Source organism: Pseudocercospora fijiensis (genome assembly GCF_000340215.1).
Source record: "Pseudocercospora fijiensis CIRAD86 unplaced genomic scaffold MYCFIscaffold_9, whole genome shotgun sequence".
NCBI lineage: Eukaryota > Fungi > Ascomycota > Dothideomycetes > Mycosphaerellales > Mycosphaerellaceae > Pseudocercospora > Pseudocercospora fijiensis.
The window spans coordinates 683,467-750,041 of record NW_006921540.1 but is presented as its reverse complement, the minus strand read 5'-3'; the positions used below and the strand labels follow the sequence as shown (position 1 = coordinate 750,041).

The 66,575-nt window shown below is 45.6% G+C and overlaps 14 protein-coding genes across 14 annotated transcripts; 8 read left to right on the top strand and 6 right to left on the bottom strand.

The window, feature by feature from the left end:
- Positions 1-6,447: 6,447 nt before the first annotated feature.
- Positions 6,448-7,313, top strand: MYCFIDRAFT_64321 (uncharacterized protein; the record flags this gene model as incomplete). The annotated part of the gene is made up of 2 exons (XM_007932435.1): positions 6,448-7,227; positions 7,281-7,313. 2 exons carry the CDS (start codon positions 6,448-6,450, stop codon positions 7,311-7,313), a joined length of 813 nt encoding a protein of 270 aa, XP_007930626.1.
- Positions 7,314-7,942: 629 nt separating this feature from the next.
- Positions 7,943-8,995, top strand: MYCFIDRAFT_36787 (uncharacterized protein; the record flags this gene model as incomplete). The annotated part of the gene is made up of 2 exons (XM_007932307.1): positions 7,943-8,045; positions 8,100-8,995. The coding sequence occupies 2 exons, from the start codon at positions 7,943-7,945 to the stop codon at positions 8,993-8,995; spliced, it is 999 nt and encodes a 332-aa protein (XP_007930498.1).
- Positions 8,996-9,408: 413 nt separating this feature from the next.
- On the top strand, positions 9,409-11,436 carry MYCFIDRAFT_144312 (uncharacterized protein; the record flags this gene model as incomplete). Its single annotated transcript, XM_007932556.1, has 1 exon — positions 9,409-11,436. One exon carries the CDS (start codon positions 9,409-9,411, stop codon positions 11,434-11,436), a length of 2,028 nt encoding a protein of 675 aa, XP_007930747.1.
- Positions 11,437-12,524: 1,088 nt separating this feature from the next.
- Positions 12,525-14,264, top strand: MYCFIDRAFT_87785 (uncharacterized protein). The gene has a single exon (XM_007932555.1). It carries the CDS (start codon positions 12,581-12,583, stop codon positions 14,138-14,140), a length of 1,560 nt encoding a protein of 519 aa, XP_007930746.1. The 5' UTR covers positions 12,525-12,580; the 3' UTR covers positions 14,141-14,264.
- A 394-nt stretch (positions 14,265-14,658) lies between these two features.
- On the top strand, positions 14,659-16,634 carry MYCFIDRAFT_178500 (uncharacterized protein; the record flags this gene model as incomplete). Its single annotated transcript, XM_007932554.1, has 19 exons — positions 14,659-14,675; positions 14,732-14,779; positions 14,806-14,846; positions 14,894-14,946; positions 14,983-15,021; positions 15,043-15,110; positions 15,145-15,157; positions 15,186-15,292; positions 15,350-15,387; positions 15,425-15,436; positions 15,468-15,535; positions 15,571-15,591; positions 15,638-15,711; positions 15,736-15,796; positions 15,832-15,867; positions 15,910-15,997; positions 16,039-16,048; positions 16,321-16,380; positions 16,616-16,634. 19 exons carry the CDS (start codon positions 14,659-14,661, stop codon positions 16,632-16,634), a joined length of 873 nt encoding a protein of 290 aa, XP_007930745.1.
- Positions 16,635-19,870: 3,236 nt separating this feature from the next.
- On the bottom strand, positions 19,871-22,095 carry MYCFIDRAFT_199576 (uncharacterized protein; the record flags this gene model as incomplete). Its single annotated transcript, XM_007932553.1, has 9 exons — positions 19,871-20,093; positions 20,275-20,325; positions 20,777-20,802; positions 21,130-21,217; positions 21,432-21,478; positions 21,554-21,613; positions 21,775-21,793; positions 21,956-22,023; positions 22,093-22,095. 9 exons carry the CDS (start codon positions 22,093-22,095, stop codon positions 19,871-19,873), a joined length of 585 nt encoding a protein of 194 aa, XP_007930744.1.
- A 297-nt stretch (positions 22,096-22,392) lies between these two features.
- MYCFIDRAFT_178496 (uncharacterized protein) lies at positions 22,393-23,472 on the bottom strand (the record flags this gene model as incomplete). The annotated part of the gene is made up of 6 exons (XM_007932551.1): positions 22,393-22,403; positions 22,451-22,495; positions 22,637-22,744; positions 22,776-23,113; positions 23,167-23,442; positions 23,468-23,472. The coding sequence occupies 6 exons, from the start codon at positions 23,470-23,472 to the stop codon at positions 22,393-22,395; spliced, it is 783 nt and encodes a 260-aa protein (XP_007930742.1).
- Positions 23,473-23,532: 60 nt separating this feature from the next.
- On the bottom strand, positions 23,533-25,049 carry MYCFIDRAFT_178495 (uncharacterized protein; the record flags this gene model as incomplete). The annotated part of the gene is made up of 12 exons (XM_007932550.1): positions 23,533-23,714; positions 23,753-23,768; positions 23,795-23,808; positions 23,838-23,911; positions 23,941-24,004; positions 24,028-24,104; positions 24,136-24,204; positions 24,237-24,430; positions 24,477-24,548; positions 24,577-24,747; positions 24,776-24,821; positions 24,850-25,049. 12 exons carry the CDS (start codon positions 25,047-25,049, stop codon positions 23,533-23,535), a joined length of 1,179 nt encoding a protein of 392 aa, XP_007930741.1.
- A 59-nt stretch (positions 25,050-25,108) lies between these two features.
- MYCFIDRAFT_178494 (uncharacterized protein) lies at positions 25,109-26,808 on the top strand (the record flags this gene model as incomplete). Its single annotated transcript, XM_007932549.1, has 3 exons — positions 25,109-26,469; positions 26,504-26,682; positions 26,744-26,808. 3 exons carry the CDS (start codon positions 25,109-25,111, stop codon positions 26,806-26,808), a joined length of 1,605 nt encoding a protein of 534 aa, XP_007930740.1.
- Positions 26,809-26,903: 95 nt separating this feature from the next.
- Positions 26,904-35,061, bottom strand: MYCFIDRAFT_178493 (uncharacterized protein; the record flags this gene model as incomplete). Its single annotated transcript, XM_007932548.1, has 5 exons — positions 26,904-26,998; positions 27,038-27,069; positions 27,101-27,258; positions 27,311-27,384; positions 35,055-35,061. The coding sequence occupies 5 exons, from the start codon at positions 35,059-35,061 to the stop codon at positions 26,904-26,906; spliced, it is 366 nt and encodes a 121-aa protein (XP_007930739.1).
- A 9,568-nt stretch (positions 35,062-44,629) lies between these two features.
- On the top strand, positions 44,630-59,431 carry MYCFIDRAFT_208945 (uncharacterized protein; the record flags this gene model as incomplete). Its single annotated transcript, XM_007932547.1, has 4 exons — positions 44,630-44,640; positions 54,467-54,481; positions 54,514-58,100; positions 58,154-59,431. The coding sequence occupies 4 exons, from the start codon at positions 44,630-44,632 to the stop codon at positions 58,198-58,200; spliced, it is 3,660 nt and encodes a 1,219-aa protein (XP_007930738.1). The 3' UTR covers positions 58,201-59,431.
- MYCFIDRAFT_212364 (uncharacterized protein) lies at positions 58,097-59,432 on the bottom strand. The gene has a single exon (XM_007932546.1). It carries the CDS (start codon positions 59,340-59,342, stop codon positions 58,185-58,187), a length of 1,158 nt encoding a protein of 385 aa, XP_007930737.1. The 5' UTR covers positions 59,343-59,432; the 3' UTR covers positions 58,097-58,184.
- Positions 59,433-60,509: 1,077 nt separating this feature from the next.
- Positions 60,510-62,881, top strand: MYCFIDRAFT_58460 (uncharacterized protein). Its single transcript, XM_007932412.1, has 3 exons — positions 60,510-61,849; positions 61,895-62,448; positions 62,498-62,881. The coding sequence occupies exons 1-3, from the start codon at positions 60,598-60,600 to the stop codon at positions 62,771-62,773; spliced, it is 2,082 nt and encodes a 693-aa protein (XP_007930603.1). The 5' UTR covers positions 60,510-60,597; the 3' UTR covers positions 62,774-62,881.
- A 536-nt stretch (positions 62,882-63,417) lies between these two features.
- MYCFIDRAFT_64317 (uncharacterized protein) lies at positions 63,418-65,654 on the bottom strand (the record flags this gene model as incomplete). Its single annotated transcript, XM_007932434.1, has 4 exons — positions 63,418-63,868; positions 64,054-64,371; positions 64,424-65,322; positions 65,469-65,654. The coding sequence occupies 4 exons, from the start codon at positions 65,652-65,654 to the stop codon at positions 63,418-63,420; spliced, it is 1,854 nt and encodes a 617-aa protein (XP_007930625.1).
- Positions 65,655-66,575: the final 921 nt, after the last annotated feature.

Here is a 66,575-nt window from a genome sequence, read left to right as displayed (position 1 = left end):
TAAAATTACGCGCCTTACCCTCTAACCTTTTATATATTAACCGCTAGGCTAACTCGAAGCCGGCCGCCTACTCGATACTTACTATATCCCCGTCCGGGTATAGCGCAGCTACCTCCGTCGACGTAGGACGGTAGAACGCGCGCGTCTACGTTTTCCCGTTATATACGATATCTATCGTCGCTGCTCGAAATTTAACCTTGTACGCCTTATCGCTTTACTTAAAAAATTCGTATACCGACTTAAACTGCTAGTAGAACGCATTCTCTCTCCGAATTACCTAGATAAGTTTTCTAAGCGTATCTATCCGCAGCTTAGGGTACTACTTATAGCAAGTTTCTGCGGTATAATCTTAGTCGTAGAAGTATAGCTACGTATAGCGTAGAACGCCGTTTTTACTAAAAAAATTGCTACCTAAATAGTACGCTTCGCTATATACTATTACTAGCTAAACGCTAGAACCGACGTAGGAGCTAGTGTCTACTATAAACGACGTAAAAGCTATCGTACCGTTATATCTACGTATATTCTTCTAGAATTCGCGGGCGGCAACGTCTATCCCCGTTAGTAACTGCTCTATTTTATTAGAAGGGATCGGGCTATCGAAAGGCGTAATGCTACTATTCGAGTAGTACGAATTGAATTTCGGGGCTGCTTTACTGCTTAGGTATATACGCTTGTCGATAAAATAATTAGCGTTATACTTCGAATAAGTATAAATTATCTCTCTAATAGAATAGACTTTAAGTAACTTTAGCCGGTATACGTAGGCTTTAGGCAAGTTTCTCGTTAGCTCTAGCTATAGCCGCCTACCGACTACTCGCTTCCTAGCTCTCCTCTCCTCCTACGTATAGTTCGAGCCGTAGATATACCTAGCTAGCGTCGCGGTAGCTTCCTACGTAGCGTCTACTAGTTCCCTATACTTAGCTAGATTTTCTAGGGATAGAGAGACGGTAAACGCGAGACCTAGCCGCAACTAGTATATCCCGAAAGACTTACTAGGTACTCCTTCTCGCGCGGCGTCTATATCTCTCGCGGTATCCGCGTCTACGTACGTCTCTTAGCCGATAGGGACGCGGTTAATTTCGATAGTACCGCGTATCGACTCTACTAAAAAAGGAGAGAGATCGTCTACTAGATAGAATCCTAGTAAGTTATTAGGATCGAATATATCGAAATCTCCCTATTTTTCGTCTAATATATCGGCGTAAACCTTATTACTCCTGTCTAGCCGCGCCGCGATCTCGGCGGTTACGCTAGGTTCGTTATATATTAGAGTAGCGCCGAGGGTCGACGTCGAAAGAGTCGAGCTGTTATCGCCTATAGTATTATCTTTAGGAGGAGCGCTATCTACTACGGGCGACGCTAACGTATACGACGCAGTAGACGGCTATACGACCTAGACCGCCGCTATAGTAGATAGTATATTCTACTCCCGTAGCGCCTAATCGAGCGTAGGAGCCGTTTTAGGCGCGCAAGTACGGTAGAAAGGCGTCTAGTTATAGCTAACGGGACCGCTAAATGCTTTAACTTCCTACCTTTCGCTATACTATATATACGTAAGTAACGATAGAGAAGAGAAGGTAGAGGACCGCGTATTACGCTTCGAACGCTTACTCTACCTTACGACTATCGTCGGAGGCGTTAGTAAAGTACGCTTACGCGTAGGAGTTCGGAGTTTAGGTGCTATAATTAGATAGAAAGTAATCTAAGGGATGTTAGGATATTCGATATATACGACTATAGCAGCCGATATTAGGCTCTTTAATATAGCTCCTCTACGGCTTACGGAATTGTAGTAGCCGATATCGCCTAATATTTGTAACTCTGCAGTTACTAGACATTTCTACTATAGCTAATTAATATAGGTAAAGTTTCGCTAACCGACCCGATAGGCCTATTCGCAATCTGCATTTTGCGATATATTATAAAAAACACTATAACGCTATATATTTCACGTAGGGCACATCTATTTAATTACGATATATCTAGCTATAGTAAGACTAAGAGACAAGGTACAAATAGCTAAGGTAGGGAATATTAGAAAAAAGCAAACATACGAAAGTTAGCTTAGGGCGGCAATAAGAGACAAAGTACGCCCGCCTAGTTTTCTAAGTCTAAGTAATCCGCATCTCTTCTAGTTTTCTAAGTACCTCGACTACTTCTACGCTATATAAATAGAAACTATTTTTCCCTTACCGCCTTTAGCGTTATACCTAGACTCTACGGTCTACCGCGTCTTTGCTACCTATAAGCTCGTTGCCCTTATTCTATAGGAACTAGCCGTACTCTACTCTCCGACCGAAGTCGACGAATTTAAGTATATCGATCCTCGCGGTACGAAAGACTTGTTCCGTCGCCTCCCGACTAAACTAGTAGCTATTTAACGCGTCTATTACCTCTTCCGTATCGTCGTATAAGGCCGTATTAAAATCAATAACCTCCTCCTAGATCTAAAATAGTATACCCCGACGCGGTACGATACCTACTTCGCGCCGCTACTATAGTTCCTCTATTACGTCGGACTAAACCTAAAAGAACTAGCCTCCCTGCCTATAGAGAATCCTCGTCTGCAATTACGGATCCGATAGAACAACGTGCTCTCTTACGACGTTAAGTTCTATATATTAAACGTTATCTACGCTTAGGGAAGTAGCAACTACTTTCTATACCTCCCGAAATAGGTAAATAATACCGATAGCGTATAATCGTAGCGCCTATAGCCGGCGGCCGTCTCTAGTAGCACGCGTCGCATTATACTTAGCTTGCTATTCTACTAGTACTCCCCTTTCCTATACGAAGGCGAATTGTATCGCTATCGTAGTACGATCGGCCGAGATATCGATATCGACGTAGCGAACGCGCCGACGCTAGGAGACGTCTTTAACTAGATTACAGCCCTACTAAACTAGGTGCGACCTCCCTAGACGCGTAGCGCCTTCTATATAATAGTAGATCGGGCGTAGTTTAATAACTAATACCGTTAATACTTTAATTATAGGCGATACGGGCCGCTTAGAGTTTGCAACTATAGCTACTCCGGACGGCCTTAGTATCGCTATCGCCCCGATACCCTAGCTATAAGGGAACTGTTAGACGAGACGTAGGAGGAAATCCGCGGCTCGACTATATAGCCGTTCTCTAAGCAAGCCGTAATCGATATTATATATAATTACAATTTAGGCATCTATCGGGGTTTATAGTTTAACGGTTACGTAGACACAATATGCCTACCTAGGTTAGTATTGCGCGAGGTCTACCTAAACGGTATACCGAATAGTTAATCGGAGGTTAATAATACGTAGGCTATTTAGTAAATTGCGACATAGTAGGGAGGTAGTAGTGCAGATCTTAGCTTAGATATCGCTCGCTCCTTTGTAGTTTCTAACAACGTAGCTGCCTTTATGTCTACTATCTCTATCGCCCTTTTATATATCGTACCCGGCCCTTATATCTATCGGCTATGTCTTTTATATCGACTATGTAAACTGTTAAGCTCGAGGCTTTAGGCCGCGATAACGTAATCGCGTAACGCTCGGCTACTTCCGCGTAACTTAGATTTCGGCCGATATTAGTCGCTTTTTCTACCTACTCTAACCTACCTTACTTTAAACACCTTCCGTAGTATATAATACCTGTACCTTTATTTAGACTTAAGTACTACCTATTACCCGTATATCTACCCTTAACGCAACGTTAAGCACCTTCGAGGTATGTCTAGCGTATTAACTAGTACCGACATAGCTAATATAACCTAGATAGCGACCGCGGGCAACGCTTAGAACCTGCCTATTATCGATATAAACGCGCTTAAAACGCCGCGCGCTGCCGACCTAAGGCGCTAGCCGGTCTTCTCTAGAGTGCTAGATAGTATAGAGTTCCCTAATAGCGAGCCTATTAAGGCGGATAGCGGCCTTACTATGCGTAGTACCTACGCTTAGCTACTCGAGGCATACGACGAATATAGCGGCCGGATTATTAGCGAAGGAAACTCGGAGGAGATCGATTACTTATAAAAACACTAATCTACGTTTGCATTACCGACGTTAGCCGCTAACTGCCGCTAGTATATACGTCGGCTATATAAAGCCTCTACTAGGCGCTACGTATACCGTAGCGCGAGCTGTATTCGCCTACGAAATACGCGACCTTATCTAGGTTAGCGATACGGGTAGATACCTAAAGCTTAAGCTTATCGCCGTCTAGTACGACGGTAACGTCGGCCGTAAGACCCTCTATACTAAGCAAGATCTGCTCCTATATAGTGCGCTAACTCTACCGAACAATCCTAGTAAGCCCGCTTCCTATATACTCGTCGTAAACGACTAGAGCTAGGTAACCTTTACGTAGCACCTATACGACGTCTTACGTAAGAGAAACCTAAACGTTAATAACGCCTATAGTAACGACGATATTAAGCGCAATCCGGATAAGTACGTATAGTATATATAGTAGGCGATCTCGATACTAATATAGGAATTGTATAGAGATAGCGGACGGTATAACTCTAGCAACCTAGTATAGTCGTAGCTAAAGTAATCGATACTATCGCGTCGGAGGTACGCGTACGCGATATACTCTACACCTTCTCTATATCTACCTTTACCGTCGCTACTATACGACTACTATACCTTACGTAGCGGCTAGCTATACGTAGATAGTACTACTAGTAATCTTACGAAGCGCGATAGAATGCCGCGAATCCGGTAGTACCTAAATCGGTAGAAATGAAATAAAAATAGTCTTACCCTTACTATCGCCTATATTCTACTATATATTTCGCTCTCCTCTCCTACTTCTCCTATTTCCTCCCTACTACTATACTATCTTTCCTATAATAGACTAACCCTCTACTTACTACTATCGCGAAAATTGCGACGACCGCGTACGCTGTCTTCGCGATATACTAGTAAGACGTATCGATCTGCGCTATCCTAATAGCGAAAAGGGAGTCTCTCTTCTAAACCTTGCCCCTTCCTTTTCTCGTTTTCGCTAATCCTCTATTTACTCTCTACTCTCTCCCTATCGCGCGCCGACACTATACCTACTCCTCTAGTAAAGAAAGACGCGGTACGATAGAAGCGGCGTTCTAGTACGTAACCGGAGCTAAGCGAGCGGGGACGTTTATAGCTACTACGTAAATAGAGTCTCCTAGCTAATTAGGTAGTCCTAAAGGTTATACCCTCGCTAGTTATTAGTATTAGAAGCTAGCTCTAGTTAGCGAAATGCCGAACTATATACCGTACTATATAGGGTAAAGTTTAGTAGCCTACCTTACGTAATATTATAGATAGGGGGTTTAATTCCCTTATTAGCTACAACATTTTTTTTTTTTTAGATTTATATAATTATCTATGTTCTGCGACCCTCTAGCTAATTAGATCGGTTCTAGATACTAAGAGTTATTCGCTCGTAGTCCCTATAGAGATACGGGGTAGTAACTAGCGAGGGTATAATTTTTAGTATCGGAGGTTCGAATCCTCTATTAGCTATCCTTTTACGCTTACGTAAGGAAGACGATCTATACCTATTCGCGAGGCGGCCGCGAGGCCCGGGAGTAGCCGCGAATTTTAGGGTTCCTATGCGTAATTTCCCCGCGTTCTCCTTGTTCTCGTTTCGCCCGATTTAGTTAGTCCTAGTACTTGTTTTCGGGTTATTCTAACATTATATAGAAAATCTAAAGTAATAACCGCTACCTGCTTGTAAGTTAGAAGATATCCGACCTATATAAATAGCTTTATCTACTTATACTACGCAACCGAAACTATTAATAATTAGAAGAAGGTCGAGAAATCGTCCGTATCTATAGACAGCATTCTAGTAACGTAAACGATTGTCTTAGATGCCTCGGGCACTCTATAGAAATTGCTCTAAGCCCTTTAAGCATTAGTTAATTACAAGGCTATATTCGAGGAGTATTAGCGACTCTCGACCTGAAATAGTAAATCTCGCTAGGATCTTATAGAGTCCTCAAAGCACCTCTGTGTTCTTGCTGTCCGTCGATTACAATTGATTGTTCGGATCTAGTTATTCGAAGCCAGTCGGCAGGTCAAGACGACAGGTCAGGTGTCGGTCCCACGGTCGTCCATATTGGGAGAGATGGCTGTTATCCGCCCCTGCCAAGACCATCAGCGATGACCCGGACGCCCGAAGTTCGGCCTTGCAGCCTCCCCCACTTGCTGGCGAGCTCTGTCCCGCGCGACGGCCGGCAAGCATTACATTGTGTTGATGCCATTGCCCTGCAGGAATAATCATTCAGGATAAACGTATCAGCCCGCGGCCGTAGAAATTTCTGCTGCGCTCGCTATCCTTGTCTTTCGTGTGAGTCTTATCAGCTTGCTCTGTATGAGTTTCTTCAAGTCAAGACAGCTTCTCCATCCTCTGACCACGTTCGCCTTCGCCCATTCGAGAACCTCCCAGCTACCTTGGCCTCGCATCTTGAAACGGACAATGGCTACAGCAATGGGGAAGCGCCTGGAAGGCAAGACGATTATCATCACAGGAGCTTCGTCAGGAATTGGTGCAAGCACCGCAAAGGAATTCGCTGCAACATCACCGAAGAACCTCAGGCTCATCCTCGCCGCACGACGAATAGACACGGTCAAGCAACTGGCCGCCGAAATCAACAAAGAGCATGGCGATGGTGTCAAGATTCATCCAGTCCAGCTTGACGTCTCGAAAGCCGACCAAGTTCTCAACTTCATCCCGAACCTGCCAAAAGAGTTCCAAGATATCGACGTCCTGGTGAACAATGCAGGTCTGGTGAAGGGAATGGACAAGGCAGGAGATATCAAGCCTGAAGATATGAATGTTCAATTTGAGACGAATGTTACGGGTCTCATCAACATGACACAAGCTGTTCTCAAGGTCTTCAAGCAGAAGGGCGAGAGCGGGCAAGGAGATATCATCAACATTGGTTCCGTCGCAGGTCGTGAACCATACCCAGGCGGTTCCATCTACTGTGCCACAAAAGCTGCCGTGCGATCATTTACAGACGCCATGCGGAAAGAGTTGGTTGCGACGCGGATCAGGATTATTGAGATCGATCCTGGTCAGGTCGAGACGGAGTTCTCGGTGGTCAGATTCTACGGCGACAAGAGCAAGGCAGCCAAGGTGTATGAGGGATGTACGCCCTTGACCCCAGCCGACATTGCTGAGACGATCGTGTGGAGTGCTGGAAGGCCGGAGAACGTGGTGATTGCGGATATGTTGGTGTTTCCCAACCATCAGGTATGTACAGAGATGTTTCGGCCGCAATGTGACCATGCTGACTGTTGGCAAAGGCCGCAGCGACTGTCATGCACAGGAGATCGTAATTCCGGGTCTGACGAAGAGACAGGCCGGTACCAGTGCCATGTACAGGAAGCCCGTGCCGACCAATTCGAAGATGTAGCTGAGATAGACATTCCAAACGAAGGGTACTCTTCAGCAACTCAAAGAAGGAATTGGATCTCCGATTTACCGACTCAGCTCAAAGCCTCGTCCACGCCCTACGTTCTGTCGCTGGGTAGCACTTGCAATCTCTCGGCCGAGGACAGCTTAGCTCTGCGGAATGGCCTTAGCAAGTTTGTCAAATTATGACAAACCGACCTGACTGCGGACTTGGAACAGCATAGCATGTACGTTGTAGAGCTTGACAATGTGTGTATATCGAAATGGAACACTGCCTTGGCACATATCCGGGATCGGCAAAAGACCCCACCTCTCAGCTCTTTCGTCACCAGGAGCTCCCATGGCAGCTACAAGCAGCTTACCAATAAACATACTAGGGTCTCTCGTAGTTAGGAGTAACACTTCCGCATGATCCAACTTCTCTCTTTTCTTCAGACATCGCGTGAGCCAGAATCTTATGTCCTTTCGTAACGCAGCTAAGAGAGTCGTAACCTCGAATCCGTCGCAACGAGTCGCAGCTATCTCCTCACACCTTTCCAGACCAATTCGAACCATGGCTTCAGTCCCAAGCACCATGAAGGGTGTGATCATTGAGAAGACTGGAGGACCAGAAGTCCTCGAATACAAGACTGATCTACCCGTGCCTGAGCCGAAGGGTACTGTATCTTGAGCTCGTCGTATTCCTTCGAGGAAATGCTGACGATTGACAGAGGGCCAGATTCTCGTCAAAAACGACTTCATCGGCATAAATTTCATCGACACCTACTTTCGAACCGGCCTGTACCCGGCACCTTCCTTCCCATACGTTCTCGGTCGAGAAGCTGAAGGGACAGTCGTAAAAGTTGGTGGCGGGGACACTCACGGGCTCAAAGATGGCGATAAAGTCGTGTGGATGGCAGAAGGGGCATATGCAGAGTACACTGCGGCGCCTGCTGCAAAGGCTGTGAAAGTCCCTAGTGACATGGATCCAAAGATCGGGGCAGCTGCTTTGCTGCAAGGTCTGACAGCGTTGACGCTCGTAAGAGAAGCTCATCATGTCAATAAGGGCGACTGGGTCTTGGTGCATGCTGCAGCTGGTGGTACTGGACTTTGGCTGGTTCAACTACTCAAGGCAATTGGAGCAAACACCATCGGAACTGCCAGTACCGAGGAAAAGATCAATCTCGCGACGAAAGCTGGCGCGACACATATGATCAACTACTCGAAAGAGGATGTGAAGAAGAAGGTCGATGAGTTGACGGGAGGAAAAGGTGTTATCGCGGTCTTCGATGGCGTTGGCAAGGACACGTTTGATCTCTCGTTGGATTGCTTAGCAAGAAAGGGCTCTCTGATTTCCTTTGGCAATGCATCTGGCGCTGTGCCTCCAGTAACGATTGCTAGACTGTCGGCGAAGAACGCAAGGCTGATGAGACCCACTCTATTTGGATACCTCGTTACTAGGGAGGAGTTTGAGCACTACGTCAAAGAACTGTTCGACTTTGTGCTGAAGGACAAGCTAGACGTGAGGATTCATGAAGTGTATCCTCTCAGTGAGGTCGCAAGAGCACACCGGGATCTAGAGGGACGGAAGACGACCGGGAAGCTGTTGCTTGATCCATCAAAATAGATTGAATGTGAAAGCCAACGAAGAGCAGATGACGAAGCTGACTGAGCAACGCTCGGCTGCTCACATGCACCAACGTTGATAAGTGAGGAGGCTCGAAGCTTCTGACTTCATCGCATCACTTCTAGCTCTTGCCTGTATACAACAACAATCATTGACCGGACTTCGCTAGTGCCTTCTGATCAAGTCAACTACTTCTTGCCTGCTTCATGCCACTCTATCGCGCCTTCACCCGCGGAGGCTGCATCGGAACATACGCAAGCATGAGCGCTGCAGAGACCGAGAACTTGAGGCAGAACAAGGACGCCATCAAGGCCGACGACAACATGGTGGGTGGTCGCGAGCGACGCACCTCCGTAGATCCGGATACCGGCGAGGAATTTGAGGATCGCAGTCTCGCCACGATCGGCGCGCGGATGTACGAAGAGCTGATCGAGCGTCGAGAAAACGACTCACCATTGAATGCCACCTCCAGCGCACCATCAGTTGGCCATCCACCTACTAGCGCGGACGAGCATGCTGTAGCCGATGAGGGCTCGGACAACGCAGCACCAGAGCACAACACTCGCAACGACAGTACTGCTGCTGCTACTGCCACTGAGGCTCCTTCTCAGGCCACAGACCGGGTTCACAAGGAGAATGAGCCACCAAAGAAGTCGGACCCTGGCACAGAATTTGTCGATGCGCCCGCTGGTCATGAGTCCTCCAAGTCCACCAGCGAGAAGGAGAAGCCGCCAGCGGAAGGGGCTGCCGATGATGACCAGCCGTCACTGCTATCAACCCTGCCTAGTAGGCTCAATGCATCAGAACACAAGGATGATATTATCAAGCAAGTCGAGTTCTACTTGGGGGATGAAAACCTTCCTGGCGACGCTCATCTGCTTGCCCGCACAGGCCCAGCAGGTGATGGCTGGGTATCCCTCAACGAGATCCTTGGATTCCGGAAGATGCGTCCTTACAAGCCCAAGGCGGAAGTGAAGGAGATCTTGAAGTTAAGCAAGATGTTGGAGATCAACGACAAGAATAAATTCATTCGGCGTAAGTGGCCGTTGAAGAGAGCGCCGACTGTTACTCCCAAGCTCGACGAGTCTAAGGAACGCAATGCAAAGCTTGCCGAGCAGCCGTGGATGACCAAGGCAATGTTGAAGCCGACAGGTTTTGAGAGCAATGCTAATCAAGGTCCGCTTGCCCTCGGTGATTACCTGGAAGAACGTCCATTGTACGATGCTGAGGAGTCCTTTGTTGCTCGCATCGACCGGGCTGTGGCGGAATACCAGAATAGGCGCAAGTTTCACGAGATGACTGCTAAGGTGTTCGGGTCGTACCTCAAGTTTGGCGGCTTTGCTGGCGGACAGAACATGTTCGCTGGTCGTCTGAACGATAAGGAGCTGAAGGAAAACTACGACAAGCATGAAATTGCTATGATGAAAGCCAGATGGGGAGTCGCTGACAAAGTATCCGAGGGCGTTGACGAGGGCAAGCCTACCTGGGTTGTCGACTTCGAAGGCATGACCAAGGCATTCTTGTCCTCCGAATTTATGCAACATTTCGACTGGACTAACAGCAAAACCGTTCTCGAAACCACGAACATCTTGCGCAACTTCTTCAGCTACCTCAACATCCACGATGTGTGTCCAGAATACAAAAAGGACATCGACAAGGCAGTGGCTGCTACTCATCTCGCGGACAGCGAGTTCCCGAAGCTCGCAGCAGTTGACGCAGGTTTGCCTGGTGAATTCAATAAAGCCTGCTCATCGCTCTACGGCGGCTATTATGCTCAGTACAGTCCAACAGATGCCAACGCGGACTGGGTGACTAATGCCGATAAGAGCTTTGGAATGGCTAAGGACCTTGCCGACCAGGTATTCATCATTGGCACACATGCGTATTGTACCAGCGAACAGCTCGAATTCTTCGAGGCGGTGAAGGACGACAAGAAGCCAGCGGATACATGTATCGTGGAGGAGAGTATGGGTCTGGAGGTCACTGGCGTGGAGCTGGAGACCGAGCAGGGCAACAAATACTACGATGCGCCGCAATATAAGAACAGATTCAAGAAAGCCGGTTCGCTGCATTGCATTCGCTGGACTCTCCCTCAAGCTAGTCCGCGAGACCTTCCGAAGCACGTTCTAGAGGCCGAGAAAGCTAAGCAGGGCAAGAGTCTCAGCTTCATCGTAGATGAAGACTTGTTGAAGCATTTCGTCCCGGGCATGAAGCTCGATGCGATCATCAAGACTTTCGGCTGCGGCTTGTCCTGGATCGATGCGGTCGAGTGCGTCTATCCCTCATTCTTCACCTGGACTCTCAATGAGCGCGCTATGGACTGGAATGAGCCAGGTCCACCAACCGAGTGGATGTTGCGGCAGGAGGAGATGAAGAAGTCTGGCATGGGCGATGAGATCATTCGGCGTGAGGACGAGGACGAAGATGAGACTCTGGATTGAGCCGAAGAGCTTGGGCGGCGCCGATCGAATAGAACTACAGCATTAGCAATGCAGAGGTAGTGCTTGACACCGCGCTTTGCAGTGGCCTTACTGAAGCAGGATAGCCTAGGTAGAGAGTAAAAGGCATGGTACTGGTACAGAGTCTACAGACGCTATGGGATGAAGTTCCATAGGCCGGTACCTCTTGGCAAGTTGAGCCGAGCAATGGGGCGGATCGTCACCACTTGACATGCACCACTTTCGCGTCTCATCCCGCAGAAGACCCTCCATGGCTTGCTTACTTACCTGTAACTGAGCAGCTAAATCTGAAAAGGCGGCCACGTTCCAAAGCTTGATGCCTGTCAGGTCTAGAATACAGCTGGAAGGTTCCTATATGCAGGGGAGCATCCACGCTCCTTCAGGAAGCTTCAAATGGCATCCAATCGATCAGACCACCGATGTCGACAGCGATTTTCGATTTCGATTGAAGCTGGAAACGGCACTTTGATGATGGAAGTGATCAAAGTGAAATGGACACGTTGAGTGATATGGGGAAGAGGTGGGCGATAAACACATACAGTACCTGTCTCACCATCGCGCAGCTTGTGCTTGCCGAGCGTCTCTGGTTTGACTTCAGGGTAGCTCTTTGCACGGCTGCAGTAGTGGAGCTTGTCTAGACTGCATATTGTGGAAAGTCAGAAGGAACTTGCTGTCTATGGTACTCATCAGAATGTCTCCTGATCAGGCCCGAGCTGAGACCTTACCGCAAAGATTCCATGTGGGAAATGTCTGAACGCACGAGTTTCAGTGGTCATCAAAGTTCGTGATATCAGCTGAAGCCTGAAAGCTGAAAGCCACTATCCTGATATGAGCTGTGCAGCTCAGCCAGCCACCAAACAGCCGAATATGCATCTGTACCACGAATGAGAAGAGGATGGAAGCAATTCAGAAGTCGACAAGGTCTAGACTTCTCTGGATACAGAATGGATTGCAGTCGGCTGAAGCTGTGGCTTCCGCAAGCTCGGAAGTCGTGGCTCGTTGTGTGGAGTATAAGAGCAGAAATGTGTCCTCGAACTCTTACGGACTGATCTTTTCTCTAGTCCGGTCTCCTCTCGCAACATCTGACTAGTAGTTCTGTTCATTCCGCACGCTTAGGACCTCCATCATGGCGGCGACCCAGATCACGGATGATGGCAAAGTCATCGCACCATTCAACATCACAGCACCCGCTCCGGTCATTGAGCTCAATGGATTCCATTGGGGAACAGTCGACCACAAACTGGAAGGTCCTGAGTTTGTTGAGCAGCACACCGTGCAGCAACGTGTAGCAGAACCACCTGTCGCTCTTGCTGCCGCTGCTGCTGCCGCTGTCTCTCAACCAGCAGCACAACAATTGCCAGTGAGTGGAGCAAATCTTCCCGAGCAAGTGGAAGAGCAATTAGGCTTCAGGCCAAAGCCGAAGGAACTGCCCAAGCCAGCTCCTCCCTTCCCTTTGAAACAGATGCAGGGCGCGTTTGCTGGAAATGGATTCAACTCCATCTTCCGACCAAGGTCAAAAATGGACGGCGTGAAGGAGTCGAAAGATGACTTCACAGACCTGAAAGGCAAGGCAATCGGAGGCGCGCCAACAAGCCCGGGCGACAATATTCTTGAACTCAACCTGACCCTAGAGCAATGGAGCTTTGGTAAGACGATCGGTGACATTCCAAATCGTGGCTTCAATGGGAATAGCCAGCCGGATATCACGCTTCAAGGGTTTCCGTACATGCAAACAGTCCAGGATGCAACAGACCCAAAGACTGGAAGGTCGACCAACCCTGATACCACTGACATACATTTCGAGACCGGCATGTGGCTCTTCGTGGAGAAGTGCGACAAGAATCCGCAATGTGCAGAGACAGTCGTGCGAATGGCGTCCATCCCTCACGGCACGACGATTAATGCACAAGGCTTGGCCGGCAAGCAGCAAAAGATCACCACTACCACTCCTATCGGAGGCGTGGCTGGTCCCCCAAACTTCGACAAGGACAAACTCGATACTAGACCATTCTTCATCGGCGGCAGCCAAGTGCTCGGTGGCGACGGCAACAGTGTCTTCACAAACATGGATGCAACCAACAAGAACACCTTCAGGATACCACAAAATCTCGATCCATACATCAAAGCAGGCACGATCACCACGGAAGTCATCCAAAATCCAAATCTCTTCCTCGCAAAAGCTATCGAAAATCAAAAAATCCTCGACACCATCTCCTTCGAAGTCACAACCGGCACTCCCGACGACAAACTCAACGGCGGCGGCGTCACCAACATCGCCTTCCTCATGGGAACCCAAGGCCCGCGCCAAATCTCCAAAGACCCCGGTGGCTTCCTGGAACGCGAAATCTCCCAACCCAACGCCCACGTCCCCTTTGTGAAATCCAAATTCTGGATCGAAACGGTAGAATACGAAATCAACGTTCCACGCCTCACTTCCCCGAAACCTATTCTTTTGAGACCGAACATGCCGAAAGGGAAAGATGGGAAGGATTCTACTGCGCCCACGCCCGTGTTTTTGGTCACGCCGCCGGATCGGTTGCCGTGTGAGGAGAGGAAGATTTCCGTGCGAGGGATTCAGATTCAGTATAGTCAGATGGTGATTTTGAATTTTGTGGGCATTAGTTGGCCGCATGTTAGTTGTGCTACGTTGGTTCCTACTGAGGCGCAGGTTTTTAAGATGGTTTAGAATAGTCGTTGGGAGGAAAGCTAGGTAGGTAATCAGGGTTGGGTGGTTATAGAATGAGACGACGACGACAGAAGAAATTTTTTAGTGATAGCTTTGCGAGGAAGAAAAAAAAAAGAAGTCCGTCAAATGTTTTTTTTTCATTCCGATATCTGATAATTCATCATTTTTTATTCACAAATACAACAGCACAACACTCGGGGGTTTTCACAAGCAAAACCACACGTGCGACTTCATTTTATCACACCGCTCCGTTCCGCTCCAGACTCGATCAACGTGTTGAACGCACAAACTTCCAGTCCACTACATCCAGTCAGCATGGTAGAAATTTCCTCACGCCTCGATCCTACTACTTACTACACATCACATCATCATCCCAGCCCTTCTACATTCTCTCATTTCATTCAACAGCACGGACCGCCCTAATTTTTTTTTCTCCTTAGTTTCTTGACGTGTGATAGATGGGTTTATCGATATACTACTTACCACAGTCTCGCACTTTCCGTTATAGCAACCTGCCGATGGACAATAACATTTTGTGCCGTCGTCGGCTCTTATGCCGATTGGAATTGCGGCATTGGCGACTGCGACTAGGGTTGCGATGAGGGTGAGGAGTTGCATTTTGGGTGGAGTCTTTTGTTTGTGGTGGTGAAGTTCGTTTGTGTGAGTGAGGGTTGGGTAGAATATAACGGTTGGAGGTGGATTTGGGGTTGATATTTATGCTTCCCTCTGTCTTACCCCCTCATGTTGGTGTAGACGTTGTAGAGTTTTGTGATGCTGGTGGTTCCGGATGCCGCCCGCTTCCCTGCGTGATAATGCGGAGAAAGGTTCAGGTTTATTGTTAGGTACTGAGGACAATATACATATTTCTTGCTGATCGCCCTGTCTTTTGATCAAATGCCGAGTGGCTCGATGCAGTGCTCGATGCAGTATCAATAAGAGCACCCTTCAGTCGTGGTCAGACTTCACACTCGTGTGGACTCCTGCCGCTAGCTGCATCTCTACAGTAGTACCATTAAAGTGGCACTATTGCAAGGAAAAATACCAGGATTTTTTTCTAAAGCTACCTTGTAGTCTTGTAGATGCAGCCAGTCTCAACTGTATCGAGACCACGGTCTACAATCCGTATATCGTGCCGAAAAGAGACAAAGCCTGGTAGACGACACTTGCTAGGTAGATTTGTATCTAGTCTCTCCAACACGAATGTTACAGTCCCAGACCGGGCTATTTCGCCGAGGAGACTCCAGGATGTTTTTATATAGAGCCAGTGCAACCCGGGTTATTGAGTCCGGCGAGAGTGTGAGATGTCCGGCTGTGAAGCAACATTCAGTCGTCGTCATCGCAGACAAGGCTGTGCTGAAAACCCCGCAGAGCGACCCTGAAGCAAGTAACTATGTTGTACATATACTATAGGTGAAGGCCATAGGGATTAGAAACCTACCTTAGCGGGGTATGTGCTCACTCTATACCGTAGGATTGTAGTAGATTTGCAGTACGAAGATATCAACTGCAGGTCATAATAACAGCATTTCTGCAGATATCCAAAGCGGTGCTGTTTACAGTGAGATGCCATTGTGGCCTCGGTGCTGTTTGCTAAGGCTGCTGATAATTGGCCTCTGCAGCAGAAGTGGGTCTCTGCAGCAGAGGCCGGTCTCTGCAGTTTGAACAAGTATACAGTTTAGACAACGATACAGTATAAACAGCATTTACGAGAGACACCAGCCTATTCAGTATAGGGTATTATACGAGTGACTCAACACATTCGATTGCAGTACTACATGCAGGCCACTCAGCCTGCCCTGTTCGCTTCCCTGCCTCCGCAATACCTGCTATCCAGCCATCCATTCATCCATTCACCAAGTTCCTACTATCCGAGAAGCTCTAGTTGATATGCCGTAAAGGGCTTCGGTCGTGGCGAAGGCTCGGTCGTAGTGCGAAGGGGATATTAGTAACAGTGGAACGCTCGATTCGTACAAAGGAGATCTATACTCAAAGTTAGCCTTCGTTAGAAGAGCATAGGCTTCGGACTTACTGAAGAAAGAGGAAAGACCGTGTAAAGAAAGCGTATCTAGATCTTGGTTAGTAAAGAGTATAATGCGATACTAAAGTTGACTTACTATACAAAGGGTATGTTTAATCGACATCTAGCTATAGATATTTAGCTGTACCTGTTAACAATTTAGCATTGGATCTTCTGCTGTTGGACGAGAGCTGAGCATACCTAATCAAGCTGAATCATCTCGGTGTGTATATACCTAGATACAGTCAGCTTTGTATAGTGCTTATTAGATATGTCTTAATGCTATACCTTTAAAGAAACTGCAGGTCCTAATCGACAAAGAGGGCACGATCACTGCTTCTTATATTAATAGCAGCCTTGCCCTTTGTCATCTAAAGGCCCTGTCTAGTAACTAGCACTATCTAGATCTTGCTACTATCGATACCGTTAATGCCGATAGTGACCTGCTTGTTAGTGAGCTTGTACACCGAAAGCTGAAGCATTAGGTCCTTACGATCCATCTAGGCGATAGTAATAAGTGCGAACAGTGAGAGGCTACGAGCTGTACGGTACGTAAAGATTTGATCGATACGACTAATACTAGTGCTACGGTATCGAACGAAATCTCTACGGCGAAGAACAGTGCGACGCTAGGTAGGCTTATCGTTAAAAGCAAAGCGCTTATACTAGTGTACAGCATCGTTGTTGTCTAGTGTGCAGTTCGTCCGGTTGTAGTCGTACTAATATGCCGCCTTAAGTGCGTCTTTAAACGGCTTCTTTATAGCATCGTTGCGGATAGGAAGTAATAAGAAGTCTTTGCAATAATACTGCAGCAGTCGATCACCCGTAACTACATTCAGATAGTTATTATCGCTAAGAATAATCTCCGTACCGTCGAGGATTGATCGATTATCGTTATTGCCTTGCTTAGAACGTAGCAGTACGCTGTCGAATAATTGAGCGTTGTTCTCGAAGAGTGTTTAAATCTGTACTAAGAGCTCTAGCTTGTCCTGCTTATAAGCATCCTATAGAAGCAGTCGTACAGTCATTTCTAGGCCCTGTCGCTCGAGGAGGTCCTTTTTAGGCTTGTACTAGTTAGTGAGATAGACCTGCTGCTTTATTGTCTTATGCTTAGCCTCTCTAGCAAGCACATTGAGATTACTAGCTATAGCGTATTCAGCGATGGTCTCTGTATAGTGCTAACTAATGTAGACGTTCGGACGCTTTGCTATCGCTCGATACTTAGCGGCGCCTTTAGTCTCTTTTAGCTGTTGCTTAGGGCTAGGCGTCTAACTGAGATTAGTACTAGCAACCGGAACACTCTAACTGTAACTGCGGCTACGCTGTCTTGTGTATAGATTCTTAATATTGGAGATAGTAGCGCACTCTATAAGCTCCTAGAAGATTCGCCGCATAGCAATCATCTTAGTTATGAAGTCAATTCGCTGCTAAGAAGTAATCTTCTTCGATATAAGGTAGACATTGGAGCGTACTAGTATAGCAAGGAAGCGGACGACAATAGCTAATACAGGAATGTCTCTAGATAACGGTAACTGAAGCTCCTGCGCTAGACTATTAGCAACTTAGTTCAGTATCGTACCTTGTTGCGAGACAAGTCCTCGGACAGCCTCGCGAAATGACTGCTCGATATAACTATCCTATAGCTAAATACGACCTAGTATTGGGACCGTAACGGACTACCGGGCGTGTTCGGAGAGGCTGTACTATGCAAGATAGTAAAGAGGGGATTGAAGGCGGTTCTAGCTAGGAGGCATTAGAAACTTATAGATTGCTTTGCCGTATTCAAGTTAAGCCGCGTTGGTAAGGATCTCTCTAAGGAGTACAGTATAAAACATACTAGTAATACCTTTGAACTCTAAGTGAGTCGGATCGGATAGTCGTGTTAGAATGATATCCAGGGCTAGAGATAACTGCTGTAGTGCTAGTGCTTCGCTAAGCATGCCAAATTGGCGGCCATATATTGCTCGTATAGTAGTCGCTATAGAAGACATATATTGACGGATACGCTCGCTTTTATAATAGAAGCGCAGATTATAAGCATAGACATCGAGCGTGCCGCGATTATTAGCGTATATAAAGCAGAATCGGCATGATACATTAGCTCTAGGACCTAGTATACCAGAGTTCTCCTACTGCTGTAGCATATCGCCGGTGTACGATAAGATAAACGCGCACACTAATGTCTTCTAGCTAGCAATTTCAATCTCCTACCCGGCATCTAGCTACTTTAGCCTCGGAGCGATAGCGCTAACCACATCCTCGGTGTTGCTGCTATAAGGACTAAGTGTAAATGGTATAACGTTGGAAGTCCGATTGCGCTCCTGTATCGTAAGACTAGCTATAATAATGTACTAACCCATTAAGGATCGGTGCATGTTTCGGTAGAGACCAAAGCTATCAATAAACAATAGGAAGGGCGCTAAGATGACTTTCGGATTAGAAGTGTCAAACTTCAGAAGCTGCCGACGGCTATAGACTATAATCTCAAGCTCGCTACGTATTGGATGTGTCTAGTAGATTAGCCGCACAACCCTAGTAGGATTAACGATGCGACGAACAACGAACTTGTGTTCATTAAGCGGAAGTAGTGCAGCCTTAATCCTGCTTTCGTACGGATAGTGCATCGCAATTAGACCCAAGTTGAATAGCTGTACATCAGACTCTAGAGCGAAGTAGAACTGGCCTTCTGCCTGAAAGAGCTTATTGCTAATAACATCGCCACCGAGGTGTTGTCGTATATGTAGCGGTAAGGTAGCGAAGTTGAGAAGTGGCACAATTTAGACAACTACCGAGCCTTTCTCGCCCTTGTAATCTCCCTTCGGATTGCGCTTAGTTAGTTCACGGTTGTCGATCTATATAGCAATTACGCGCCTAGCGTAAGCTTAAGTCGTCCTGCAATTGCAGCTAACGTCCTAGTATAGAAAGCGGACGAAGTCTAATAGAAAGATTAGTCCGCTAGGTATGCCGATAAACTGCTGCTAGTCAGTTAGAGGCGCCGCTATTGATTCCTCTTCGTTAGCGTTGTTATCGGTTCTCGCAGTCTTCTTAGTACGCGTCTTCTTCTTCTTCTTAAGCTTAGGTTGTAGAGCGACTCCGCGTGCAGGTCCCGTACCGTATATAATATTAGGTGCATTGTAATGCGATAGATATCTCGCGAACACACTAGATGTCGTACGGATAGAGCTCGCCTATGCTCGCGACTAAAACAGCTCTTTAGGGACATCGACAAGCTCGGCTAATCCGCTATGCATATTGCTAACTGTGCTAGAGCTAAGTATGCGAGAGAACAGCTCCTATGGATCGAAGAAGAACAGCGGCTGTAATGTCTTAATGTCTTGAGATCCTAGTGCAGTTAGAAGTGTCTTCTGCTTCTGTAGCAGAATATCTTAATAGCGTAATGTAAGCAGCGGAAGTACAGACTTTAAATGCAACTTGATCGTGTCAATCGATTTTAGTAGCTTAGAGAGCTTGTTACTGTCTAGTACTAGGGTCGTAAAGATCTTATACAATGATACATAGTCGGAGCGTAAGATACTAACGTCCTAAAGCTATATACCAAATGCTATTTCCAGGTCGTTAATAGCGCTAACGGTGCAGCCCTTCTTCTAATTAAGGACTTGAGACTAATTAACTGCAGTAGCTAGAGTCGGTAGCGGAAGCATTAGACTAGTCTGTTAAGGTGGTGCGTAATCCTTATTAGCTTCGATGTATTCTTAGCCTAGTATAGCAGTGGCTTCCTGCACTCGATTAGGCTCCTTATTAGGCTGAATTTGATACTCGGCTGTCTCAATGACTTCTTCGACGGTCGGTTGCTTAACATCGTCGACTGCTTGTGTTAATGCGAGCTGTAGATTAAGCATTTCAGTAGTTATACGTGCTATAGGATTTGCGGCCTCTATTTGCACTAGTTCCTCGTCGACGTCGGCGGACTCAATGCTTGGATAAACATTATCTAGAGCCGGCAAGAAGCTCGAGTTAGCGGCTGCGTCTTTATCTTAATCTTTAGCGCCCTTATTATTATTATTATTATTATTATTATCATTATTATCATCTTCGCGAGGGCGCTTTGTTCCTACGGCTGCTAGAGCAGGTGTCGATCTAAGACTAGGTGTTGTACCTTAAGTAGAGTTTGTAGCGATACTCGAGGGTGTAGGAGCTACGGCTGTTACTGTTGGCTAAGGAGTTGCCTAGGGAGGGTCAAGCTTGATTTTTAGTGCGCCTAGCGGCAAGAATGAGAAACGTAGCGGCATTGTTCGCTGAATGCTGCAAGGTGCGTTGTGTTAAGCAATAAGTGCAGAAGGCGAAGTGTAGAAGGTGTTTTTAAAGGTCGCGAGTATATGTGTTTAGGGTTTAAGGCAGGTAGTGTTTGCTGCGGAAGGCACCTAGACGCGCTTTAACACGCCAAGCCTAACACGCGCTAGGCTTTGTGTGCTTCGTGAATAAAGACAAGACGCGTGAATCAAGCTGCGTTCTTTGTATAAGCTAATATTTGTATAAGCTGACATTGTCTTATCTCGTAGATGCGGTCGTGTTCGTTGCATGTTCTTGCTTGCTAAGCGGCCGTACCGGCAAGGTCTCGGGGATACTAGATGTCGATAGCGATAGCATTCAATACAGACCTGTTCATCGCGGATATACGGTACATCTACAAGTAGCAGTAGTTAGTAAGTAACAATAGCGTTTCATCTAGGTATCATAAGCTAAAATAATGCAGCAGTAGCTATATAGCGCAGCCGAAGCAAAACAGCAAAACAGCAAAGCTACTAGCGCCATCGCTCAACTAAGATCTTATGCAGAAATGTAGAAATATAAAAATGATATAAGGCCTAAGCCTTTGCAGGCGGAAGCTGCATTAGGCGCTTCTTAGCCCGCTTAGCGCCAGCGAGGTTCTTTCTCTATTATATGATTAGCATATCCATACGTGTGTTGCTATAGTAAGCATTAAGCTACTAAAGCAATAAGATAGTTATACCTTGCGACCCTTGTCGCTAGCACTAGTCTTAGTCGGCATAACTACCGCAAAGTCGGAGCGGTCTACCGCATCGTAATCTTTGTCGATACTATATACTCATTAGCTAATACTCTTCCGCGGAGCAATAACGATTCGAATTAGATCGTTATAGATGGTAGATGGTAGATGGTAGATAGTAGATGCTTAAGGGTAGATCGAAGGAGATACTAAGCGTAGATATTGCGATAGAGTAGCGACAGGTCTTGTTGAAAGACAGGTTATAGAGCATGTAGATATAGCTAATCTATTAAAGATCAACTTACGGGTAGGAGTCGTATGCCTCTACGAGCGCAGTATTAGCATTAGCGCACTGCTTGCCTATATAGTGTTAGCTCTATCTATACACAAGCAGCATTGCGAGTAACACAATCTAGGCAAGACATACTAAGCTTCTTGTCTTCACGAAGGGCCGTAGCCACTTCCGAGCACAAAGTACGGTACTACCCTACATCTAATTAGCATAAATCCATTAATGCGGAGCTTCGGAGGTATCGAATTAGATAATGGATAGATGTCTAGGGAAGGCATTAGGCATAAAGCTTATAATAAATAATGCTTCTCGAGTCAAGGTAGACTTAAAGACTATAGCTATGTTAAATGACATACACTTGCAGAAGGCTTTGCCCTAAGGGCCGGACTTGTCGATATCTAGGCGACCTTTTATATACTTGAAGCTATATATTAATAATGTTAGCATCGTTTATCGGCCACCGATTAATAGATTATAAGAGAGAATACTATATAAAAAGAAATAGGAAATAAGACATTAGCATTATGATCAACTTACACAACGAAGAACTCGTCTTCGCTAAAGAGCTCGTCGAAGTAATCGAGCGTCTCTTCGACGCTTATGTCCTAAAGGGACGGATCTTCCTTCATCTGCTTCGCGACATATCCCTATATATATATTAGCCACACCTATACCATGCATGTATCATAGCGACTAGCAAAAGGAATAGTCTTTTACTTAGACTCATGCTTAAACTTATGCTCAAACCTATGCTTAAACCTATACTAAAAGTTGAGAAACCGAAGATTGAACGTCTTAGGACTATAATATTCGAAAATTAGCTAGAAATTTGGAGGTTTCAAAACTATAAGATTCGAGAATGTGCTAAAGATTAGTAGGCTTCGGAATTATAAGGTTCGAAGGATAAGTCCTGCTAGATTAAAGGTGCTGCCAAATGGCAAAAAGATAGCTCAACTTATGAGTTTGAACATAAGTTAAGCATGAGCTAAGCAAAAAGATGTGAACAGGCAAGGCTAAAGGGATAACTTACACGACAATTTTTGATAGTGTCCGACTTCAAGGTGCGGGTATTAAGGGCTTTGCTCCGTGCCCATGCATACAGTAATTTGTTCTCCTTAAAGACATTCTCTCTATAGACTCTTTTAATAATATCATCTTTTTGCTTATAAGTACCAGTTTCGAAATGCATCCACTTAAATTCTTAATTAAGTTGATTACGCTTGTCAGTCTCAGCTTTAAAAGCTGCAGACTCGGTAGTACTGGGTACAGGAAGGGACTTTGTAGGTAGTCTTATATGGGGGTAATCAGCAATGAAACGTAATTGCTCTCGCAGCTATACAACTGTTAGCTACTACACTATATTGCCATAGCCGCCTGTTCACATATGAAAGCTTGGCAAACAATGGAATAGATGAACAGTGTACGCGTGCATGTGTTAGACATAGTCGTAGTGGACCGGAGGTTGAAGATTTAGGCATTGGATTTGGGCAGAATTTAGGCATTCGTAGAGATGTCGGCTTTGAATCTTGATAGGATATTCTTAACATGATATTCTTGACATTCTTGACATGATAGAGTGCAGTGTTTGAGTGTAGACCAAAGGATAATGATAGACCAAAGGATAATGATATACCGGTGCTTCTAGTAGTAGCCTCTTCGGCGGTGGAGCTGGAGTTGCTGCTGCTGCTGCTTCGGCTATATCGAATCGTGAGCGCGCGCGAGATCTAGAAAATCGATATATAAATGACTTAATCGTGCGGAAACGTGCGATGCGAGAGCCTTGGTGCGCGTGAAGGAAGAATACTATACAGCACCGTGAATCGTATGAAGTCGGAAGTGCCGGTACCCACTCCGCAACCGCTTGGCACCTGTTCCTATTGGGTTCTGCAGTAGAAGTGGGTCTCTGCGGTTCAGCAAGTTCTGCGGCAGGCAGGTCTATGCAGAAGAATGCTTTTGAATGGTATATGGTCGATCTACTGGTGTGGTACGGTTCAAAATAGTGCATACAGTTGGCGTTGAGATTGCTGTAATACTACGGTTATTTCTTACCCCATATGCGCGCTAAGGTAGGGACTGAGCGGAATTACATCATCCTCGGAAGCTTCGCAAGGGCGTCAAGTGGTGTCATTGGCCTGCATGGTTCGGCATGAAATCTTATCTCGCTGCTGCTGCTGCTGCTGTTGTTGTTGTTGTTGGCGTTCTTTGCTGGAAACCATCGTAAATTTGCAAGTGTGGAAGCGTAAGAGGTGTGTGCTGGAACAAGCCAAGAAGAACTGGTCTAATTCTATGGCAGTTTCTCATTATATGTTCCTGTCGAATTCGTAGTCGAGCCACCGGTGCTGTTGGCGCTCTTCAAGCTAAACCGTCCCCGAGCACTTCCAGATTATGATCTACGAGCTCCTCTTCTGCATCCTTGTACGCGAACCCGGAATGGCAACAGTCACGAGGACGTGATTTCCAGATCTATTGGAAATGAGAATGGTGTTCCCAGAGCTTCGCTAAAATGCTTCGTTTCCTCTCACCGCTGGCCAGAATGGGAGCGGTAGGCAAAGACCTGCATGGTCCCAAGTCCGTATCCAGGCGTCGCTGCAGGTCACCAGTGGACGCACCGGAGAGCGATCTTTGAGACCGCTCGGCTTCCATGGCGTTGATGATATGTATGTAACAAGAATCCTTGACTGTATCCCTTTGAATGGTGGTGTTGTCCTGGCATCGACATTCCACGAATTTGGCCTCGGTCGTGGATGGGGTGTTCCAAAGAGAATTGAGACAGGGTTACTGCTCGTCTGGAATACCTTCATCTGCATTTCCCCGGCACTTGCTCCATCCGGCTTCTGTCCTTGATTCGGCTTCTGTTTCAGCCTTGAGAGCTTCTTCGTTGGCGCTGGTGTGATCATTCAATGGAAGAGCCGGTTGAGATGGCCTTTTTGAGCCTAGTGCATCGCGAGGCTTTTGATATGGCCCATGGTTGACGTCGGTCAGCTGTTTTGCTGCGAAAGTGGGGCGAGATTTCTTGTATCTTGGTTGTCTGAATAGCCTGTCGCCGTTTAGATGATACTGGCTCAGCCCACCAAACCTTTAGTGGGCCGAGCGAGGGGCTTGTGCGCCGCAGATGCTCTGCTGTAGCCTGCTGCGGCCTGCTGTGGCAGTTTTTCCACGCCAGCAGCTACGCAAGCAGTATGTAGGCATTTAAGAAGGTTGATAGCGTGCGCGTGCGCGTGCGCGTGCGCGTGGAGAGGAAGAGGAAGAGGGAGAGGAAGAGGAAGAGGAAGAGGAAGAGGAAGAGTTGGTGAAGTTTGGGCTGAGCTCCAAGACTTCACACCATACCGCTGTTGGACGCGTCTGATCATGCGAGACAGAGCTCCTGAGGACTCTTGGCAGACCAGGGATTCGATTCGTGAACCTTCACCGCACCACATCCTATTTTTCACCTACACCTACACCCTCTACTTTCTATCATCGACGAGGCATCGCGCTCAAATTGAATATGCGAAGATGTACTGAAAGATCGTGGCCAGGCCTCGGGTACAATGGCGGCCGCACGGGGCCACACCACACCTGAGGATCGACGAGGCTCAGCCGCACCTCCAAAGCGAGATGGCGTTCCGGTAAGTGATGACTCTGTATGCATTTCATCGGCTGCCTTTCGTACCCTGTGCGTGCTTGTCTCCTTGCATTGCTGGCACGATCATGTCTGGAAGTTCCGATTCAGAAGGCGACCTGGCAAATGTCTTCATCCGACGCAATAAGCGAAACACGGACAAGGAGCTGCATCGCATACAGATAGACAAGCCGCATCAATCATCACGGAAGAAGAGCCGTCGTCGCTCTAGTCGCCGCTACGTCGAGGCACCTCCCAAGAAGGACCATGACCATGTCACGGACCAGGAATCTGACGACCTGCTAGACGACTACTATGGAGGCACATTCCTAGGTCCAGACATTCGCTTGGACCATGATGCAAGACCCGAACGAATCTCTGCCAGGCCTGAACCTCTTTACATCCGCCCGTCCAGTATGCCTCAACCATTACGACCTTCTGCTGGATTTGGAGCCCCTCCACGCCCGCCGCCAAATGGACCCCCTCCACCACCGCCCCCAATTTCTCCATCGTGGTCAGACGCATCCTCATACCATCCTTCACATATGCCTACAAATCCGGCGTATAAACCATTCGTACCACGATATATTCCGTATCGGCGGAACTCGATCATGGTACCGATCAGAAGACAAGGATTCATAAGAGAAGCGCCACCCCACAGTAAAGGTCTTTGGGCTCGAGCGGCAGTTCCGATCTACAGCAAAGGCAACGGTACTCTAAAACTGACCCTCAAACTTGTACTAACCCGGCACGGCGAACGCTACAAAAGCCGTGGCTTCATCTACGAAAAAGGAACCTGGGACGATTTCGCCTTCGCCACACGTCTCACCCAAGAATACCGACGTCTCAAAACCGACCACATCGGCCTAGTCCAAAAACTCACAGCCTACAAAGCCATCTCCTTCGTATACTTCCTCCAATACCACGCCTTTCCCGACCAAGCCTACAAACACGGCCGCTGGCAAATCAGCGAAAAGAAAGCCATCACGAACCGCGACGACGATCGAGGTCGAGCGTTTTTCATGTTCCAGCTCCGCAAGAAAGCGCGAAGCGTTTCGAAACTTTTCCATGTTTTTCGAGAGGAGAAGAACAGCGAGGCGAGAAGGCAGAAACATTCTAGAGTTTGGGTGGATAATTTGGATGAGTTGATCGAACCCGGTGCCGTGGTGGATTTGGAGATCAAGGAGACGTTTGACAGTGCGAAGGTGTATGCTGCGTTGCTTCTCGTGATTTTGATCAGTCTTGGTGCGGCGCTTGGGTATGGGTTTGGAATGGAGAAGGATTTCTCGACGGGGTTTTCAATCGCGGGGTGGCTGATTACCGCTTTTGGATTTTTTGCGGCGATTGTTGCTGCGGGCGAGTACTTTGGGTTGGAGAGTCCGAGCATGACGCTTTGGGATGCGGAGCCGTTGGATAAGGGAAATGTGTTGCCTGCCGGAATGTTATATATGTAAGAAATCGATTAAAAAATCGATCCGATGCAGATGGAAGGAATTCTTCCGAAATTTGCCACTCTGTACACAACAACTCTCTAGGAAGATGTATCTTTCACTGAAATACGGGAGAAGCGGGACGCCTTGGGGGCTAGCAGAAAATCGCACTTTGCACAGTGTTTTCGAAGGTTGGGCTTGGATCGACGTATGCTGTAGAACTATCGACAAAAGTCAGGTATCGGGTAGCTCTACTGAGTTACAGTATCCGAAGCAAGAAACTCGATGCAATAGTCCACCGTCTGTCGTGCGTCTACGTTGGTAAAGCGCCCAAGCAGTCCTTGACTGGATCTAAATAGGACCATCGATTCAGATTTTTCTTCTTCTATAGTTTTTGATGTGATGTCGCTCTGTGGACATATGCATCCGACTTTGCCCTTGTTCTTGTTCTATTTCATGCTAATGGTGGAGTGATTTGCAAGAAGGCCATGCGACTTCTGAAACCACGGTCCACTAATCCTCCATATATCTCTGCTGCTCCGTGAACCACTCCCTAATTTCAGACGTCGTCGCACTACGCCAAATGACCCTTCCTCGTCAATGAGCGAAAACAGCTTCTACTACAAAAGCTGCCGACAAGCAAGCATCCACGTCCAAGAACCCTCATGCTGCTCGGTGATATCTTTCTCGTTCTCCGACGAAGTGAAGTAGCCGTAAGTGGCGGCCTTGCCATTTGCGTCGTTGATAAGATTGAGGCAAGAGGCTCCTAGGGTATCGAAATTAGTGTCGTCGGAAACGGAGTCAAGGAGCTAAGCAGAAGTCAATACGGGTATAGAACTGCAGGGGTAAAAACTTGCTTACGTTGGTTAGGAACGCGCCGTCGAAACCTATAGCGATCTCCTCGTTCTTGTCGACGTTGACGAAGAAGTATTTGCCTAGAGTTTCATATTAGGATCCTATTATTTAGATAAGGAGCGCGTAACGTACCGTAGACTTCGTAGCCGTTAGTCTTAGTTCTAGTAGCTCCTTTATCTTCCTAACGCTTAGCGCTAGTACTACTCGAGGTTATACGGGTTTCGAGAGCATAGACGATACTAATACTATTCTTATATAGAGAATTAGAATAGTATATATCGAAGTAGCCCTCGGTACTAGGATTCTTATACTCTAGGGCTTTAATCTAAGGACTACCTAGAATGTACGCGGCGGCAAGCTGCTTTAACGGTATATCGCTACTATCGATTACTAGGAAATAATAGATATAGTTAGCGTTAAACTTAGCTATAGCGGCGTTTTCGCGCTTATCGAAGGAGCGGAAGAAAGCTAAGAGGGTAGCGGTAGTAGCGAAGATTATTAAGACTCTATACTTCTAAAGTACTTCGATATCGGCGGATACTTCGATCGGTACGGCGTAGTTAGCTATAAAGGACTAGAGGATAATAGAGAGGGGAGTCGTTAGGCGAAGGTTAACTTTAATCTTAGAAGCGAAGAGGATAATATCGTCGGTAGGGCGGATCGAGATAGATATCTCGGTAATAGCTATACTATTGTTACTAAAAGTAGATAGAGTAGATTTAGGGTAGGCGGCGATAGCTAAGAAGAGGGCTAGAAGTACTACTAGGAGTAGTAGCGCGTTAGAACGTATTATAACTATTACGAGGTAGAGCTACTACTATTACGAGGTACGGACGCTACGGAGTTAAGTATATAATTATAGTTCTTATTAAGAGCTATAGGAAGGTTATCTTAAATACTCGGTTAAGTTGCGTTAGTTACGTAAGGAGTACTACGGCCTGCGTTTTATATAATCTTAACTACTTTACTTTAGTAAGAGCTAAATAGTATACGTATATAGAATTAAAAGACTTTCTAAAGTCGTCTAGTGCTTATTTCTTAGCTATAACAACGTATATATATCGCCGCTAATGCTATCTATATAAATGCTTGTTTAGTAAAGGACGGAAACTAATACTACTACTACTACTTGTAGCAATAGTATAGGCTACCGAGGGTAACATAACCTATAGCAATATAGGCAGCTATGTTTAGTAAGATAGGATAACGAGACTGTCGCTTAGGCTAATAACTAGAGCCCTACAATATAGGCATTATAGAAGTGTAATATAAACAATGTGCTATACGAGGTTAATAATCTATCTACTCTATAGAAGGAGGCCTCTTATATAGGCTTAAAACTAGCCTATAGGTATAGGGCCGGTTACTAGCTAATATCCCTCCCTTTCTTTGTGTCTAACTAGACACGCTTTATATTACGCGCTTAAAACAAACATATATACATCCTTAGCGGTCTTAGCTAAGGCTATTTTTACAACTCCGTAATAACACCCCCGGGGTAGTATTAATCCTAGATACTATAATTATATAAAAACGACTTCCTAAGCAATACTATACAGACCTACTATTGCTTTAACGCGCCGTAATCCTTACTAGTAATAACCTTATCTGCTAGTCGGCTCTCGAAATCTCCTCTATATACGTTAAAGCTATTAGCACCGAAGTACTGTCCCTTATAGAAAGCTTAATTAACGAGGAGATTAGTAGCCTTTTCCCTCGCAGCTTTCTCCTAATCGTATAGATACTCCTTAAGTCCTTCGTTATTAAGCTAGAGGATCTGTTTAACTTCGTTCTAAATAACGTAACTTAACTAAGGAATCCTGCTAACTAGGGCGTCGGAGATATAGCCGAGGCCTTCGACCGAGATAGCTATAGGGAAAGCGAATAGTATAAAGGAGTTAGAGGCTAGGAGGGCGGTTAGATTGCGGTACGCTTTAGCAACCTAAGAGACTGTTAAGTTCTCGTAGCCCTTAACCTTAGTGCTATTAATAACGCGAGAGTAGCCTAGGTTAATTAATATACGGTTGCTCTTAGTCTTTAGATTACTATACGGAAGGTATAGTATCTAAATAGAGACCTCGCATTCCTTTAGAGGGTTAAGGATCTACTCCGCTTTACGCCCCTTACTATTAGGCTAACTATCGAACATATAGTCGAGGTCGTCGCCGGTAAGGTACTTATTAGTAAGCTTGCCGATCTTGCTTAGTAGGACTAGGCTACGAGCCTTAAGCTTCTTAACCTAGTTCGCAAAGACCTCGGGCTAATATATGCCTTCGATAATAGTAGAGTAGCTAGTCTTATCCTTAGATATAAGGCAGACCTTAATGCGTAGGTAACTAGCACCCTCGCTAGCTACGAGCTTAACTATATCTTATCCGAGATAAGCAGACTCCTTAGAAGGACAGTTTTTATAAGTACCGCTAACCTTAAAGAACTTAGTAGGCTTAGGGACGGAGATAAGCTTGTATATATAATTAGGTCGAAGGGCGATAGCTAAGAGCTATAGGGTAGGGTACTAGCGGACGATTTAGTTGCTTATACTATAAGTTTAAAGGGCATTGCGGCCTTCTTACTTAGACTTAGGCATCGTACGTATATACTAAAGGTATATTTTAAACTCCTCTTATATTAGATCGATAAGGAAAGGAAGATATACTCTATAAGGCTCTTATAACTAACTAAAGACTTAAGGGAAGATAGCATTGCCGGTCTAGCGAAAGCGGTCGAAGGAGGTGCCTTAGCTAAGGATGCCGGTAACGAACTTGCTCTAGCGATCTGTTAGCGTAAGGGCGCGAGTAATAGTACTAGTAGGGTTAAACGCGTAGAGTCCTAGAGATATTAGGGCGGCAATAGGGCGTCTAGGAAACTAGTTAGTATAGGCCTAATTAGCCTTAAAGGCAGCGAAGGCATCTTAATTAGCGATATTACGTCTAATCTTTAATAGGCGGCTAATAAGGACACTCGTCTTAGCACTAGTATAGAGACTATACGCCTTAGCGGCCTTCTTAACATAGCTAGCATATATAGTAAACGGATCTTCGCCTAGCTTACTAAGGTCGTCGTACTACTAACAAATAGATAGGGCGATAGATGCTTTGCATATATCGGCCTTATAAACTATATCGATCTCGGTAATAAGATATGCGATAGAGTTACCCTTATAGGAACTATAGATGTTCTTAGTTAACAGTATCGGCGAGAGGCCTCTATACCTACGCTTACTAAAGGAACCCTCGGAGGAAATACTATCTTCTAGTAGCGTATCTAGTATGTTAATATCCGAGTTACTATAGTTAGTACTAGAAGCTATAGTAGACTTCTTAGCGGCCTTCTAGAATGCCTAGCGAGCCTACAACGCCTTCTAACGCGCTGCTTCTACTTTAGCGCGCTTATCTTAAACTTCTTAAGGGACCTTACGGTTACGGGTCGAGCGGCGATCTTATACCTATATCTCTATAGCGAGCGCTAGACTAGTAGCCGTATCGGCTTCCGTCTTAAGGCGAAGGACCTTACGTTCGAGAACATCTACGATAGGAGCCTCTTAACCCTTAATAATAAAGCCTATACTATTAATACGATAGCCCTTCTCTTTTAGCAGATCTTTAGTAGACTAGGCGTTAAGATCTACCTCGGTAATAGCATCCTTATACCGCTTCTAGTAGGCTATCGTAAAGTCGTTAAGTACGAAGGTTAAGTTAACTAATTGCTTACCGTGCTTCTTACTAGTAGTAGAGACTCGATAGATTATAGTACGGGAAAGGTGCTCTACTCCCTTACGACGGACCGGATACTTATTAACGAACGACGCAACCTGCTTAGCACGCTCTTCGTTACGGAAACTTTTTTACCGATCCTATCGATCCTATCGATCCTAGCGATCGCGAGCGATCCCGAGCGATCGCGAGCGATCCTAAGCGATCCCGAGCGATCGCGAGCGATCCTAAGCTATCCTAGAACGATAAATAGGTAACTTATAAAAGTTAGACTTTTGCCTAGTACTATACTAAAAATAGAACATTTTTGTCATATATTACTAAGCCGTAAACCTTCTAGATAAAAGCCTTCTTAATGTTTCGATCGATCACTTTTCTAGACATTTTACCGGTCTTAATCTTCTTTTAGGGGTCGTCGATAGCGGTAACGATCTAGAAACAGTACTCGAGGCTAGTTATAGCGACTAAGGCGCTATCGGAGGGGGCTTCGATTAGGACTAGCGCGCCTAGGTTTAGGGCTCGTAAGTTACTGCTACTACTAGCGCCTAGCGGATTTAGGGCGCCGGAAGACATCTTAGTCGACCGGAGTAGAAAGGAGTTAGTAACGAGTTTGCAAAAACGTTCGTAGCTTGTTAATAATAATTAAAGGGTTTAGATAGAAGAAGGGGGGGGGGGGGGGGTAGGCGGTAGTAAGTTAGTTAGTATTCGAGTAGAAGAAAGAGCTTAGAAGGCTCGCCTTAAATAGAGTACGAAGGTAGCGTAGTCCGTATATTCCGGTAAAGCAAACGGATAACGATTATATATAGACCCTAAAAAGTAAAGCTATATACGAGACTCCTTTATTAGTAGGGCAGACTAAAGTTTAACAATCGATCTAGCTAATTACTAGTAACGACTACGCGCCTTTATTAACCTCTAGCTTTCGTAGATTCTCGCGTACTCGAAATATAACTAGTTAGTTCGAGTACCTAGTAGTAATCTATAGTAGTAAGGCCGGCGGGACTAATAATATCTCTAAGGTAGTATTAGCTTTTCTCTAGAGATGCTCGGCAACTAGGAGCAAATCGCCTAGGCCTAGCGCAGTTTATATTAGCCTATAGCACTATCGTTATAGATACAGCATCACCTTTTATAGTAGCAGGTATATAAACGTAGCCCGTGCGTTCTTCTTTCTTCTAGATACTAAGCTTAGCGGCCTAAGGTCCCTATTCTTAGAGGCTATAGGCCTAGGTTGCTACGTCTATCTAAGAGCTAGGAAGGGAGAGGGATCCTCTCTTTCTTAGTGTCCTACGTAACTAATACTAATTAGGGTAGGAACAATCTTCTCTAGCGGAGTATCTTGTTATCGTTACTACCTAAGGGCGGTTGCTAGAGACTAGGAAACTAGAGGGAAGTAGTCCTAGAAGGGCGGGAGGTTAGGTTCGGCTAGCTTCCGAATGCTACCCCTAGGGTGTTATTCGGAAGTTATTCCTCGTATAGTTCTTTCTAAGGAAAAACAAAAAAGAGTAAAGCTATAACAATATTAATCGAAGGCAAAAGAGCAAAACAACCGACAAGGTAAAAGTAAAAGAGGGTAATAACTAAGAGCATTAATATTAGTAGGAATAGGTAGTAAGGACTAAAGCTATAGGGCGGCACTACATTAATAGCGCGGAGAATAGTTAATAGAGGCAAGGAAAGTAACGTAGTAGAGGCAGGAAAGGATATACGATTATTTAGTCTCGGGGTCGTCTAGCTATAATTCTAGGCGGTCTTTATCGCTAGACTAGTTAGGTTCCTCGGAGTTAGAGTTAGATAGCTAGAAGTCTAGTTTACTATCGGAATTAATATCGGAAATGCTCTATATATAGTTAACCCGTATATAACCCTCCCTCTATTCTTAAGTTACTAGTATTCCTAATAGCTTACTAAGACGAATCTAGGGATAGGCATAGTCCTTAGGCAGAACCGGATCTATAATAGCGGTAGGATCCTCCTTCCGATAGGTATCTAAGGACGGCAGAGGGTCTATAGAGGCACTAACTTCCTCCTCGGTCGGCGGAGGGCGGGTAGGTTCTTGTAACTTAACGATCTTCTTTAGATTAGCCCGAGGGTAAGTGTGCTTTAAGGTAGTACTATCTAGCTCCTAAAGAAGGTATACGGAACCCGAGTAAAGGACCTCCTTTACTCTATAAGGACCCTTCTACTTAAAGGCTAGCTTATAGGAGTAACTATACTCTAATTCGGACCGGTATAGAAGGACTATATCGCTAACCTTTAGAGGTTCCCAATTAATAGCATTATAGTTATTAAAATACTGCTTAGCCTCTTCTTAAAGCCGACGTTGTCGAGTAAGACCCTCTTAAGAAGTCGTAGTTATATCCTTAAGAGCCTTAGCCCGTAGGGTAAGAAGATCTACCCTAGTACGAATAGACCCCTAATCGTAAACGCCGTACGTGCGATAGGACAATTTAATAGGAAGAACGGCGTCCCTCCTAATTATAAGTTCCGCTAGTATAAGTCTAGTCGTATCGATAATAGTAGTTCGGTCTGCTTAGAGAAGGGCTAGGACGCGGGTAGAAATAGGAACTAATCTGTCGCTACTATTAGTTATCTTAGATAGGGCATCAATTAACGACCGATAGCTGCGCTTAATAATAGTATTCGACTAGGGATAGTATAGGGAGATGCGAACGTTCTTCGCCCTATACGAAACAAGTAGCGCTTAAACCTCCTTAGCTATATTGTTCGTAGCGTTGTCTAAGATAACCTCGTAAGGTGTTCCCTAGCGGCAAAACAGATCCTTAAACAGGAAGGTAGCTATATTACGGGCATTAATAGCACCGTAACCCTTATAGAAATAATAGGCCTCCGGCTATCGAGAAAGACTCTCTCGAATAATATATAGGCTATTATTGCGGCTAAGATAGACCCTATCGCTATACTACCGCTCCCTAACTAACTAGGTAGTAGGGATACGTAGCTCTCCTAGACGCCGGTAGCTGTTCCTAAAGTTGCACTTAGGACAGCTCTTATAGTAGCGAGAGACATTAGCCTATACGCCGTCCTACTAGTAGCGCCGACGAAGGACATCGAAGGTACCCTCCGCCGCCCGGTAGCCGAGCTTATCGTAAACAAAGCGAAGGATTTCTTATCGGGCTACTAGATCGTTAATAATACGCTAGAGCGGTATATTAATTATAGCCTATCGCTAAAGGATGCGATCCTTAATAAGGAACCTCCGAGAATAGCGAGTAATACGACGGTATTAACTCCTTAATAGACTAGGAGCTCTCTTCGTATAGGTAAGGAAGTAGGCGATATTATAGGAGTCGTCGGAGTAGACCCTATTAAGGATATTATCTCTACCTACTTCGCTCGCCTTAGTATCGTCCTAGTCCTCGCCGTTAGTAGTATAGTCTTCGTTAGGCTAGTTACTAGGTTAGTCGTTAGCAGTAGACCTAGTAATTACTAGTATAGCATTAATATAGAAGATAGTAAAGAAGGTACGGTTAATAACCGCGTCGATATCCTCCTCTTCTATTATCTCGGCGATGTCCTCTTCTATAGTAGGCCTTCTAGAAAGGCTATCCGGTCTAGTATGCTTCTTACTAGGAACATAGAAGACGTCGAAATTAAACAAATAGATCTAGGCAACCTACCGAGCTATCGTAGAGTTAGGCAGGTCGGAGGCTATATAGTTAAGTTAATAGACTAGCGTCTAGGGGTCGACTTCTAGGCGAAAGAATACTCTAAAGAGCTAAGAACGGAACTTCTTAAGAGCTTTGTAGACACTAAGGCACTCTCGCTTGCTAGCATTATATCGGGCCTCGATAGGTTTCTATAGACCGGACTCGTACCGGATAGGGTAACGTAAGGAGGGCTTCTTACGATCGCACTATATTAGTATCTCGCCGTAGCCTTCCCCGCTCGAGTCGATAGCAATAATTAGTAGACCTACGCCTTCCGAGTAGTTAATAGAGGTAAGCGTAGGCGCGCTAATAACTGCCTTAGTAACCTTATCCTTAGCGGCTTAGTAAACGGAGGTCTATTTAAACTCTGCATCCTTCTTAAGTAAAGCGTATAGAGGCTTATATACTAACGCAAAGTTTTCGACCTAGATACGGAAGTAGGAGACTACTCTAAGCTAGATCCGGACATCTTTCTAATAGGTAGGGTCGGGCTAGGATACAATCTTTAGGACCCGCGTATTATTAGGATAGCGGCCTTTCTCGTTAGTAACAAACCCGACAATGTTTATACGCTTATATAGGAGCTAAAGCTTCTCCCTATATACCGTTAGGTTAGCTCGCTCTAGGTCGCAGAGGATACTATCGAGGTTCTAAATATATTCGAGAAAGAACCTATAGATGCTAGGCTCTACTTCTTTATTATCGTACCTAGTTTTAGGGCCCTTAATACCGATGTCGTCGAGGAAAGGCATTGCTATATAGGAGATATAGGCCGCGAGGACTTAGTTTATAATGCGAACAAACTAGGCTACGGAGTTAGTTGCCTCTTAGGGAAGGGTAGTTTGTCTATATAGCCTAAGAGGTGTCTCGAAACTAGTAAGGTCCCGGCTATTAGGGTAGAGAGGTATCTAGTCGTAGCCCGAGAATACATTAACTAGCGAGGCTACTATACAGTTAGTAAAGGCTTCTAAGAACCTATTAGTTTCCGGAGGAAGATTAGTATCTCTAATCGTAACTACGTTAAACTTCTAGGTAGCGTTAATTAGCCGATACTTCTTTAGTTCCTTAGGAGCTGTCTTCTTCTAAACTAGGAAGTATAGATTGCGATACGAGGCATAGGAAGGCTCTAAGGTACTAGCCTTTATACGCTACCGTATTATATTCTTAACTATACCTCTTAGGCTTAGGTTTAGCTTAAACCCTAGGTAAGCCTAAGGCTTATACTCGATCGTTCGGATCCTCTATAGAGGGGCAACCTCCGGGTTAATCCTACCTAGATGCGTAAAGTTATATACTAATACGGCTTCGCGGTTGTATAGAAGCTCGTATAGCAAATCTAGTTCAAGATCCGAAAGCTCGATACTAGGTTTAATGTTCGCTAGTCTCTCCGGCGTTAGCCTCGATCCCCTAGGAATAGCGGAGAACTTTTTAGTAATATACCTCTAGTCGTATAGACTATCCCTAGGTATTAATATCGCTTCGCGGTTAAGGCACTTTTATCGCTAGTTAGGATTCCCGCTAGGATTAGACCTATTAGTTATATATACGCTGCCTTTTACGGGCTTAATCTTATTAGCTACCCTCTTATATAGGGTATATATACTAACCGCTCGTAATACCCGAGCCCTCTCTCTTTAACGTTAGGCCCGGAGATTAGCGCAATAGAACAGCGCGTAAACTTTATTAGAAGTCTCCTTAAGTCGGTAGGTATATAGCTAGTAATCCTAATTTATAATTCCGGCGAAAACGTTAGATTCCTAATAACACCCCCGGGGTATTATTCGATCGGCGCTCTAATTAGTTAGTTCGGATTCGGGCTCGGGTAGATCCGCTTCCGGCGGCGATGCCTACGATAGCATTATTACCGAGATTCGTATACTAGGTAGTCGTTATACTATTATGCTCGCTATCGCTTCGAGTATTCGTCTCCTTAGTATAGAGCCTAGAAACTAGCCTTATCGTACGGAGCGGCGCACCTCTAGATATAACCTATTTAAGCTATATTAACTTATAGCGTAGATTGCCGGTCTTATAACCGCGCTATAGCGTTTCCCGAAGAGCGTTTAGAAGTAGCAAGGATATCCTCGTAGGATTTATAGCTAGTGTTTCCGATATAACTAGTAAATACGACTCGGTTGCCCTTCTAGTTAGCGATAGTTCCTTCCTAGGAGCTATCGTCGCAGTTGCGCTAGATACCCCGGGTTATACGAGACTATAGACGACCTAGAATAATTAGCGTATTCGGGTCCGCGGTAATCTAGAAGGTAAAGGAAAAGCATATGCCGAAAGCGTCTACTATAATATTATAGTAGGCACCTACTAGCGTAGCCTCCCTATTTACTCCCTATATACTAAGGGAAATATCTCTGTTTATTAGTAGTCGGAGCTGTTTAGCCTAGCGCTTACTTATAATAAGTAACTCTAAACTATTATTAAGCATTACTAGCAACTACTAACTATAGCTTCCGATAGTAACTTAAATATAGATAGTAGGGACGACAGCAAAGGAACGGGTAACTACGGAAAAGTCTATATTATTAGGGATAGAGTAAAGCTCCTTAGGTCGAGGAGGTCCTACTCGACCGATTTATTAGCTAGTAAATCGGATAGCCTTAATAGAAACTAAAACTAAAGCAGGGTCGGCATTATTATTATCCTCTCGGCCTATCTCCTTAATCCCCTCTTCGTTAGCATTATCGATAGTCTCCTAGCTCTCGTAGGTTACTAATTCGCCTTCTACTAACTCCTAGGCCCCTAAAAATTTAGGAAGGAACTATAGGGAAGAGACGTCGATATAGTCCTCTTGCCTCTATTTACGTCGGAGGGCTATAAGGTCTTTTATAAAGGTAGCATCGTTAGGAATCCGGCTCTAGAATAGGTTAGTAGGCAAGCTATTAAAGGACGGAAACCAAAACTACTACTACTACTAGCAGTAATAGTATAGGCTACCGAGGGTAACATAACCTATAGCAATATAGGTAGCTATGTTTAGCATAATAGGATAACAAGACGGTTGCTTAGGCTAATAACCAGAGCCCTGTAACATAGGCATTATAGAAGTGTAATATAAATAATATACTATACGAGGTTAGTGCTCTATCTACAATATAGAAGGAGGCCTCTTATATAGGCTTAAAACTTAGCCTAGGTATATAGGGCCGGTTACTAGCTAATATCCCTCCCTTTCTTCGTATCTAACTAGACACGCTTTATATTGTGCGCTTAAAACAAACAGTTATATAGTAACCTTAGGCATCTTAGCTAAGGCTATCTTTTAGAGACTCCGTAATAATACCCCCGGGGTAGCATTGTTCCTAGATTCTATTAATATACAAAAACAACTTCCTAAGTATCTAATCTACTACGCTAACCTACTGCTGCTTTAATGTACCGTAATCCTTACTAGCAATAACCTTATCTGCTAGTCGGCTCTCGAAATCTCCTCCGCATACGTTAAAGCTGTTAGTACCGAAGTACTATCCCTCGTAGAAAGCTTAATTAACGAGGAGGTTAGCAGCCTTTTCCGTCGTAGTATTCTCCTAATTGTATAGATATTCCTTAAGTCCCTCGTTATTAAGCTAGAGGATCTATTCAACTTCGTTCTAAACAACGTAGCTTAACTAAGGAATCCTACTAACTAGAGCGTCGGAGATATAGCCGAGGCCTTCGACTAAGATCGCCGTAGGGAAAGCGAATAGTACGAAGGAGTTAGAGGCCGGGAGGGCGGTTAGATTGCGGTACGCTTTAGCAACCTAAGAGACTATTAAGTTCTCGTAACCCTTAACCTTAGTGCTATTAATAACGCGAGAGTAGCCTAGGTTAATTAATATACGGTTGCTCTCGGTCTTTAGATTACTATATAGCAGGTATAGCATCTAAATAGAGACCTCGCACTCCTTTAGAGGGTTGAGGATCTACTCCGCTTTACGCCCCTTACTATTAGGCTAACTATCGAACATGTAGTCGAGGTCGTCGTCGGTAAGGTACTTATTAGTAAGCTTACCGATCTTGCTTAGTAGGACTAGGCTACGAGCCTTAAGCTTCTTAACCTAGTTCGCAAAGACCTCGGGCTAATATATGCCTTCGACAACAGTAGAGCAGCTAGTCTTATCCTTAGATATAAGACAGACCTTAATACGTAGGTAACTAGCACCCTCGCTAGCTGCGAGCTTAACTATATCTTGTCCGAGACGAGCAGACTCCTTAGAAGGACAGTTTTCGTAAGTACCGCTAACCTTAAAGAACTTAGTAGGCTTAGGGACGGAGATAAGCTTATATACGTAATTAGGTCGAAGGGCGATAGCTAAGAGCTATAGGGTAGGGTACTAGCGGACGATTTAGTTGCTTACACTATAAGTTTAAAGGGCATTGCGGCCTTCTTGCTTAGACTTAGGCATGTTACGCATATGCTAAAGGTATATCTTAAACTCTTCCTATATTAGGTCGATAAGGAAAGGAAGATATACTCTACGAGGCTCTTATAACTAACTAAAGACTTAAGGGAAGATAGTATTGCTAGTCTAGCGAAAGCGATCGAAGGAGGTACCTTAGCTAAGAATGCTAGTAACGAACTTACTCTAGCGATTTGTTAGCGTAAGGGCGCGAGTAATAGTACTAGTAGGGTTGAACGCGTAGAGTCCTAGAGATATCGGGGCGGCAATAGGGCGTCTAGGAAACTAGTTAGTATAGGCCTAATTAGCCTTAAGGGCAGCGAAGGCGTCTTAATTAGGAACCTCGCGACTAATCTTTAATAGGCGACCGACGAGGACACTCGCCTTAGCACTAGTATAGAGACTATAGACCTTAGCGGCCTTCTTAATATAGTTGGTATATATAGAGAACGGCTCTTCTCCTAGCTTGCTAAGGTCGTCGAGCTATTAACAAATAGAGAGGGCGGTAGGGGCTTCGCCTATTACGGCTTTAGGAACTATATCGATATCGGTAATGAGGTACGCGATAGAGTCGCCCTTGCAAGAACTATAAATGTTCTTAGTTAACAGGATCGGCGAGAGGCCTCTATTTCTACGCTCGCTAAAGGAGCCTTCGGAGGAGACATCTTCTAGTAGTGTATCTAGTATATTAATATCCGAGTTACTATAGTTAGTACTATAGTTAGTACTATAGTCGGTACTAGAAGGAGCGCTATATTTCTTAGTAGCCTTACGGAGGGCCTAGCGAGTATATAATACCTTCTTACGCGCTGCTTCGGCCTTAGCGCGCTCGTCTTAAACTTCTTAAGGAACCTTACGGTTACGGGTCGAGCGACGATCTTTAGCCTATATCTCTGTAGCGAGCGCAAGACTAGTAGCCGTATCGGCCTTAGTTTCTAGGCGAAGGGCCTTACGTTTAAGGACATTAACGATAGGAGCCTCTTAACCTTCAATAATAAAGCCTATACTATTAATGCGATAGCCCTTCTCTTTTAGTAGATCCTTAGTTGTCTATACGTTAAGATCGACCTAGACAATCGTATCGTAGTGCTTCTTCTAGTAGGCTGTCGTAAAGTCGTTAAGCGCAAAGGACAAGTTAAGTAACTACTTGCCTACCTTCTTACTAGCGGTAGATATACGATAGATTATAGTACGGGAAAGATGCTCGGCGCCTTAACGACGGACCTTATACTTGTTAACGAACGAAGAGACCTGCTTAGCACGCTCTTATCTACCGTAGGCGAAGTTAATAAGGCTCTTAGGAAGACTGCTTAGTCCTCCCTAGTGTTCGAAGGCCTAGTCGAGGGTCTTAAAGCGCAAACGAATCTAGGTACCGGCCGTCTCGAGGCTATAGACGATAGGAAAGGCTTATTCGATATCTATATCGTTAAGAACCTCGCGCTTAAAGATACGCTTACCGATAGACTAACGCAAGTTGTTTATACTATACGCAACTAAGATAGTAGCCTTCTTAATGTTCCTATTAATAACGCGTAGCAGGGTACGAGCGTTCTAGATCTTCTCTTAAGGGTCTTTAAGGGCGGTAACGATCTAGAAGCAGTACTCGAGGCTAGTTGTAGCAGCTAAGGCGCTGTCGGATAGGGCTTCGATCGGGACTAGGGCGGCTAGGCTTAGGTTAATAGGGGTAGGGGGGTCGTTGCTACTACTAGCGCCTAGCGGATTCGGGGCGCCAGAAGACATAGTCGACCGAGGCGGTTTAGAAACGAGTTTGCAAAGTGTGTTCGTTGCTTAACAATAATAATTAAAGGGTTTAGATAGAAGGGGGGGTTTTAGGCGGTAGCGAGTTAGTTAGTAACTAAGTAGAAGAAGGAGCTTAGGAAGCTCGCTTTAAATATAGTACGAAGGTAACGTAGTCCGTATGTTCCGCGCTAGTAAAGCAAACGGATAACAGCTATATATAAAAGTGAAACTGTATACGAGACTTCTTTGTTATTAGGGCAGGCTAAAGTTTAATAATCGATCTAGCTAATTGCTAGTAGCGACTACGCGCTTTTATTAACCTTTAGCTATCGTAGATTCTCGCGCACTCGAAATATAACTAGTTAGTTCGAGTCCTTAGTAGAAATCTATAGTAGTGAAGCTAGCGGGACTAATAATACCCCTAGGATAGCATTAGCTTTTCTCTAGAGATACTCGGTAACGGGGAGCAAGTCGCCTAGGCCTAGTATAGCTAATCCGTCGATATATTAGCCTATAGCACTACCGCTGTAGATGCAGCATTACCTTTTACATTAGCAAGCACGTAAAGGTAGTCTATACATTTACCTTCTTCCTTCTTCTAAACGCTAAGCTTAACAGCCTAAGGTCCCTATTCTTAGAGGCTATCGGCCTAGGTTACTATGTCTATCTAAGAGCTAGGAAGGGAGAGGGATCCTCCCTTTCTTAGTATCCTACGTAACTAGTGCTAATTAGGGTAGGAACATCCTCTAGTAGAGTATCTTATTATAGGTAATATCTAAGGGTAGTCGCTAGAGTCTAGGAAGCTAGAGGGAAGTAGTCCTAGAGGTAGAGGGTTAGGTTCGGCTATTTTCCTAATACTACCCCCGGGGTATTATTAGGAAAACGCGCCTCGTATAGTTCTATCTAAGGAAACAAGAGTAAAGGAATGAAGTTATAGCAACATCTCGAAGGCTAAAGAGTAAAAACAATAGATAAGGTAAAGGCAAAAGAGGGCAACAACTATAAGTATTAATACTATAGGAACAAGCAGTAAGGACTAAAGCTATAGGGCGGCACTACATTAATAGCGCGGAGAAGGCAAGGAAAATAACGTAGTAGAGGCAGGGAAAGACAAGCAATTATTTAGTCTCGGGATCTAGCTATAATTCTAGGCGGTCTTCGTCGCTAGACTAGTCGAGCTCCTCCTCGGAGTTAGAGTTAAATAGCTAGAAGTCTAGTTTACTATCGGAATTAATATCGGAAATGCTCTACGCGTAATTAATACGTATATAACCCTCCCTTTGTTTATAAGTTATTCCTAATGGCTTACTAAGATGTATCTAGGGATACGTATAGTTGTCGGGTAGAATAGGATCTATAATCGCGGTAGGATCCTCCTCTCGATAGGCATCTAAGGTCGGCAGAGGGTCTATAGAGGCATTAACTTCCTCCTCGGTCGGGGGAGGGTAGGTAGGCTCTCTTAATTCGACGATCTTTTTTAGGTTAGCCCGGGGGTACGAGTGCTTCAAGGTAGCACTATTAAGTTCCTAGAGTCGGTACGTAGAACTATCGTAAAGGACCTCCTACACTCTATAAGGCCCTTTCTATTTAAAGGCTAGCTTATAGGAGTAACTATACTCTAACTCGGACCGGTATAGGAGAACTATATCGCTAACCTTTAGAGGCTCCTAATTAATAGCATTATAGTTATTAAAATACTGCTTAGCCTCTTTACGAAGGCGCCGTTATCGAGTAAGTCCCTCCTAAGAAGTAGTAGTTATATCCTTAAGAGCCTTAGCGCGTAGGGCAAGGAGATCCGCTCTAGTACGAACAGACCCCTAATCGTAAACGCTATGCGTGCGATAGGACAACTTAATAGGAAGAACGGCGTCCCTCCTAATTATAAGCTCTACTAGCGTAAGTCTAGTCGTGTCGATAATAGTAGTTCGATCCGCTTAGAGAAGGGCTAGGACCCGGGTAGAGATAGGAACCGACCTGTCCCCTCTATTAGTTATCTTAGATAGGGCATTAATTAAAGACCGATAGCTACGTTTAACAATAGTATTCGACTAGGGATAGTACGGGGAGATGCGAACGTTCTTCGCCCTATACGAAACAAGTAGCGCTTAAACTTCTTTAGCTATATTGTTCGTAGCGTTGTCTAAGATAATCTCGTAAGGTGTTCCCTAGCGGCAAAACAGATCTTTAAACAGGAAGGTAGCTATATTACGAGCATTAATAGCGCCGTAGCCCTTATAGAAATAATAGGCCTCTAGCTATCGAGAAAGACCCTCCCGAATAATATACAAGCTATTATTACGACTAAGATAGACCCTATCGCTATACTATCGCTCTCCGACTAATTAGGTAGTAGGAATACGCAGTTCTCCTAGACGTCGGTAGCTATTCCTAAAATTGCACTTAGGATAGCTCTTGCAGTAGCGGGAGACATTAGCCTATACGCTGTCCTACTAGTAGCGCCGACAAAGGATATCGAAGGTACCCTCCGCCGCTCGGTAGCCGAGCTTATCGTAAACGGAACGAAGGATCTCTTATTAGGCTACTAGGTCGTTAATAATACGCTAGAGAGGTGCATTAACTATTGCTTATCGCTAAAGGATTCGATCTTTAACGAGGAATCGTCGAGAATAGCGAATAACCCGACGGTATTAACTCTTTAATAGGCTAGGCGCTTTCTTCGTATAGGTTAGGAAGTAGGCGATGTAATAGGAGTCGTCGGAGTAGACCCTATTAAGGATATTATCCCTCTCTAGTTTATCCGCCTTAGCTTTAGCCTAGTCGTTATCGTTAGTAGTAGGGTTCTCGTCGAGCTAGTTACTAGGTTAGTTACTAGGTTAGTCGTCGGCAGCAGGCCTAGCGATCGCTAGTATAGAATTGATATAGAAGGTAGCGAAGAAGGTGCGGTTAATAACCGCGTCGACATCTTCTTCTTCTATTATTTCGGCAATGTCCTCTTCTATAGTAGGCCTCCTAGAAAGGCTATCCGGTCTAGTATACTTCTTCCTAGGAACGTAAAAGACGTCGAAGTTAAACAAATAGATCTAGGCAACCTACCGAGCTATCGTAGAGTTAGGCAGGTCGGAGGCTATACGGTTAAGCTAATAGACTAGCGTCTAAGCATCGATTTCTAGACGAAAGAACACACTAAAGAGCTATAGCCGGAACTTCTTTAGAGCCTTATAGACCCTAAGGCATTCTCGCTTACTAGTATCGTATCGGGCTTCGATCGGTTTCTATAGTCCGGAGTCGTACCTAATAGGATAACGCAAGGATAGCTCCTTACGGTTACACTATATTAGTATCTCGCTATAGCCTTCCCCGCTCGAGTCGATAGCAACAATTATCAAACCCGCACCCTCTAAGTAGTTAATAGATATTAGTGCAGGTACGCTAACGAGCGCCTTAGTTACTATATCCTTAGCCGCTTAGTAAACGGAGGTCTATTCGAATTTAGCATCCTTCTTAAGCAAGGCGTATAAGGGCTTATATACTAATGCAAAGTTCTCGACCTAGATGCGGAAGTAGGAGACTACTCTAAGCTAGGTTCGGACATCCTTCTAATAGGTAGGATCCGGCTAGGACACTATCTTTAGGACCCGTATATTATTAGGATAGCGGCCGTTCTTATTAGTTACAAACCCGATAATGTTTATTCGTTTATATAGGAGCTAAAGCTTCTCCCTATACACCGTTAGGTTAGCTCGCTCTAGGTCGTAGAGGACACTATCGAGGTTCTAAATGTGTTCGAGAAAGAACCTGCGGATGCTAGGCTCTACTTCTTTATTATCGTACCTAGTTTTAGGGCCCTTAATGCCGATATCGTCGAGGAAAGGCATCGCTATATAGGAGATATAGGCCGCGAGGACTTGGTTTATAATACGAACGAACTAGGCTACTAAGTTAGTTACCCCTTAGGGAAGGGTAGTTTGTCTATATAGCCTAAGAGATATCTCGAAACTAGTAAGGTCGCGGCTATTAGGATAGAGAGGGATCTAGTCGTAGCCCGAGAAAACATTAACTAGTAAGGCTATAACACAGTTAGCAAAAGCTTCCGAGAACCTATTAGTCTCTAGGGGAAGGTTACCATCTCTAATCGTAACTGCGTTAAACTTTTATATAGCGTTAATTAGACGGTACTTCTTTAGTTCCCTAGGAGCTATCTTCTTTTAAACTAGGAAGTATAGATTGCGATACGAGGCATAGGAAGGTTCTAAGGTGCTAGCCTTTATACGCTGTCGTATTATGTCCTTAACTATACCTCGTAGGCTTAGGTTTAGCTTAAAACCTAGGTAGGCCTAAGGCTTATACTCGATCGTTCGGATCTTCTACGGAGGGGCAACCTCCGGATTTATTCTACCTAGGTAAGTGAAATCATATACTAACACGGCCTCGCGATTGTATAGAAGCTCGTATAGCAAATCTAGTTTACGATCCGAAAGCTCGATACTAGGTTTGATTTTCGCAAGCCTCTCCTCTATTAGCCTTAACCCCCTAGGGATAGTAGAAAACTTTTTAGTAATATACTTCTAATCGTACGGACTATCTCTAGGTAGTAGTGTCGCCTCCTAATTAAGGCACTTTTGTCGCTAGTTAGGATTCCCGCTAGAATTAGACCTATCGGTAATATGTACGCTACCCTTTATAGGCTTAATCTTATTAGCTACCCTCTTATATAGGGTATATATACTAATCGATTGTCGAATCCGAGCCCGCTCTCTTTGTCGCTAGGCTTAGAGATTAGCGTAACAAAACAGCGCGTAAACTTCTTTAGAAGTTTCCTTAAGTCGATAGGTATGCAGCTAGTAGTCCTAATTTATAACGCCGGCGAAAACGTTAGATTCGTAATAACACCCCCGGGGTAGCATTAGACTCGCGCTCTAATTAGTTAGTTTAGGTAGACCCGCGTCCGGTAGTAATACCTCCGGCGACGATATATAAGATAGCATTATTACCTTAACTTGTATAGCAGGTATAGGTAGTCGTTATATTATACTCGCTATCGCTTCGAGTACTCGTCTTCTTAGTATAGAACCTAGAAACTTGCCTTAACGTATAGAGCGGCGCACTTCTAGAAATGACCTATTTAAGCTATACTAACTTATAGCGCAGATTGCCGGTCTTACAACCGCGCCGTAGCGTTTCCCGAAGACCGTCTAGAAGTAGTAAGGATATCCTCGTAGGACTTATAGCTAGTGTTGCCGATATAACTAGTAAACACGACTCGGTTGCCCTTCTAGTTAGTAATAGTTCCCTCTTAGGAACTATCGTCGCAGTTGCGCTAGATACTACGAGTTATGCGAGACTATAGCCGACCTAGAATAATTAGCGTGTTTAGGTCGGCGGCGATCTAGAAGGTAAAGGAAAAGCATATACCGAAGGCGTCTACTATAATATTATAGCAAGTACCTACTAGCGCAACCTCTCTATTTACTCCCTATATACCTAGGGAAATGTCTCTATTTATTAGCAGCCTAAGTTGTTTAGCCTAACGCTTACTTATAATAAGTAACTCCGAACTATTATTAAGCATTGCTAGCATCTATTAACTATAGCTCCCGATAGTAACTTAAATATAGATAGCGGGAACGATAGCGAAGGAACGGGTAACTGCGGAAAGGTCTATATTATTAGAGATAGAATAAAGTTCCTTAGGTCGAGGAGGTCCTGCTCGACCGATTTGTTAGCTAGTAAACCGGACAGCCTTAATAGAGACTAAAACTAGAGTAGGGTCGGGATTATTACTATCCCCTCGGCCTATCTCCTTAACTCCCTCTTCGTTAGCATTATCGATAGTATCTTAGTTCTCGTAGGTTACCGATTCGCCTTCTACTAACTCTTAGATACCTAAAAATTTAGGAAGGAACTATAGGGAAGAGACGTCGATATAGTCTTCTCGTCCCTGTTTCCTTCGGAGGGCAGCGAGGTCTTTTATAAAGGTAGTATCGTTAGGGATTCGGCTCTAGAACAGGTTAGTAGGCAAACCGTATACTAGCAGCTCTCCTATAGATACATTAGACTTAAGGTCTAGGAACTATAAAGCCTAGAAGAGAGCGTTTGCCTTTGTATCTAAGGAGTTAGCTAGGCTAGTACTATACTTTTTTATATACCTATTAAAGCGAAAGCTCTTTAGGTCGGATAACTTCCGTTTGTAGGCAGGTAGGTTAGCTAGGCCTAGGGTACTACTAATATCGGTAGTAACATCCTCTATATCGACCTCTAGAGTCTCTAGGACGACTAGGCTTTCTATAGGTAGGGTGCTAGGGGCGGTGCTAGGTACGGTACTAGATCGGGTAGCGCGGTCTATAGCTATCTAGAGAGTCTTAGTTTTAGCGGTTAACTCTCGCTATTGCTTAGCCTTGTCGGCCGCCTTGTTCTTTAGTACCCTAGTAGGGGCTGCCGCACTAGGGCGAGTAGGGTTCTAAGGGCTCTTACCCTTGCTTTAGGACTAGGTCTAAGACCGTATAGTAGCGTAGATATCTATACTGTTCTTAGTAACCGCGTAAACATTAGTAACTACGTCCGGATCCTAAGAAACAAAGTTGACTTTAATAGGCTTAGTAGTTCCGTTACTGCTTCGCTCCTTAACCTGTTTTGCCCTAACCTTCTAAGTTTCTTGTTTAGTAATAGCGGCGAGGGTACTGTTCCTAGTGTCCTTAAACTCGATCTTGCTGCTATACTTCTTTTCTAGAAGGGTCTTTAGCTAAGGCAGCTTCGGGGCTCTCCGATCCTATTCGAAATCAATCTTGTCGCCGGTGTCTATATAGTAGAATCGGCTATTTACTTATATAATAAGCTTCCTTTTAAGAAGCTCTTTCTAGATAGGGCAGGAGGATTAGATATGTTTGAACCCGCTACACATCTAGTACTTGCTATCTAAGTTAGAATAGATCTTCCGTATAGCGTAGACATCTACTAAAGGGGCTTTAGGGTAGTTAGGATCTGAAACCTAGTAGACTAGTAGTATATCGCCTAGTATAGTAGCATTAATAACCTCCCTAACTCGCTATAATGCTTTCGCATTTAGGTTTAGCTAGGCTAGGGATTCAGCTAAGTCCGCGACATCCTAAGAGTACTTAGTAATAGTAGGAGTTACGGTCTTAGGACTACTTTACGATTTAGGAAGGAACTTAGGTCCCTTACTTACTAAGGCTTCTTTCCTAACCTGCGCTAGGTTATTCCGGTCTTCGCCGTAGATAAACTTCCTCGCATCGGCTATACTATTAATGTCGGCCTTAATATACACTAGGACCTCTTTATATTTCCTAAAACTCTTAGGATCGGACTCGCTAAGCTTATAGCGACGGAAGATACGCTAAGCTATAGGCTACGGCAACCCCTAGAGGAGCAGCCTTGTTCTCTAAGAGTTTTCGAGATTACTCTGTTCGATACTATCTACTAACTCGACAAACTCGCGGATATACCCCTTTAGGTCGTTATCCTTAGTACGCCTTACTAAGTAGAGGGACTCGAGCTACGTACGACTGCCTTTAATGCGACGGCTATCGCGCTCCCGATACTCCCTTATAAAGGCTATCTTAAAGGTCTCCTAGTTAGCATTAGACTTGTCGTCCTTTTCTAGGTAGCTAACTAGGGTTTTAAGGGTTCGGTAAAGCTTAGAGGAGGTAGTCCTCGTAAAGGACCGAATCTTGTACTAGTCGGATTCTCTATCGAGCTCGTAATTAACTAAGCCTTCCTTAAAGCGCTTAATATGTACTATAGCGTTCTACTCTTCGAATAGGGGATTTGCCCTACTCCCTAGCTCTAGCGGGCGACGCTTGTTTTAACGGAGAAGCTTAGTTTGCTTCTCTATTATTTTTATAAGGATAGTATAGAGCGCCTCTAGCGTAGAGGGCGTAGGAGGCTTACTTATGTTAACTAGTCGCCGCCTAATTTCTTCGTTAATAGGATCTAGGGCGTTTTCGGATTTAGAGGATTCCGCTAATTCTCGATGTTCGTTTTCGCTAGAGCTAGAGCTTATTCGATTGTTATAAAATAGTTAAAATAGTTGAAATAGAATGCTATATAAAGTTGAAATAGAATGCTGTATAAATGTGTTTTTAGTAACTTTAGTCTGTTTGGTTTATTATAATATTACTATACGAGAGAGTAGTATATTAGGCTATTTCTCCTAGTATTACCCCTAGGGTAGCATTAGGATTTAGCCTCCTAGGGGTCGCCTAACTACCTCTAGGAGCTAAGTTTAGTAGATTTTAGACAAAAGCCGCTTAGAGGGAGAGACTGCAATCTCTATTTATACCTAGATCCTAGAAACTAGCTTGTATCTCCTTTAGCTAGGCGGGGGGGCGGTAGCCTTCTTTTTCTAGTAGAAGGCTAAGTACTATCTAAGCGAGGCTGCGAATCTAGGAACGCCCTACCCGATTAATAGGGGACTTCCCGGCTATCCGACCTGTAATCCGTATTTGCTATTAATTGATAGTCTTAGCAAACTAAGCAAAGCCGATAGGTAATTAGTCTATCTCCTCCTTAGGCGGGGCTTATCTCGAGCAAGCGGTACTAAATAGGTCTTCGACCTAGAGCCGAGTCCTTAGAAGCTAGCTATAGCTATAGACTAGGCCCTAAGCTGTAATAGTCCTAAGGGTTTGTAGCTTTTCGGGGTTAAAGCGATGCCCTCGTTAAGAGGTTTCTCTGCTTATCGTAATAGCCCCTTAAGATACTTCGGTATCGTCCGTATCGTAGGCTCTTATCGTGCCCTCGCTTTAGTTATAGCTATTCGTGCCTAGAGACTACCTTTAACATACCCGAACCTGTTAGATATAAAGAGATAGCCCCACCTTCGGCTCTAATAAAGGACGGAAACCAAAACTACTACTACTACTAGCAGTAATAGTATAGGCTACCGAGGGTAATATAACCTATAGTAATATAGGCAGCTATGTTTAGCATAATAGGATAACAAGACGGTTGCTTAGGCTGATAACTAGAGCCCTGCAATATAGGCATTATAGAAGTGTAATATAAACAATATACTATACGAGGTTAGTGCTCTATCTACAATGTAGAAGGAGGCCTCTTATATAGGCTTAAAACTCAGCCTAGGTGTATAGGGCCGGTTACTAGCTAATACTATATACTAGAAGCTCTCCTATAGACACGTTAGACTTAAGGTCTAGGAACTATAAAGCCTAGAAGAGAGCATTTGCCTTTATATTATAGGAGTTAGTAGGCCCGGTACTATACTTCTTTATATACCTATTAAAGCGAAAGCTCTTTAGGTCGGCTAACTTTCGTTTATAGGCCGGCGGGTTAGCTAGGCCTAGGGTACTACTAAGGTCGGTAGTAGTATCCTCTATATCGATATCTAGAGTTTCTAGTACCTCCGGAGTAGCTATACTAGCTCGCGTTGCACGGTCTTTAGCTGTCTAGAGTGTCTTAGTCTTAGCGACTAATTCTCGCTGTTTCTTAGCCTTATTAGCTGCCTGCTTCTTAAGTATCCTAGTAGGGGCTGCCGCACTAGGGCGGGTAGGGTTCTACGGGCTCTTACCCTTGCCCTAGGACTAGGTTTAGGACGACTAAGTTTAAGACCTTATAGTAGCGTAGACATCTATACTGTTCTTAGTAACCGCGTAAACATTAGTAACTGCGTCCGGGTCCTAAGATACAAAGTTGACTTTAATAGGCTTAGTAGTACTATTACTACTCCGCTCCTTAACCTGTTTTGCCCTAACCTTCTAAGTTTCTCGTTTAGTAATAGCGGCGAGGGTACTATTCCTAGTATCCTTAAACTCGATCTTGCTACTATACTTCTTCTCTAGAAGACTTCTAAGTTAAGGTAGCTTCGGGGCTCTACGATCCTACTCGAAGTTAATCTTGTCGCCGGTATCGGTATAGTAGAACCGACTATTTACTTATATAACGAGCTTCCTCTTAAGAAGCTCCTTCTAGATAGGGCAGTCTAATTAAATATATTTGAAACCGCCGCATATCTAGCACTTGCTATCTAAGTTAGAATAGATCTTCCGTATAGCGTAGACGTTAACTAAAGGGGCCTTAGAGTAGTTAGGATCGGAGACCTAGTAGACTAGTAGTATATCCTTTAGTATACTAGCATTAAGGACCTCCCTAACTCGCTATAGTACTTTCGTATTAAGGTTGAGCTAGGCTAGGGATTTAGCTAAGTCCGCAACGTCCTAAGAATGCTTAGTAATAGTAGGAGTTATAGTACTAGGACTACTTTGCGATTTAGGAAGAAACTTAGGCCCTCTAGTTCCCGAGGTATCGTTCCTTACCTAGGCTAGATTATTCTAGTCCTCGCTATAAATGAACTTCTTTATATCGGCGGAGCTATTAATGTCGTCCTTAATAGCCTCTAGGACCTCTTTATACTTCCTAAAGGTCTCGGGATTGGCTTCGCTAAGCTTATAGCGACGGAAGATACGCTTAGCCGTAGACTATAGTAACCCTTTAAGGAGCAGCCTCGTTCTCTAAGAATTCTCGAGGTCCTACTAGTCGATGCCGTCCGCTAACTTAACAAACTCGCGGACGTACTCCTTTAGGTCGTTATCTTCGGTGCGCCTCTCTATATAGAGGTTCTTAAGCTACGTACGACTACCTTTAATACGACGGCTATCGCGGTCCCGATACTCCCTTATAAAGGCCTACTTAAAGACCTTCTAGTCGGTATTAGACTTGTCGTCCTTTTCTAGGTAGCTAACTAGGGTTCTAAGGGTTCGGTAAAGCTTAGTAATAGTAGTCCTCGTAAGGGACCGGACCTTGTACTAGTCCGACTCCTCTTCGAGTCTATACTCGGCTAAGTTGTCCTTAAAGCGTTCTACGTACGCCGTAGCGTTCTACCCTTCGAATAAAGGGTTTCTACTACTTCCTAGCTCTAGCGGGCGACGCCTGTTCTAACGGAGAAAGTTAGTTTACCCTTAAATTATCTTTATAACGATATTATAGAGAGCCTCGGGTATAGAAGGCTCGATAGCCCCTAGGTCGACGGCGCTTATAATAACTAGTCGTCGCCTAATTTCTTCGTTAATAGGGTTCGGTAGGTTATTAGATTCCGAAGATTCCGCTAACTCGTAATACTCGCTTTCGCTAGAGCTTATTCGATTGTTATAAAGTAGTTAAAATAAAATGCTATAGGAAAGTGTTTTTAGTATATATTGTAGGTTTGTTTCGATGTTGCTATGCGAGAAAATAGTATGCTAGGCTGTTTTCTTCTAATATTACCCTTAGGGTAGTATTAGAGTTTAGCCTCCTAGGGGTCGCCTAGATACCCCTAGGAGCTTCAATTTAGTAAATTTAGATAAAAGCCGCTCGGAGGAAGGAACTACAATCTCTATTCATACCTAGATCCTAGAAACTAGCTACTTTACTAACTATTGTTATCTCCTTTAGCTAGATAGGGGGGCGGGGACCTTCTTTTTCTAGTAGAAGGCTAAGTACTATCTAAACGAGGCAGCGAATCCCGAAACAATCTACCCGGTTAATAGGAAAACTGTCTAGGCATCCGACCTGTAATCTAGAAATTGCTATCGTATAGATAGTCTTAGTAAACTAAGTAAGGCCGATAGGTAATTAGTCTATTTCCTCCTTAGGCGGGCAGTAGCTTATCTCGAGCAAGCGGTACTAAATAGGTCTTCGACCTAGAGCCGAGTCCTTAGAAGCTAGCTATAGTTATAGACTAGGCCCTAAGCTATAATAGTCCTAAGGGTTTGCAGCTTTTCGGGGTTAAAGCGATGCCCTCGTTAAGAGGTTTCTCTGCTTATCGTAACGGCCTCTTAAGATACTTCGGTATCGTCCGTATCGTAGGCTCTTATTATGCCCTCGCTTCGGTTATAGCTATTCGTGCCTAGAGACTACCTTTAATATACCCGAACCTATTAGATATGAAGAGATAGCCCTACCTTCGGCTCTAATAAAGGACGGAAACTAATACTACTACTACTACTTATAGCAATAGTATAGGCTACCGAGGGTAATATAACCTATAGCAATATAGGCAGCTATGTTTAGTAAGATAGGATAACGAGACTGTCGCTTAGGCTAATAACTAGAGCCCTGCAATATAGGCATTATAGAAGTATAATATAAACAATATGCTATACGAGGTTAATAATCTATCTACTCTATAGAAGGAGGCCTCTTATATAGGCTTAAAACTAGCCTATAGGTATAGGGCCGGTTACTAGCTAATATTAGGAGGGCGATTTGTTATTCCGTAGTAGTAGTTAGTAGAAGAGACTATATAACTAGGACTTCGAGACATCCGTATTTAGTCGGTTAGCTCCGAGAATATTATATAAATACTGTTTAGTATAGGAAGAGGTAAAGTTCTCGTTCTCCGACGAAGTAAAGTAGCCGTAAGTAGCAGCCTTACTATTTGCGTCGTTAATAAGATTAAGGTAAGAGGCTCCTAGGGTATTAAAATTAGTATCGTCGGAAACGGAGTCGAGGAGCTAAGTAGAAGTTAATATAGATATAGAACTATAGAGGTAAAAACTTGCTTACGTTAGTTAGGAACGCGCCGTCGAAACCTATAGCGATCTCCTCGTTCTTATCGACGTTAACGAAGAAGTATTTACCTAGATTTTCCTATTAGGATCCTATTATTTAGATAGGGAGCGCGTAACGTACCGTAGACTTCGTAGCCGTTAGTCTTAGTTCTAGTAGCTCCTTTATCTTCCTAACGCTTAGCGCTAGTACTGCTCGAGGTTATACGGGTCTCGAGAGCGTAGACGATACTAATACTATTCTTATATAGAGAATTAGAATAGTATATATCGAAGTAGCCCTTAGTACTAGGATTCTTATACTCTAGGGCTTTAATCTAAGGACTACCTAGAATATACGCAGCGGTAAGCTGCTTTAACGGTATATCGCTACTATCGATTACCGGGAAATAATAGATATAGTTAGCGTTAAACTTAGCTATAGCGGCGTTTTCGCGCTTATCGAAGGAGCGGAAGAAAGCTAAAAGGGTAGCGGCGGTAGCGAAGATTATTAAGACTCTATATTTCTAAAGTACTTCGATATCGGCGGATACTCCGATCGGTGCGGCATAGTTAGCTATAAAGGACTAGAGGATAATAGAGAGGGTCGTTAGGCGGAGGTTAACTTTAATCTTAGAAGCGAAGAGGATAATATCGTCGGTAGGGCGGATCGAGATAGATATCTCGGTAATAGCTATACTATTATTGCTAAAAGTAGATAGAGTAGATTTAGGGTAGGCGGCGATAGCTAAGAAGAGGGCTAGAAGTACTACTAGGAGTAGTAGCGCGTTAGAACGTATTATAACTATTGCGAGGTAGAGCTACTACTATTACAAGGTACGGACGCTACGGAGTCGAGTATATAATTATAGTTCTTATTAAGAGCTATAGGAAGGTTATCTTAAATACTCGGTTAAGTTGCGTTAGTTACGTAAGGAGTACTACGGCCCGCGTTTTATATAATCTTAACTACTTTACTTTAGTAAGAGCTAAATAGTATACGTATATAGAATTGAAAGACTTTCTAAAGTCGTCTAGTACTTATTTCTTAGCTATAATAATATATATATATCGCCGCTAATACTATCTATATAAATGCTTATTTAGGAGGGCGATTTGTTATTCCGCAGTAGCAGTTAGTAGAAGAGACTATATAACTAGGACTTCGAGACATCCGCATTTGGTCGGTCAGCTCCGAGAATATCATGTGAATACTGTTTAGCGTGGGAAGAGGTGAAGGAGGAGGAGTGAAGTCGAAGCACGGATCGCATTTTTCTTGGCGGAAGTTTTGGCAGGCAAGTGCAGCCGAGGCGCTCGTTCCCAACTTCCACCCAGGATTTTTCTTGCACATCACGAATTCAACAACGGAGGACGGCAGCATTGTGTTGGCAGGATGTCTAAACGAGAGTGGGAGGAGGGCGGTGGCGGCGGCGATGGCGACGGCGACGACAGACCGCCAAAGCGTGTTCGGGCAGAACGTCAGGCACCAATAGTGGAAGAGATTCACTATGCGCGACAACTCCAGCAATTCCTGAGCTTCCGCCAAGATGGCATCCCGCAGCTTCGCAACGGCATCGCATCGTTCAAGAACTTCCTCGAGGCCATTCTGTACCATCGCGACGAGGAAGGCCGCGCGCGTCAAATCTCCATCCTTCGCGAATATCTCGACTCTCAGAAACCGGCCGACGCCAAGAATGCAGAGCAACCGCTTCTGGCCCAGCTCTGGCAGGCTTGGTCATTCGCAAATCAGAACAACAACGACCGCTTGGCCTCCGCCGTCAGTGCGGTAATCGCCCTTTTGCTGAAGACATTGTCCGGAGAACTGGCACTTCGAGAATATGGCATTCTCCTGTGCCGCACCGTCCTACAGCACCAGCATCTGCGCATTCTCAAGCGATGTCTGGATGCACCGCAGCACAAGGATTTCCTCATCTCACCTAGCCTACGACTGATCACAGAGGTGGCCACATTCGACGGTGGAGTCTTGGCTGCTAGCACATATCGAAAGCGGGAACTGAGCTTCGATCTCAGCACAATCCGGCGCTGCTTAGGTCTGGTCAAACTGGATCTTTCCGAGGAAGATGCCAAGCGACGTCCTTCCATCCGCACTCTGACTCTCCGATACATAATAGCTCTTATGAAATACTTGCCTCCTAGGGATAAGATTGATCTATTGCAGAGCAGGCCACTATGCAGCTCGCTCTTTCACTTCCTCCGAGACGACCCGGCAGACCTCGTTAACGAGCTTCTGGCTACGGTGGAACACAGCATTCTCAAGGACGGAGAAGTAGTACGCTCCGCGAAAGCAGCCTTACTGACGCCCCAGAACCTGGAGAAAGTCACAGAAATTGCCACAAGGAGCGCAGAGGACCATCCCGCTTCCGTTAAAGCCTTCGCATGGTTGAAGGCGGTGTGCACAACTCCTTCATACGGCATTCTCAGGCATAATGGCTGGTATCCTCCTCGCACCACGTCTCTTAATAGCAGAGCACAAGACGGCAGCATCGATTTAGGTCTCGAAAGCATCGACTTCTATGACAGACCTGGAGCGATAGAAGTGCGCAATCCGACACTATTGTCTTGGATCCTGACATTGCGCGCTCACAACAATTTGCAAGAACGCGAGCTACTTCTCTCCTGCTTTCAGGCCGCTCCAGAACTCGTTGCTGCCTACTTCAACGATCGCATAATTCAGCTGGATCCGAAACTGTCGAACACGTGGATAGCATACGCATCACTTCTTTTTGAGATCGTGAACCTGCCCGTGCCACCAGAATTTGCAGCAGGAGAAGAGCCCGTCTCTTTGCCACCTCAGACCAGGATCCTCATCGACAACGTACTGCCGCGGCCATTCACACAACAGATTTTAACGCGCTGCCTAAACCAAAGCAGCGAACTGATCACGTTCTTTGCAGTACGCATCCTGGTCGTGGCGTTTCAGAAGTTGGGCACAGTTTTGCAACAGCTTCATTCAAAGACCGAGGACAACCGAGCTTTATGGGATGAAGCTGCTGAACGACTCAAACAGCTATTTGTGGACAGGTGTCCCGCTATGAAAGATGTCATCCAAGTCTATCGAAAGCTAGCGGACGATGATGACCACGCGATGCAGCGTGAGGCGGTCTCAAGACTGCTCCAGCTATACTACGTGATAACGCCGTCACAGGCATCTGAAGAACAATTCGATGTATCATCCTCGCTCACGACTGCATTACTACGCAGCGAGAAAGCAGACACCGACGCCGGGGCTGAAGTATCTGGACTTCGAAACCTAGAGCTTCAGCATTTGCTCAATATCGCTCAGTACAGCACGGGCATGAAGTGGTTCCATAAGCAAGGCGGCTTGTCTTATTCTCCAATCACTACTTTGCTACGCATACATCGTCTCGACCCCAGAAATAAACAGTTGAGACATCTAGTCGAGCATGTACTGGTTGAGAATGGACTTGTGAGCTCAGGCGAAGATGGTAGTACTTCATCTGCAACGACTGCGCTTGTCGCCAGCACTACACATCTTGAAGACGAAAGTGTTGTGTGGGACTTTCTAGACGACTTACTTGGTCGAGGAAGCCGCAAGCCTGTCAAGTACATTGACGACTTGGAGCAACTGGTTCCTGGTGCTCCACTTCCGAGCATGTTGTCGGCTGTGGTGCTAGAGCAAGCCTCATTTGTCAAAGCGGGCGACAAGAGCGAAAGCAAGCCAAAAGCAGCCTGGATCCAGCTTTTTCTCGACCTGCTGCGGCTTACATCAAATAATGGAGACGTTCTTGACAAGGTCGTCAAGAAGATCAACAAAGACCTCGGATCGCTTCTTCAGTCCTCATCGCAGGATATACAAGGCCTTCTCGCAGGCGTGCACTTCCCGTCTGAAATACAACAAGACCCAACCAACCACAGCGACGAGGACAAAACATCACATCCCCAACCCCTCCCATTCAACCCACCACCCCCAGAAACAACTACCCACCCCGAACTCTCCCGCTGGCACCAAAAAGACCTCGACCTAGCAATCACCGACGGCGACATCACCGCCCTAATCCTCAACCTCAGCTCCCCAACCTCCCCCTCCCTCCGAATTCAATCCCACATCCAACTCACAAAACTCCACCACACCCTCAAAACCTCTTCCTCTTCCTCTTCGCTATCCGAAAACTCAACCCAAATCTCCCTCCTCATCGGCGAACTCCTCGAAACCTACCCCACAAATTCCACTTCTTCGACCCCTCTCCCCTACCTCGCTACAACTTTCGCAACCCACGCTTTAAAAGTCCTCACAAACCCCACGCATTTTTTATACCCGAAAGTCAACAAATTCCTGATGAGAGGGCCGGAATGGAGGGTGAGGAAACTCGCGGGGTTTTGGTTGGATTTTGTTACATCTTCATCTTCAACTGAAAATGCTGAGGAGGAGGAGGAGGGACATTTCTGGAAAGAAATCGCATGGGTTTTGGAGTGGTTTGTTGATGGATTGAGAACGAGACACGATCTGGATTGTTTTTTTCTCGGCGGAAGAGGAGGGAATGGGGGGAAGGTTTTCGAGAGGATTTTGGGTTTGGGGATGAGTCCTGCTGGTGCGGCGGTGGAGGGGAGAGGGAAGGTTAAGGTGAGAGAGAGGATTTTGGAGTTGGTGTTTCGAGCTACGTGTGTGGAGGGTGGAGGGTGGAGTTTGGGGACGAGGATGGGGGTTTTGGGGTGGTTGGATATGGTTGGAAGGGAGGAAAATTGGAGACGGGATGTGGTGGAGGGGTTGAAGGAGAAAATTTTAGAGGGGGTGGAGGGGGAGAGGTTGAAGGGGTGGATGGGGGTGAGGAACATGAAGGATGGAGGTGGAAGTTTTTAATGCGGATGCTACTACTTGGTGGGTGTATGTATAACAAAGCTCTCCAAACCACATCACATCCTCCCTCAACTCAAATCTGCATATAAATATCCCTATGCCTCTCCTTCACCCTCTCAATCAATTTCCTCAACGTAACCACCCCCTCAAATCTCCCGGCATTAATATAATGCACTCTCCTTATCCACTTGTCCTCCTCCTCACATCCCACAAGCCTCCCCTCCTCCGTATTCCAAGAACACTCCATCTTCTCAAAAGCCGTATACCCAATCTTCGCCTCCACCTCTCTGAAAGGATTCGGGGTCAAAAGCTGCAAATCCGGCCATATCTGTGGAATTGGATTCGCGTCTGCATTTTCGAGCATTTCTGAGATTTGTTTTACGGTTGAGAAGACGATGTGCAGGTCTTTTATCGGGATGTGTAGAGGTTTGTTGGAAGGTTCATTGCCTTCGGTTTCTCGGTTATGGCGGTCTTTAGTTAAGGACTTGAGTTTTCGCATGGGGGATGAGGAGGTTGTGGAGTTTTCGAAGCCGGGTCGTTTTTCGATTAGGAATTTATGGAGGAGGGGGTTTATTCGGACGCTTGGGTAGTTGAGCATTTGGCAAAATCCGTGAGGGGGTAAGGGCGCTTTGGTTTCGTAGATTTTGTGTTTGTGGCAGCCGCGGATTGTTGTGGGCTTTTCGCATTCTTCTCGGGGTTCGAGCCAGAGGTGTCGTCTTAGTAGTTTTGAATTCTGAATCGTGGCGCGGAAAAATCTTGAGACACTTTGGGCTGAGAGGAGGACGGTGTACATGTCGACGTTCAAAAGAATTTGCTCCAGGAGCTCGGCTGGAAGGGCTGTGATAAGGTCTTTGCAATTTTGAGCTTTTGGTGTTTGACGTGATTTTGCCGATTGCTGTGCTGGATCGCGCAGTTCCCCAGGAGGCGAGCGCTGCTGTTCTTTGACGGGTCCTAATTTCTTAAAAATGCGTGGCAGCACACTTTCGGGCGTCGATGGGTCTATGGGATGCATGGCAACCCATTCCAGCTGAATAAATTCATCCAGGAGTGATTCTGGCGCCATGATCGAAGTTGGTGGATTTGTCGTTGTTCCTGTCGTTCTGAAGCGATAGTGCGAGAAATACTTATAGAGCCTGTTTTGCTGAGGACAAATATCCAGGGCGCACATGTGGATTTGTGGGTTTGAATCTTGTCGGGAGCTACCAGGAGAGCTCAGAATCCGGTTAGTCATCTATGCTGCGTTACCGTGGTTGGCAGCCTGTTTCAGCAAGGCGGAGATCATTTTCTAGATGCAACGTGACACTGCCATGTGCCAAAATGAACCCAGAGGTCCACGCCGTATAAGGCAAGATGCAGAGCTGGCCACACCTACGTCTTTGCCGCCTCATTCCCACTCGGTACCCTTCAGTCGTTGCATCAAATAGTCGACTTCGACAGTCTTGGTGAGCGGGATGACATGATCCTTGTACATGGCCACCACGGCGTCCACGGGAATCTTCTTGGGCGCATCGGCATCGAGGTTGGGGTCTCCGCCATACATCTCCGCCTTCACTCGCAGGCGCTCCAGCACTTTCTTTTCGACCCTCATATCCGTGATTGCCTCATCTATGCCTTTAGTGTCGCCGGCTTTGATGAGCTTCACAAACTTGTCAGGGTCCTGCTGAAACTTGCTCTCAGCAACGAACTTGCCAAAGTGGATTCGGCGAGAGAGAGACTGCAGGCAATTGACATCTGCAGTAGCTGCTGAGCCGTAATTCTCCTGTGCTTCGCTCTTCTCCGTTCTTGACGGACACACGCCCTGCAAGATCTCCTCCTGATAGCGTCGCTTGAGTTCAGTGTTGAGGTTGACATCGTTCTCCCACAGCACTTTTGGGTACTTGAGTGGAGGAAGAATGATCTCTTCCATGGCATCTGGAAAGAAAGGGTATTCGTCGGGGGACTGGTAGCGCCGAATTCGTGATTGTAATCGTTCTTGCTCTCGTAATACCCAGTCTGAGAAGGACAATTCGGAGGATGGCAGTGGAATTGCTCCTGGCGTGTAAATGGTCGAATTGAGTGGGAATTGAGCGCGCTCGATCATGTGAAAGATGACTGTATCTTCGAGTCGGATGAGCTGGTAGCGGATGTGTGCCAATGACAATGCCTTTTGGGGGTCGGAGAGGTCGATTGCAGAGTCCATGGCGAGTATGCGAGATCGAGGAGGTACACAAGGTGGTGGGAAGGCTGGAAAGAAAGGTTTCTGTGCTCGGATCGGCATTTGTTGCGGTCCGAGCACTTGAATCAAATATTGGTGTTGGAATTCAATCGCTAATTTGACGACACTGCAGCGAGCTTGGAAAGTCATGTGGCGTGGCAGGTCGAGTTCGCTGGAAACACTCGTGTGATCGAACCGAGAACCAGCAATTCGCGCGACCAAAGCCTGCCTTGTGCAACCTTCACTGGACATATTGATTGATTTCATGATGCGGTGATCAAAGAATGCTTCAATGGCCGAGGGTAGGGGAAGGAGCACATCACCGCGCAAAAGCAAGCGATCATCATTCATGGCGCAGAGCTCAGAGGACGATTCGCTGCTGAACACGCGCCAGCTCGAGGCATTTGGCCGTACAGTCCACGCTACAGCATCTCAGCTCATCACCGGCTCCCACTTCTCCACCCACGATGCCGCCCACAACACTGCTCTGTCTTCGGTGCGCCGATTCTCCCAGCGACCAGCCATCCAACGCAGCGTCTTCAGCTTCGCGAGAGCCAATCCGAGAGAGCTGATCCGCAGCAACTTCAACACCGCCGAGATCGAGCATCGCGCGCTGACATATCTGCCCGATGAACTTTTGCGAAATGTGCCGCAAAGCAATTGCCCATTCTCGTTGCTCGATGGCTTCAGAGCGAGTCTGCCCGATGCTGATGGCACAGACAGCAAGGCCAGGAAGCGGAAACATGGCAGACATGGCTCGAAGTCGCAAAAGCTTTTAGAGGGGGTGGAAGAAGAGATCAAAGGCCCGCCAAAGCTTAAGAATCTGAAGCGAGAGAAGGATCGATTGGAGCACAGGCTAGAGATGATGGGGATACGGAAGACCATGTGCGCGAGCGAGATCAAGGAAATCGACCACAAGATATCAAATCTGAATACCATGCGCAAAGTCATCCTCGACAGACTAGCAGGGTTGGAGGATGAAGAGCGCGACCTGGAGCAGGAAGTAGCCGAGGTGGCAGACAGGCTAGACATAATGCAAGAAGAAGTGGCAGATGAGGAAGCTTTCGCTGCGAGAACAGACCCAGCGACAATGGAGAAGGTGCAGGAACACGATGAAGGTCTCGAAAAAGCGGAAGACAGCCCAGGATTCATGTCGGAGAGCATATATGGAAAGCTGCCCAAACAGCGGGAAAGCCCGAGGAAGACCCCACGAAAGAAGGTGTCAAGGAGAATATCGATGCCGATCTTACACGAAAATATGGAGCCTGGAAGCAGAATACGCGAGATTCCTGCTCACAACGATACCATCACAGCATTGGACTTTGACGCACCGTTCGGGATCATGGTCAGTGCCGCTCTGGACGACACCGTTCGAGTCTGGGACTTGAATGCTGGACGTTGTATGGGTATGCTTGAAGGTCATTTGAGTAGCGTTCGCTGCCTGCAGGTCGAAGGACACGTCGTAGCCACCGGATCCATGGACGCCAGTATACGACTTTGGGATTTGTCTCAAGCAGATTACAACCCACAAGCACCGCCGTCCGGTACTAGCATTAATGCCCAGCCTACGATACCTGAGGATGCGGAAGAGGAGTCTTCAAATGCCGGCGAAGACCTCTTCACACCTGCAGGTTCAGACTCTGGATCTGCGCCTCAGCCTGAGTATCACGGCAATGCGATGCAGGACTGCCACATCTTCACATTGCAAGCTCATGTTGCTGAAGTAACAGCCCTGAACTTCAGAGGCACAACGCTTGTCTCTGGTTCTGCAGACAAAACACTTCGGCAGTGGGACCTCGAGAAAGGCCGATGCGTGCAGACACTGGACGTTTTGTGGGCAGCCGCACAAGCAGCGACGCTCAATCCAACCATAGCTTCTACCCAAAACGGCATGTCGCAAGAATCAGGCGGCTGGTGGAGGCCGACCGGTGGGAGACTTCAGAACGCAGAAGCAGATTTCATTGGCGCGCTCCAAGTTTTTGATGCTGCTCTTGCCTGTGGTACTGCAGATGGCATGGTTCGGCTGTGGGATTTAAGGTCTGGCATGGTCCATCGAAGTCTTGTGGGCCACACTGGCCCGGTCACCGCGCTGCAATTTGATGATGTATATATGGTGACTGCTTCTCAAGATAGGAGTGTCAGGGTGAGTACCATCACGGTGGCCTGTTTGAGCTCTGCTAACATGATAACAGATATGGGACCTCCGAACAGGAAACATCCACGACGCATTTGCTTTCGACAATGCCATCACCTCGATGCAATTCGATACACGTAGAATCGTCGCAGCAGCAGGCGAAGACGTCGTAAAGGTGTACGACAAGACAGATGGACGGCACTGGGACTGCGGCGCAGGCGTTCTCAAGGACGAGGAGGAGATCAGGCCTTCCGTCGTTGAGCGTGTACGGATACGAGACGGCTATCTCGTTGAAGGTAGACGAGACGGCGTCGTCGGCGTATGGAGTTGCTAAGACGGTTGCCACGCCTCCAGAGGCTGAGATTGTATCGATAAAGACTAGGGCGGATGGTGCGCCACAGATGATTGTATATAAATCGCAAAGGACTCACAGTCTCATTGCAACCTGATGAAGCATCACGCTAAGACCGGTGAATAGTACAGTACTCCAGGCTCGCAGACGCAAAAAATTATCCACCATACTCAGACAGTTCGGCAGACCGACATCACAGTAGTAATCACCTGGCAAATGTGTCAGTAGTGTATAGAACAAATTTACTGGTAGCACTTCGGGTCTCGTACCTTGATCGTAACTGACATGATTTCCGGTATGAAGACTTACTTTTGCATTTCCAGAAGCAATAATCCCCGTGTATACATGACCTGCGATCTTGGATGATTCAAATCGATCAGTGATTGACCGTGGCAAAGCATGCCCGGGAAGCTCGCCAACGCCCTCATGATGCGTCGACTCCAGCGTCTCAGGGACTGCTTTTATCAATATGCCGCTGTAAATTACTCCATGCTCAGTGTCATCGCGATAACAGGAGGCTTCAACTGAGTGTCACGTCAACATGTTTCGAGCGTGCTTTTCAACTGAGACTCTATCGATTGCACTAATATTGTGTAACATACGGATGGATGTAGAGACAGACCCTTTCAAATTGGCTGAACATCGATACTATCAGCAGAAAGTGCACCTTCAGCAACAATCAAACCACCACCGCCGCCTCCATACTCATCGTCCTTGGCACTGATCACGACTTCGCCAATTTTTCCAGTGATCTCGTCTCCCTCCACGGAGACTTGCACTTCATACTTGAAATCAACCTGCCAATCGAATTTCGCAATTGCGAGGTTCTCACGCTCGTCGTCCCTTGCCTTCACGATCGCGACCTTTCCAGGTAAGAAAAGCAAAGCATACCATCTCCTCAGACCTTGGACTCGCACAACGACGCCGGCGGGTTGACCGAGATGCACTGCGAATTTTCGAACGCTGACCGCGTAGTCTTTCCATTCTCTGGTTCCGTGTATGATGAGTCCTTCACCTTGATCTTGAGATAGGTAGAATGATGAAGGTCCCAGTGAAGTGTAGAATTTGTCGACGGAGCTTGCGAATGAGCGCTGCCACATGGATATTTAGGGGGAGGAGTCTGAGATGGCTGGACGCTTGAGTTTTAGGTGAGGAGTGGCGGACCATGAGAGGGAATGCAGATGGACGGTTGCGCATGTTTGGGAGCAACAGAACATGTGTCAGCTAGAATAATGGGACGAAGAGAGAGAAGGGCAACTCACGTCCTTAACCGAGCTAGTGAGTGGTGTGACCAGAATTCCAACTTGCTGAATAGGCTTATAAGTTCGAAGGGAATTTTCCAGGAGAGCTCAGCCGGGTTGCTTTCAGCACACAATGCGGCTGTTGAATCGCTGTCAACCTCAACAAGTCGATCATTCGAGTCGTAGACCATCAATCGGAATCCCACATTGAAATTGAGATCTTTCGATTGAGGAACAGATAGCTTCGCACGCAGAATTTGCCCGGGATAGAGCAGTGGCGAGGCCACCATGTCGTAGGTACGACTGACCTTGAGGACTTCCGCGGGTATGAATGTGGGCCTGCTAAGGTGTCAGGATCTGTATGGATCCCAGGACGATCTTGTGCACCTACGTTGAAATGTAGACAGGCTCGGAGAAAGAATTCATACAAATCTCCAGCACACCTTGCTCATGCCTCGTAATTTGTCGGACCGTAACATCTCCTTTAGAAGCCTGGCATGCTCGGAATCCTTGAACGCTTCCAGGCAAAGCGAATTGATACTGTGCCATCGGAGTCTTGTACGGAGGCTGCTCGCCAGCAAGCCTGTATCCAGAAGCCGCAATATCGTACGCAATCCGCGCAGCATTATTAATGCCATATCCGCCATCCGCACTAGATATAAGAGCGAGATCAGCAATTGGACCACGCCAATCATGCTCTCCATCAAAAGCCCCCATCCCATGCATAATAGCAACCAAGCACCCAACATTCCCAGAATTACAATCCGTATCCCAACCGCAGGTATTAACAATATGCAGCATAGCCTTGCTGAAATCCTGACCCCCATATATCAGCGCCATGATCATCACCCCATGATTTGGAATCACATGGCAAACGCCACCGAATTCCTCGTCTCCATACTCATCCTCAATGCGCTGCCGAGTAATAACGAGCCAGTCTGAATTCTTACGGCACCAGGTCCTGACATCGTGGATTAATTTCGCAACGAGAGAGTCCGTAGGGATAAACGATAGTCCGAGATCAAGTAGCTCGATTATGTCCCTAGAGATGAAGGCTTGAGCTTCCATTGCTGCCCACAGTTTCGCGGCGTAAACTGCTTCGCCATCGTGACTAACGCGAGCGGCGGCTTCTGCTAGTTGAGCTGCGAGTGCAGGATTCCCAGGTGCTACCATTGCCCAGCCATCGATGAAGATTTGAGCGCCGATTTGCTCTGCGATGGTCTTGCTGTTGGTTTGCATCGATCCGCTATCAGGAGCCCGAAGGCCTTTGTGTTTTAGATTTGTATAGGCCTAGTAGGAGGCTTAGCAAACGTCTTTCATTCCGAAACAAAAAAAAAACTGCATCAAATAACGAGTGAACGTGATCGCGTCCTGTACAATCAAAAGATCCCACAACTCGGTAGGGAAAATAACATAACCCCCCTCAACTCACTCACCGTATGCTCCGTCGAAACCCCATTCCCACCCCACCAAAACACCGTCCTCCGTTCAATAACACTATTCAACCAAGTCCTCCCAACCTCCTCCTCCGTCAAGATTCTGTACCCATGTTCCTCCAGAGCTCTCACAAACGTAAAAGTCCCAGAAATATCATCATCAACAACCACGCATGCTACCTCCATTCAGGCGCCCCGCTTTGTAGGCTTGTATGGACCTTCCACCTAAATTTAGCACCTTCCACCTTCTACCTTCTACCTTCTACCTTCTACCTTCTACTCTGTCTCTACGTCCTTATATCATCTCTCCGCCAAGTACACTAATATATATCTAGCTTAGCGGTCTATACTAAGCCTATAGCGAAGCGCCTAAAAGAAAACCGTACAGCTCCTATACAACCGTCCGGTATACAAACGAGAATTCGAATTTATAGAAGCATAACTATATATTAGATAGACAAACCTAAAAAAGCTGTTCTACGCAATAATACGATCTTTTAAAATAGCTATATAAAGTATACGTTAAAATATTAAATTAAAGCTATAGATACGATCTTCTAAGACAGGTCTTCTAGTAACTACGTTTGTTCTACCCTCCTTTGTATTACTTATATATAAACGGCATGTGAAACGCTAAGTAAATTACGAGCGGACCCTTAGATTAACCGCCGCTCGTACCTCCGACTCTTAGAATACCTGTATTCTTAACCCTTTGCCTTTATCTTGCTACTAAGGGCTATACTATACTACTAGCATATATGCACCTTTACTCGTAGTAATTCCTTTATCTAGTACGTTCTTAGACTCGAATAGGCCTAACGGACGAAGGGTCTAGAGAGCCCTTTAGATACCTATTTGCCTTATCGCACCTCGCTATCGCACCTCGCCGTCGCCTACTAATAGTATACTATAACTAACCTACCGCGACTAACCTATCGCGACCAACCTACTAACAAATAGACAATAGCGCTACCTCCGAGGGGCACTCGCAAGCAGCGCAATAGGGAGAAGAAGGATAGGGCTAAGAAGCGCAAGACTAATAGATAGTAGAATAAATCCGAGTAGCACTTTCTAATAGCACTTCTAGGTCGCGCCGCTATAACTCGA

Excerpts from the sequence above, each read along its gene's own strand:
- MYCFIDRAFT_58460 (XM_007932412.1), top strand. The coding sequence starts at position 60,598 with ATGGCCGAGGGTAGGGGAAGGAGCACATCACCGCGCAAAAGCAAGCGA. Across the intron at positions 61,850-61,894 it reads CCCACAAGCACCGCCGTCCG|AGGAGTCTTCAAATGCCGGC; the intron begins GTACTAGCATTA and ends AGGATGCGGAAG. Across the intron at positions 62,449-62,497 it reads CTCAAGATAGGAGTGTCAGG|ATATGGGACCTCCGAACAGG; the intron begins GTGAGTACCATC and ends ACATGATAACAG.
- MYCFIDRAFT_212364 (XM_007932546.1), bottom strand. The coding sequence starts at position 59,342 with ATGACTAACCGGATTCTGAGCTCTCCTGGTAGCTCCCGACAAGATTCA.
- MYCFIDRAFT_87785 (XM_007932555.1), top strand. The coding sequence starts at position 12,581 with ATGGCGGCGACCCAGATCACGGATGATGGCAAAGTCATCGCACCATTC.